Raw genomic sequence first — 60948 nt, 5'->3', positions numbered from 1 at the left:
TTAGAGACACGTATCAGTGCCCCACTGAATGCCCTCTCTCCCTCATCTGCTTGGGAATTAAAAAGGTGTTGGCTCATCGTGTCTGCAAACTTCGTTGATTATATTTCCATGACATTATTCTGCAGTGACAAAGTGAGATATGTCACAACAAAGGAGCGAAAACTGAAAAAGTGTTTGTTTACATAGTTGAGTTAACACCGAATATAAAAGCTTCAGTGCTCTTTGGTACGGATTCTCCAGTTTTTTTTATTTAAAAGTATTATAATTACGATTTTGATTATGTCCCCACATTCGGTGTCAATGATGGTGATGATACTGGAGGATAAACGTGAGCTCTAACACATCTGTTCAATTTTACACAGCTTTCCCATCACTTCATTGTAGGGGTCGAGTTTTTCTTTATTTGTTACCTGTCTATGAATTCTACAGTGTGCAGTTGAGCCACATTCCAAATATGCTGTGAAAAACTCTTTTTAAACAAGTCCTGCTGGAGTCAGTCAGATGATTTCCATAGAGAGGCACTTTGCATCAGCAGCACCATGCTCCAGTGCTCTGGGAGAGTTTATAGTCCTGAGAGTTCAACACTGGATGACTGACAGCTGTCCTTCATCACAACAGAAGCCACAGAAATCCTCCTCATCAAAAACATGACTTTGATCTGCGTCCTCATCTGGACTCTCCTCTGCTGCTGCTTCACAGGTAAAGTCCAGAGAATCAAACTCCTCTCCTCTATCAACATCTGTCCCTCTGAAATGAAGCCCACAAAACCATGAAGCTGCTTTATGTTTTTGTCTCTGTGTCCTCAGAGTCCAGAGGACAGATCACAGTGACTCAGCCTGGAGCAGTGAGCTCTGCTGTGGGAGCAACTGTGAGCATCAAGTGTAGGACCAGTCAGGATGTTTATAACAACAACTTTTTAGCCTGGTACCAACAGAAAGATGGAGGAGTTCCTAAACTCCTCATTTACTATGCTACCACTCGACAATCAGGGATTCCAGATCGTTTTACAGGCAGTGGATCAAACTCTGACTTCACTCTGACCATCAGTGGAGTCCAGGCTGAAGATGCAGCAGTTTATTACTGTCAGAGTTGGCACTATCCTAACAGTCAGTGGGTGTGCACACAGTGAAAAACAGTCGTACAAAAACCTCCCTCAGTCAGACTGAACAGAAACTGAAGTGACTGCTGCAGCTGGAAGATACTGCAGAGACTGATACAGTTCACTGAGGACACACACACACACACACACACATACAGTAGTACAGGTCTTCCATCTTTTTTTCACCCATAAAGGGTTTAATTTGTGAGAGTAAACTTGTGCAGTGTAAACAGTAAAATGTAAACATTGCAGCAGTTAAGCAGTGAAAGGCCATTTTTGTTGAAACACTTGTTTCCTGGTTAAGAGCGTTGCTTAGAAACTCGTCTTTGGTTTACTTTTCATTTTCTGTTTGGGAAGATTGGGGAACATAAGGACCTGTTTTCTTGTTTTGGCATTGCTCACATCCAAAACAAATAAACTCCTCTATACCAAAAATGAACCTTCTTATCAACTCACATGATCTTGTTGTGCAAATAAAGTCATCCTGTTTTTATTAAGCTGTATATTTTCAAACATGAACATTGTTAAAATGATTTGGTTTCATCTTTCACTTTGTTGTTCTCCTGGTGTTTCATTTGTTCAACTGGAATGTTGGAAGTTCAAAAAACAAATCCCAGAATGGTTTTCAGTTAAGCTAAGCAGTGCCTTCATGTTCTAAATGTTCTAATGATCTTTAACATTACAGGGCTCTAGAAGAACTTTTTGCCGTGGTTGCACTGGTGCACCTTTTTTTCTTAGGCGCACCCATTTTTCCAACCGCATCGCTTAACACCGCGGTTTTACATGTGCCCTTTTTTGGGGGGAAATTGCTGTCCATACAGACAATATTGATTTGTAAATGATTAACTAACAATCTTGTTCTTGTGCTTAAAGTGCTTTGGCACTCTTTGGCAATAAGAATGCAGAGATGGCACCGGGTGTTATGGCCTAACTTAGAGAGATGAAAAGTAATAAAGAGACCAGGGGACTAATAGTATATTAGGAAAAATTATTAAGTTATAGCAGGGAAAACTTAACAGACAGGTTTTGTTATCAAATGTTGAATTTATCCACTGCTGATAACAGGTTGCAGGACAAACCTTTAACTTTTGTAAAAGGAAAAAAGATTCTGGTATGACTGTTGCCGGTTCGAGCCCCGTCTCGGACAGTTTCGGTCGTTGTGTCCTTGGGCAAGACACTTCACCCACTGGTGTTGGCCAGAAGGGCCGATGGCGCAATATGGCAGCCTCGCTTCTGTCAGTGCGCCCCAGGACAGCTGTGGCTACAATGTAGCTGCCATCACCAGTGTGTGAATGTGTGGATGACTGGATGTGTAAAGCGCTTTGGGGTCCTTAGGGACAAGTAAAGCGTTATACAAATACAGGCCATTTACCATTTACCATAAATACATGGGATGATCCATGATTTGGGGAAAATTAGAAAAGAAAAACTGCATCTTACACTTGTCTTTGTGATGCTGAATACTTTATTACTCTTATGACCTCCAGTTGTTTGCAAGTGTGAAGGTTGATTTAACTTACAGATTTTGTTTTCCAGGCAATGATAGTGTGGATGCAGGCTCCAGGCAGAGCCAGGAGTTAAACTTAATATGCAAAAGACGCTGACGTCTTTTAACTCAGGGGTACAGGGCTGGAGTGAAATTACTCCGGAGGAGAAGCCCTGATGTTGCCTGGGAAATGATCTAACTAACCTTTTTCTTTTGTTAGTCCCCTAGTTTTATTGAGTTGACTCATGGGAGAGACCATGTGTCAAAAGGGGGGTTTCCAGATTTAACATGAAACAATGTTTTCTATGTTTTCTATGATTTTTACTGTGATTTGTGGGGTTAGCAGTTCATTTACAGGTATTAAACTGAGTGTATAGGTTTTGATGACCCATAAGTAAAGTTAACTGAACTAAAAGTAAAATGTGGATTGACGATGGAGAGAATATGGCTGGAAAAATGTGATTAGGTTCTTTATTACTCCTTATATCAAAAGCAAGCAGCTGAAAACACCCCAACAATGCTGGAGATTATGTGGAGACTGGGACGCCAATCATTCTCATGTGTTTTGGAAGTGTAAAAATATCAAATCATACTGGGAAAGCATTGCGGTAACAATGACGAAAGTGCTGGGGTATGACGTGCTGTGTGAGGCACGAGTAATGTATTTTGGAATATGGGAAAATGTAAGAAAGGAGGACCATTACTTGTTTAAAATTATGTTGTTGTCAAGCAAAAAGGTAATAACAAAAAACTGGCTGAAAAGTGACCCTTTAAAATTGGAAGAATGGACTGATGTAATCGAGGACATATATATAATGGAGAAAATGACCTACACTTCGAGACTGAAATCTGACAAACACCGAAAACAGTGGACAAAATGGATAGCTTATAAGACTCATTCAGCCCCATAGGGCAGGGACCTCTCCTCGTTGTTTTTTTTTTTTTGTTGTTGTTTTTTCCCTTTTCCCCTCTTCCACAGATTGGGTGTCCTTTATTTATTTATTTATTTATTTATTTATTTTGTGTTCTTTTTTTTTTTCGTGTTTTTGTTTGCATGTACTATAAAATTGGAAAAAGTACAAAATAAAAAGTTAAAAAAAAAAAAAAAATGTGGATTGATGTTGGTTGATGTGTTTTCTAAATGTTTAGAGGTTTTTCCTTCTAGTAAGGAGATACGGGTACAGCAGCCAGAGTAATTGCTGGAAGAAATCATCTCCAGACTGAGGTTGAGGCTGAGTGCTGATCGGAAATCTTCAGACTCACCGAGAAGTAAGGACCATTCAAGGCAGCTATGCCTCTGGGCTTTCCAGGGATCATCAAGAGGAGATTGTGGACAACAGACGAGCATCTGAGGGTGAGGGGAGCGTGCCAAGCTCCAATCGACAGCACAGAGGGAGTTCAATGATGGCATCATGATTCTGTGAGCAGCACAGAAACCAGAAGCTAGCGTGGTGATGGGGAATGACCGACGGCAATTTCCTATGAACATCACCTAATGCTGTGTCACTGTGCTAAGCATACTTTGACAATCTGAAGAGGGTCTTCCTTTGTGTCATTGTTGTTGTCATTTGCATCATGACCATCATGATTCAACAGGTGGGATCATAACAGCAGTAAAACAACTGGATCCAACACCCTTACCGAGAAAGGTTTTCTGCAGAGATAAAAAGGACAATAGAGGAGTCATAAGTATTCCCCCCACAGGAAGAATGCCTGAAGTGAGGTGATGAGGGTTGATATAGGCCATAAAAAGGGGCTTTATCATATAATCATATATGCTTAGAGGTATCAATTGTATAATGATAGAGGTCTGATCCCTAGTAGACTGCAAAGACTCTGTGTGCCTTCCAGAGTGTTCTGGCATGCACACACATCCTAAGGTCATGAGTGAGGTCGTACCTTCTTTATATAGTATGGGAGGACACCTACTCTGTATCTGTTTAAGTATAAGAGCCTTTGGTTTAGGTAAACAGGACTCCTGGAACCAGCTTTTAAGGAGACGTTCACAGGGCCATATCTTGATACACACACACACACAAAGTGCCTTGTCTTTGTAACCAAGGGGGTTTACGAGGGGAGGTACTATTGTATTGTGTGAACTGTTTTCCCAATAAAAAATGATGGTATTTGTTTAAGAAATGTACAGTGTGTGTGTGTGTGTGTGTGTGTGTGTGTCCTCAGTGAACTGTATCAGTCTCTGCAGTATCTTCCAGCTGCAGCAGTCACTTCAGTTTCTGTTCAGTCTGACTGAGGGAGGTTTTTGTACGACTGTTTTTCACTGTGTGAACACATCTTTACTGTTGATAGCGTGATAACTCTGACAGTAATAAACTGCTGCATCTTCAGCCTGGACTCCACTGATGGTCAGAGTGAAGTCAGAGTTTGATCCACTGCCTGTAAAACGATCTGGAATCCCTGATTGTCGACTGCTAATATAGGTAATGAGCAGTTTAGTAACTCCTCCATCTTTCTGTTGGTACCAGGATAAATAATTACTATAAACATCCTGACTGGTCGTACACTTGATGCTGACTGTGTCTCCCACAGCAGAGCTCACTGCTCCAGGCTGAGTCACTGTGATCTGTCCTCTGGACTCTGAGGACACAGAGACAAAAACATAAAGCAGCTTCATGGTTTTGTGGGCTTCATTTCAGAGGGACAGATGTTGATAGAGGAGAGGAGTTTGATTCTCTGGACTTTACCTGTGAAGCAGCAGCAGAGGAGAGTCCAGATGAGGACGCAGATCAAAGTCATGTTTTTGATGAGGAGGATTTCTGTGGCTTCTGTTGTGATGAAGGACAGCTGTCAGTCATCCAGTGTTCAACTCTCAGGACTATAAACTCTCCCAGAGCACTGGAGCATGGTGCTGCTGATGCAAAGTGCCTCTCTATGGAAATCATCTGACTGACAGAAACAGGTAAGTTAAAATAGAATAGAAAGCCTTTTTTTGTCACTATAAAGTTGTACAAACAGAGAAAATGAGACAAAGACACAAAGTTGCAGGGGGAGGGGAAGTGCCAGAAACACATTATATTAGATTAATATTTCAAACATGACAAAATGCTAATCTTACAGCAGCAAAATGATTGTATCTCTACAGTTTAAACATTTCTTATGCACAGAGTGGATAGTCAAAAAAATTGAATCGTCACAAATACATTATTTTATATTTATTACTTTAATTTTTTAGTCTCATTTTATTCTTATTGTCACGGTTTCTGAGGCAAGCTGCATGGTGTTATGAAGGAAGGACCCAAGATTCAGGCACAGGCTGTGATGCGAGTGAGCTTTTATTCCAACAGGTGAAAACACACAAAAAAAGTGAGGATGGCAAGGACAGAACTAAGGCTACGTTCACACTGCAGATGAAAGCACATCAAATCTGACTTCTTTGACCCTATGCGACCCATATCCCATCATGGTGTGACAGTGTGAACGGCACAAATCCAATATTTTCAAATCCGATCTGGGTCACTTTCATATGTGGTTCTGAATCCAATACATATCTGATGTTTTAGAAAGCGACTGCTGTTTGATGAAGTGCTCAAGTATAAAAACAATAATGGTAAAATGGTAAATGGACTGGTTCTTATATAGCGCCTTTCTACTCATGTGAGCACTCAAAGCGCTTTACACAACTTGTGCATTCACCCATTCGCACAAGCACATTTTTCTAAGTGTTTCATATGTAACACCCGTCCCACGTTCTATTGAGAGGGGCCCTGGGTTCCTGTTGTTACTTTCCTATTGATACCCCCTTTTTAATGCTTATGGTATAAAATATGCAACAAAACTACACTATATGGAAACAAACCACACACAAGCAGGTCAATTATAAAGTTAACTCCACTTTAGTGAATGCTTAATTAACAACACAAAAGAAAATAAGTAAAATCAATAAAGTTTGTTAAACAATGGTAAGGTATCTACCTCAACAGAAACAAAATAATCAAATAATATTGTGGGCCCACACGCACTCTCACCAAACACACACACACCTCAAGTGCTACATACTTTCTGCTAGCAAACCCCTCGTTGCAGGCCTGAGTCGTGGCTCGGGTGCGTTGGGACCTAAAACAATATGGTCGCTTCACTTGTTGCCAAGCAGTAAAAATAAAAAGCACATGCAAACAACAGTACTCACACCTCCAGGCAGTTCAAGGGGATAGCGGGGAAACTGGGTCACGGCTACCAGCAGGCCGCGGCAGCAGCACTCACAGTCGTCCTTTCCACGTGCTCCCACGTGAACACGTAACTTCAGCACACCAGCAGAAGGGACCTCTCTGACATGCCAGCAAGACGTCCGTCTCCTCCTACTGAATCACACAACCCCGCTAAATGCCAGTTCACATGCGATAACATTCAATCTTAGCATTAGCTTAATAAATAAAACAGAGCAGAACAAGAGCTTAGCGAATATGCTAGGCTACGCTAGCGGCTATGTTAGCAGTTATGCTAGCGGCTAATCGCGATTAGCAGTTAGCCCGTTTTACACAATAACATTGGGTACAAGTGTCAGACAAAATTCACATTTACCTCACAGTAGGGTACAACAGTTCTCAACTCAGTTAACTATCCGTCAACCCGAAAATATGTCTGTCGCCTTCTATGAACTCTGCGTTCACTCGACACTGTTCAGCTCTCGTCTCTCTCGCTTCCTACAGAGTGCACACGGCTCCCCACTTACTCCCACCCATCTACCTGAGACTACTTCAGGGTTCACTGGAGCTGTAGTACATATCAATACCATATCAAAAATAATGACATAAACCTCAAAATACAAATAAAAAGGTTGTGCATTTAACTCACACACATCACATACTTTGCAGGCATTTGTATACATTCTTGAACACGGCTATGTACCACAGGCCTTCAAGGTGGCTGCAGTTAAACCTTTACTCAAAAAGCCATCTCTAGACCCAGCAGTCTTAGCTAATTATAGGCCAATCTCCAACCTTCCTTTCATATCAAAAATCCTTGAAAGAGTAGTTGTCAAACAGCTAACAGATCATCTGCAGAGGAATGGTTTATTTGAAGAGTTTCAGTCAGGTTTCAGAGTTCATCACAGCACAGAAACAGCTTTATTGAAGGTTACAAATGATCTTCTTATGGCCTCTGACAGTGGACTCATCTCTGTGCTTGTCCTTCTTGACCTTAGTGCAGCATTCGATACTGTTGACCATAATATTCTATTAGAGCGATTAGAACATGCTGTAGGTATTACAGGTATTGCACTGCAGTGGTTTGTATCATATCTATCTAATAGACTCCAATTTGTGCATGTAAATGGAGAGTCCTCTTCACACACTGAGGTTAATTATGGAGTTCCACAGGGTTCGGTGCTAGGACCAATTCTGTTTACATTATACATGCTTCCCCTAGGCAGCATCATTAGAAGACATAGCATACATTTTCACTGCTATGCAGATGACACCCAGCTCTATCTGTCCATGAAGCCAGATAACACACACCAATTAGTTAAACTGCAGGAATGTCTTAAAGACATAAAGACTTGGATGGCCACTAACTTTCTGCTTCTTAACTCAGATAAAACTGAGGTCATTGTACTCGGCGCTGAAAAGCTTAGAAATATGGTATCTAACCAGATTCTTACTCTGGATGGCATTACCTTGGCCTCCAGTAACACTGTGAGGAACCTTGGAGTCATTTTTGACCAGGATATGTCCTTCAACGCACATATTAAACAAATATGTAAGACTGCGTTCTTCCATTTGTGCAACATCTCTAAAATTAGAAATATCCTGTCTCAGAGTGACGCTGAAAAACTAGTTCATGCATTTATTACTTCCAGGCTAGACTACTGCAATTCATTATTATCAGGATGTCCAAAAAACTCACTGAAAAGCCTTCAGTTAATCCAAAATGCTGCAGCAAGAGTACTGACAGGGACTAGAAGGAGAGAGCATATTTCTCCTGTTTTGGCTTCCCTTCATTGGCTTCCTGTTAAATCCAGAATTGAATTCAAAATCCTGCTCCTCACATACAAGGTCTTAAATAATCAGGCCCCATCTTATCTTAATGACCTTGTAGTACCATATTACCCTATTAGAGCACTTCGCTCCCGCTCTGCAGGCCTACTTGTTGTTCCTAGAGTATTTAAAAGTAGAATGGGAGGGAGAGCCTTCAGTTTTCAGGCCCCTCTTCTGTGGAACCAGCTTCCAGTTTGGATTCAGGAGACAGACACTATCTCTACTTTTAAGATTAGGCTTAAAACCTTCCTTTTTGCTAAAGCATATAGTTAGGGCTGGACCAGGTGACCCTGAATCCTCCCTTAGTTATGCTGCAATAGATGTAGGCTGCCGGGGGATTCCCATGATGCATTGAGTTTTTCCTTTCCAGTCACCTTTCTCGCTCACTATGTATTAACAGACCTCTCTGTATTGAATCGTATCTGTTCTTAATCTCTGTCTCTCTTCCACAGCATGTCTTTATCCTGTCTTCCTTCTCTCACCCCAACCGGTCGCAGCAGATGGCCGCCCCTCCCTGAGCCTGGTTCTGCCGGAGGTTTCTTCCTGTTAAAAGGGAGTTTTTCCTTCCCACTGTCGCCAAAGTGCTTGCTCATAGGGGGTCATATGATTGTTGGGCTTTTCTCTGTATCTATGAAGCGCCTTGAGGCGACATTTGTTGTGATTTGGCGCTATATAAATAAAATTGAATTGAATTGAATTAAACATTTGCAATTAACTATCAATATTAATGAACAAATTTAAATAATGAGCTACTTATATAGCCAGGGCTACACATAGCTAACATTCACACACATCCATACTCCGATGGATGCATCGGAGAGCAATTTGGGGTTAGTATCTTGCCCAAGGATATTTGGCATGTAGACTAGGGGAAGCCAGGAATCGAACCACCAACTTTTCGATCAGTGGATGACCTGCTCTACCATAATAAACACAATGCTTTGGTTCTATAACATTTTTCTATCATTACTTTATTTTGGATTAGGTACATGAGCTTTTAAGCATGGATAATTAAATAATAGATTAATGAAATACCAGAGTGTGCCCTGTTCTGAGATGTACAGCAAGTGGAGAGTGACAGATGAGATGAGGAGATGGAAGAGTGACTCACAGGCAGAGCCGAGTTCATTTCCCACCGTTTTGTTGTTTAATGCTTCCGAGCGCTGTCACCAATCTTTGCATTTTATTATCATCTCATAACACTTCTTTAATCAGCTACCATCTCTGCTGTGGACTTTTTACTGTCTACAGTCTCAAAGCAACACAGACCTCCATCACTATCTGCAGCAGGAGCAGCAGCAACCCCTCAACAGCAACAGTGTTGTTGTTATTCAGCCTGGTTCTGTGTGCCCCTTTTTAACTTTGAGCACCCGTCCCTTCCAGCATCTCTGCACGGCCCTGCTCAGAATCATTCGTCTGTTTTAGGTTGACATTTTATATGTTTAGTAGAATAACAGGACAAACTGTGAGACTGGAAAGACTTGAGTTTCATGCTCTGTTTTGTGACGTAGTGTGTAATGCTCAGCAGTATTATCATTTTAACTGGTTCTGTGCGCGATCTGAAGACACTAAGTGTTTGTGAGAGAACATAAAACTGTTTTGATGCATTTGTGAGGTTTTACCTGATGACTTTTAAGTTTTGTGATTGTAGCTTGAAAATTAAATTTAATGTTTAGAGTTATGAGAAAGAAGGTGGAAGCATTAAAGTGATGTATCTGAACAGTTGTAAAATGTAAATGACCAAATTGGATTATTGGAATATAGTTTTATTGTGTTTCGTTGATTTTTATGTAAAATTATAATATTAATATGTTATGAAATTATGATTTAAAGAATTCATATTGTTGAGTTTGTTTGTTTCAGAGTCAGAGAGCCGTGTCTCTCTACAGTCAGAGGTTTTTGTACGGCGCCTCAATGAGTTTGTATCACTGTGGTACACGTTCGGTGGAGGAACCAGACTGCAAGTTGGAAGTAAGTCAGCCTTAGAGCTTTTTTTTTTTTAATGTAATTTTCTTTTCTTTAATTTCATTTAATATAAAAGGCTAGGAAACTTTTTGTGTAACTGATTAATTATTTTATTCATAAATTTTATCCTAAGAAACAAAGTCAGCTTTGGAAATGAATATTCAGACATTCAGGACTATTTCCAATGAAAATCTGGGATGTTTCATAGTTTTAATTATTATTTCTGGTTCTGATGATGAAGTTGTATTTTGAGGGCTTGTAGGTTTAGTTCAGTCTGACAGAGTCAGAGAGCCGTGTCTCTCTACAGTCAGAGGTTTTTGTACGGCGCCTCAATGAGTTTGTATCACTGTGGTGGACTTTTGGTGGAGGAACCAGACTGGATGTTGGAAGTAAGTTTATACTGTTTTTAAAGAAAAATTGTCTAAGTGTGAATGTTAGCTTGATAACATTCCTGTAGAGGTTATATTATATCACCATTATACATAGAGGGTAACTTAATCAGCTTTGCTCAGATTTGATGTCCACATTTCTGACATAAAGACAATGTGATGTGTAAATAAAATGAAATAGAATCATCCTGTGATTTTTTTCTATTTGTAAATTACATTTTTTGTTAGGATAAATTAAATGTTACTGTCCTTAAGGAAAACTGGACAGAGTGAAGATGAAGATCACTGGTGTTTTTACTGTGTCAGAAAAAATGTAGATTTTACGTATCATCATAAAATCATAGAACCACTACAATAAATGATTGAAGCCCACATGAGGTAAGTAGACAACTAGTGTATTTTACAGAACTGAGGATTTTGTAGCTTAACATCTGTTACAATTGTTGCCACTTCTGCTTATTCTATTTACAAAAGTTAAGGATGAGCATTTGACAATGTGCAACATGTCTGGTGTTTCTATTGTATCAGATATAATTTCAAATGTCATTTAAAATCATATAAGCAGTAAAAAAGAATCCACATGAAGCAAGCAGTGCAGTTTGGTTTCTTATCTCTAAGACGTTACACAGAACTGATGATTTTGAGGCTAAACTTGTTTTGTAAATGTTTCCACATCTGCTTCTTTTATTTCCAGTGTAGTTTGAAGATATTTCAGGTCAAACTGTGTGATGATTCTCTCTGTGCTGATATGCATGAGAGGTTTCTTAAAGGGAAGTGAAACAATGTGTGAGTTAATGACTGGTGGAGCAGAAAAAACACCTGACAGAAACTTCTTAACGGAGAAAATCAAATTGTGGTTCCTGTCCTCTAAGCTGATTGGTGTTTCCTAGGTGATACCCGCCCCACCCTGACGGTTCTGCCCCCCTCCAGTGAGGAGCTGAAACAGGGGAAGGCCACGCTCACGTGTCTGGCCAACAAGGGCTTCCCCTCAGACTGGAGTCTGTCCTGGAAGGTGGATGGCAGTGGCAGCATCAGCTGGGAGGAGAGCAGGAGCCCCGTGGTGCAGGAGAACGACGGCCTCTACAGCTGGAGCAGCACCCTGAGGCTCCCTGCAGACCACTGGATGAAGGTGGGCTCTGTGACCTGTGAGGCTACCCAGGGCTCCCACACTCTGGTCTCAGAGCCACTCAGGAGAGACCAGTGTTCCCAGTCCTGACTTAACTCTGATACTGGTTTCATGCTCCTGCTTTCAGTCTGTGCTCTTTAACAATCTCACTCACTCGCTTCATCCTTAATGTGTTTGTTGCTTTTCATAAATTTGATGTTTTCAAGGTTTTTAAAATAATAAACATCTTCCCAAGACATTTGTCCTTTCGCTCTTTTTTACTTCAGAATTTATATTTTACAGTCACACTGGTCAGATCATCACTTTGAAGGATTTTTTTTTTAATGTTGACTATTTTCTTAGATCTGTTTTTAATTTATTTGAATTCAGATTATTTTCTTTCATTTTGCTCTCATTCTGAAAATGTAAAAATCTAAACACTAAAGATTTTATCAGGGTGGATTGAAAAAGCAGAGTATCATCTGTACAAACAGGATTAACATGAACAGAGTAAGAAATAACACAAATACTAGTCCTCATCAACTCTAAATGGCAAATAGCCTTTACTCATTTAGCACATTTTTAGTGCTTTTTACTAAAAGTCCAATACACACAAATGCACATCACACATCACATGGTGCTTTGTTTTTAGAGTCACACTCAAACTCTGATGGATGCATTGAGGGTGGTAGGGGTTCAGTATCTTGCCCATTGACAAGATCCTGGGCATATAAACAGATGTTGTAAATGCAGCCTCATGATAACGTACAATATCCAGAATATAGTTGAGTAGAAGTAGAGTTCAGCACACAATAGAAGTATTTGAATAAAGTTTTTAATTAAATGTAATAAGTTATATTCTACCCCTGGTCCCATCTGTTCACTCATGGGGTTGGGCTTCACAGTGGAGAACAGTTTTCTAGTCTAATGGTGCTGGTGCAGATGGGCCAATCAGATTTAAAGGTGAGGTGTTTGATTCTTATTGGTTTAATCTCACTTTGTGTCTGAATATTAATAAATTCAGATGCTTCAACATCTGCTTGACTGCATGGAGTTAAAGAAGCTCAGTACTGACAGCTGGAAGCATTTGGATATGGATTCCAGCTGCTTTCGTAGTTCTGCAAACTTTGACTTCAATCAGCTGTATTTCAACGTCCTCTGTGTCCAACCAGTTAATACGAGACAAATCCAGCTGCTCATTAAAGCTTTCTGGTTTGGTCATTGTTACACGGTGCAGTTGTTCTTGCTTTTGGAGGGACTGAGGTCAGTTCTGGAGCTGTTATTCTTGCGGCAGTGGTTTTGGTCATTGGGGAGGACAGTACTCCTGATCAGAGTGGTTTTCATTGCTGCCTATGAAAAATTACATTACAAAAAAAGGGTGGTGAATTATGGCCAGCATATTTGTGAATTGGAGCTGCAGATTCAACAGGACCCGTCTTCCCCCCAGCTCTCTTTAAAAGCTGCTTCTCTCTCCCATCTCTCTGCTTCCATCTATCTCCTTTCAACGCACATCTAACGGACATCAGCCGGTTTGAGTCTTTTCTTTTTCAACATCTCATTTTCTTTCTCACAACACACTCCATGCATTCTATCCCATATTTTCATTACCATACATTCAAAATTGGAGTTTCCACTGAGACTACGGGCTGCACCCTCCCACGGCTCTCCCAGTCGTGTGGCTGGATCCAGCTCATTTTTCAAAGACAGCGTCCCATGTGTGGCTTTTCTTCCTTTGCCTGCATGCTGGTGTAAAAGTGCCAAAACCCACCATGAACCAGCACAACTCGTTGAGTTTCCAGGATTGCACACTCAATTAAGGTGCAGCTTCACTAAAAAAACAAACAAACAAACATGTTTAGTGTCTAAAATAATGTTGTTTTCAAAACTTCGAGATACAGCTTTGAATTTTATCTAGGAAAAGGAGTTTAAATGTGCAAAAGTGAGGCTTGAGTGAGCGTGAGACCTATCAAGATATTTTTTTTTAATTGCATCATCATGAGTTACAGTTTAAAATGTGTATGAATATGCTTGTGTGTTGACATCACAAAACAGATGAAGGATACGTAACGATTTCTTTCCCAAAGCCAGAGATAAAAAGAATTACCTGAAATATTTGCAGTGAAATGCATTTCAATTCCTAACTGTTGGATCTTCCCATGACAGCCTGATGATGTGTATTCCAGCAGAACATAAAAATGTTGCCTTATTTTGAACTAATAACCTAAAACAATTTGTGGTAGGCTTTCTTTTTTAACATCAGTCCATAATCATCTGAGGACTAAATGTTCCACTCTTAACCCAGGCTGCTGTAATAGATGCTGTCATGGTTCTCCAGTGGCTGCTCTTAGATACTGTTCTTGTCAGGGTCCTGGGTTTTTGACTGAAGTGTTTTGAGTTTCCTGTGTTTTTTGTCACTTTGTATTGTGAATTATGTTCTCAATGTTGGTCTTTAATTACCCCCTTAAGTCTAGTTTCTTGTATTATGTGCCTCGTATTTCCCTCATCATCATGTGGAAGAAGCTGCTCTGGTCAGATGAGACCAAAATGCAAAATGCTGTGTGTGGCGGAAAACTAACACTGCACATCACTCTGAACACACCATCCCCACTGTCAAATATGGTGGTGGCAGCATCATGCTCTGGGGGTGCTTCTCTTCAGCAGGGACAGGGAAGCTGGTCAGAGTTGATGGGAAGATGGATGGAGCCAAATACAGGGCAAGCTTGGAAGAAAACCTCTTGGAGTCTGCAGAAGACTTGAGACTGGGGCGGAGGTTCACCTTCCAGCAGGACAACGACCCTAAACATAAAGCCAGGGCAACAATGGGATGGTTTAAAACAAAACATATCCATGTGTTAGAACGGCCCAGTCAAAGTCCAGATCTAAATCCAATCGAGAATCTGCAGCAAGATCTGAAAACTGCTGTTCACAAACGCTGTCCATCTAATCTGACTGAGCTGGAGCTGTTTTGCAAAGAAGAATGGGCAAAGATTTCAGTCTGTAGATGTGCAAAGCTGGTAGAGACAGACCCTAAAAGACTGGCAGCTGGAACTGCAGCAAAATGTGGTTCAACAAAATATTGACTCAGGGGGCTGAATAATTACGCACACCCCACTTTGCAGTTATTTATTTGTAAAAAATGTTTGGATTCATGTATGATTTTCGTTCCACTTCTCACGTGTTCACCACTTTGTGTTGGTCTTTCACGTGGAATTCCAATAACATTGATCCATATTTGTGGCTGTAATGTGACAAAATGTGGAAAAGTTTGAATACTTTTGTAAGCCACTGTATGTCAAATAAAAATCACATTTAGCTTCTTTTGTGCGACCATTCACTTTAAAGTCATGACAGTTAAAATAAAATAAAAAGTGAGCTTTTAAAGCAGCAAATCAATTTGTATATTTTTATTTTCTATTATTATTTTTATTTTTAGGCTGTTGCATTTACTAATTGGTGGTTAATTTAAAATTTAAATTTCAGGGTGCAAGTTGAATCTGTCCAGGTGTGTGTGTATGTGTGTGTGTGTGTGTGTGTGTGTGTGTGTGTGTGTGTGTGTGTGTGTGTGTGTGTCCTCAGTGAACTGTATCAGTCTCTGCAGTATCTTCCAGCTGCAGCAGTCACTTCAGTTTCTGTTCAGTCTGACTGAGGGAGGTTTTTGTACGACTGTTTTTCACTGTGTGAACACACGCTGACTGTTAATAACATGAGCACTCTGACAGTAATAAACTGCTGCATCTTCAGCCTGGACTCCACTGATGGTCAGAGTGAAGTCAGAGTTTGATCCACTGCCTGTAAAACGAGCTGGAATCCCTGATACTCGTCTGCTAGCAAGGTAAATGAGCATTTTAGGAACTCCTCCATCTTTCTGTTGGTACCAGTGTAAATAGTTGTTGCTATAAACATCCTGACTGGTCGTACACTTGATGTTCACAGTTCGTCCCACAGCAGAGCTCACTGCTCCAGGCTGAGTCACTGTGATCTGTCCTCTGGACTCTGAGGACACAGAGACAAAAACATAAAGCAGCTTCATGGTTTTGTGGGCTTCATTTCAGAGGGACAGATGTTGATAGAGGAGAGGAGTTTGATTCTCTGGACTTTACCTGTGAAGCAGCAGCAGAGGAGAGTCCAGATGAGGACGCAGATCAAAGTCATGTTTTTGATGAGGAGGATTTCTGTGGCTTCTGTTGTGATGAAGGACAGCTGTCAGTCATCCAGTGTTCAACTCTCAGGACTATAAACTCTCCCAGAGCACTGGAGCATGGTGCTGCTGATGCAAAGTGCCTCTCTATGGAAATCATATGACTCCTTTGCTGTGAGTCAGTTTGCTGCATTGACTTGGAACCAGTTGTCCTCTTAGAGTAAAGGGTCACTGAAAATGTATTAAAGTTGCTCTAAGAAGTCATCACTATCCCCTGATTACATATTTATATCCTCATTTTTCACAAATGTATTAGACAGAGCTCTCTGTCACATCAAATGAGGGAATATGTTTGGGAAAAATAATTTCCATCCCTTCATTCCTCTTATACCATGGAGACTCTCTCACATCAGCTGTTTTCTCTACATTTATGTCAAACTGACTTTTTTCTGTAAACAAGATTACAAACCTACATCCTCATATGATTCATTTTTAAATTTGTACCACATTAGTTGTTCTTTAGGTTCATTAAATTGGCTTTGTTTAAATAAAACTGTGTATTTGTAAATATTATTTAGTCAGTTATTGCTTCAGATTTATTCTGATCATGATTGAAAAGTACATGAAATATATTTTATAGCAGTGAGTAGCTGTAGTACTTGTTTCCTCTAATTCCTTCAGTCTCATGTATGATCCAGACTTTAAATGATCTCAGAGAAAAATGTTTCAGTAAGTGTTCCCATATCTGTCATGCTGTATAGTCCTGCCTACATTTAGGGGGAAGAATGAAGAAGTCATCACATAAAACCACATAAAATCCTACCAGGACAAAGACAAGGCAACTGTCTGCTGCTTTTTCTCACATGTTTCTTTGTCTGAAGTTTATATATTAACATGTGTACAGCAATGTGAGTGTTGTGAAGCTCTTCATGTTTCTTTAAGAATATTTCAATCATTCTGGACTCTTGAGGATACAGAGCAAGTTCATGCTTGATGATAAGACAGAGATAATGTCAGGGACCTGGATCTGATGACCCAGAGCCAAAGGTTGACCTTTGTACAGTACATACATCGACAGTAATGTTCACCTTAAAATTTAAAAATAAAAGTATATTAACATTTTAACATCTTGAAATTTTTATTGCTATCTTGAAAATAACTTGTATGTAAAACTTGCACGTATCCTCCAACACCATCTCTACTGCATCTGTAGCTGACACAATTGTTGGAAAGACAATCCACTAGGATGCGCTATGAATCCTGGGATAGGGGATGGGCCACAAAGGACACACCCGACCTGTCCTTCAAATCCGGGTGAAAGGAGGATGCATTTGTGGGCCGCATTTGGCTATGAGGCAGATTTACATGGTGATGCAATGGTAGCGTGATCTACTTATCATGCACTACTTTACTGTACATACAAATATGCAGTTCTGCATTATGAACTATTCCACCAGATGAACCTGAAATCTGTATATAACAACTGACCTGTGTGATGTCCAGAAACACACAAAACATTATTTACCAACATATAAAAAAAAAACATGGTAAGGACACGCTGGGGTGAAGTAAGATGACCATTTTGTAGTCCATTCTGGTTAATGTAGTTTTAACATTGCAAATATCTGTTGCTAAGGAGTCTAGTCTAAGTGTGGTTGCATTTTCTAAGCACAGTTTTGCTCTTTTCACTATCAACTCTCGTAACTACACACCTTTCCCTGACCTTATCACGTTTTCCACTGAGGTTAAGGAAAATTGGTTAAGAAAAGGAGACAGGAGTTTTTTAATGATTCGAAGCACCTCAGTTGTTACGCTAAAGTGATATTAAAAGTGAAGGCTGTGAGATTATTATACTATCTTATGCCACGTTATACCTTTATTTAAAGATTGTGAAATCATTGTGTAGTTTTAGTTTGCATTATTCTCCTGACTTAGAAGAAGGTGATAACTATTACATTTATTAGACTGATTTGTATTACATTAGACTGCTCATTTATTGTGAATGAATTACGTTGTTTTATGATGCATTATATTGCTGATTTATAAGAAATACTGTTAATAACTTAGGCTCACTGAGAGAGAGAAAGAATGAGGATGTTTAGGTTTTATGACTGTGGAAGGGGGGGCCAAAGCTATATATGAATGTGAGAAACGGTCAGACACCCTCCGGTCCACATCTCCCGTCAGGACGTTTCTAAAGCTCAAAGTGTTGTATGTAATATAGAATAAAGAGATTGTTGATTGAGCATTTATACACCGAGTGTTGTTCTTCCTTCAGCCCAAGGATGGAAGAATTGGGATATTTAACAAGGCCAAGCCTTTTCTCATGAGTTCCCTTTTTACTTAAAAATCAGATGTCATGATGGATTTATGATGAAAACTAAACAAAAGAATCAGTTATGTAAATCTTACCAGTTTTTAAGACATTGCTGTAGAGTGATAACGTGTTTAAAGAATACCATCGCTCTCGTGTGTCTAAGTTTGTGGCGCACACACACAAACACAGCTGTCAGCTGCAGCAGTCAGTTGAGTGTCGCTTAGTAAGGGAGGTTTTTGTACAGCAGTTTTTCACTGTGTGAACACCCGTTGACTGTTGATCATATGAGCACTCTGACAGTAATAAACTGCTGCGTCTTCAGCCTGGACTCCACTGATGGTCAGAGTGAAGTCAGAGTTTGATCCACTGCCTGTAAAACGAGCTGGAATCCCTGATTGTCGAGTGCTAGCAAAGTAAATGAGCAGTTTAAAGGTTTCTCCATCTTTCTGTTGGTACCAGTGTAACTCATGCACACTAACATAATAAACATTCTGACTGGTCGTACACTTGATGCTCACAGATCCTCCCACAGCAGAGCTCACTGCTCCAGGCTGAGTCACTGTGATCTGTCCTCTGGACTCTGAGGACACAGAGACAAAAACATAAAGCAGCTTCATGGTTTTGTGGGCTTCATTTCAGAGGGACAGATGTTGATAGAGGAGAGGAGTTTGATTCTCTGGACTTTACCTGTGAAGCAGCAGCAGAGGAGAGTCCAGATGAGGACGCAGATCAAAGTCATGTTTTTGATGAGGAGGATTTCTGTGGCTTCTGTTGTGATGAAGGACAGCTGTCAGTCATCCAGTGTTCAACTCTCAGGACTATAAACTCTCCCAGAGCACTGGAGCATGGTGCTGCTGATGCAAAGTGCCTCTCTATGGAAATCATCTGACTGACTCACACAGTCAATGGATTTTTTGGTTTGTTTGTTTGTTTTTATGCTGTTGTTTTGCACAGTGTTTCATGTTTGTAATTATGTGCATTACAAAAATACAAATATGCAGTTAATATCAAATGGCTTTTTTTCTGTCATCTTATATTTTTGAATCTGTTCATTTCATTCTTTCTGACAGTACTTCCATTCTGCATATCTCTAGATCCTTCCTCAGGTTAGTTTGTACCAGGATGCCCTTCCTTAATTGGAAGTAAAGTATATGATTTTCAGGAGCGGGACCAAGGCTCTAAACATCCTCCCTCCGGTTCTTATATGTTCCCCCAGTTCTACAAGTTGTTTGTTCTCTTTTATGTGTAAAGAAAGTTCGTTCTCAGCGAATACCTTTCAAGAACGTCTTTAACACAGCTTATATCATAATGATTTTACACACCCTTCCATTCGCTTACAATCGCCCTCTCATCTGCCAGCACATCAGACAAAGAACACCCAGCTCTTCTTCATCGTTGTTCCCTCCGGCAATCCAAGAAATTCAAACATACTCAATGTCATGGTGGCGCTTCCGAGAGACTGAAGCCCGACTGAAGTCCCGGAAAACTTTCTAGCAATTTTCTTGCCACCCAACATACGATCCATCCAGTCATCTTCTCTCTGCTAAATCCAGTTATGAAGTAACTCCGGCCGCTTGCAACTGCCAGGAAATTCAGCGGGGTCGCCCACTAGCAGAACTCACAGCTCCACTCACGTTGCTCTGAAACAGGCCCACTGTCAGGGGCTCAGTCTGTGACCCAGCATTTTTTACTCTTTATTTGTAGTTTATCAATTATTATACATAGCCTTCTTATTATTTTACAGATAACCACAAAACAACAATCCTTACAGATGATAAAGACAGATAATATCAAGACAGGAAAAGGGAAACAAACAAACAAAACAAAACAAAACAAAACACACATACACAAACACAAAAATAAAATAAATTGTTTTTACAGAACTGTTCTAGGGCAAACAAAAACATTCAAGGTTCCAGTTCCAGACCAGGTAGATTGTTTATGTTGTATGTTAATAGAGGGTCCCATGTTGTTGTTTTTTTTGTGTGTGTGTCCCATTTGGATCTTTCGCCATCAGAATTGTTGTCTTAAGGCCAAGAAAGATGCCAAGCGGATTTATTTTACCAAGTGGATCATCATGGCCTTGCCATATTGGTCCATTTGATTGACCTTTATTATAATTATGCATTTATTTTACAAACGGGACAGACATGACTGGGGGATAGGACCGGGAGAAAGAATGTTGTGTTTGCCGATGGATCCGTTGAGAGTACATCAGCGAGTGACTGTCGGAGCAGATAAAAATATTTAAAAAACACCTGACAGAAACTTCTGGAGTCCCAGGGTGCTGCAGAAAGACAGTTCACTGAATTCAATGTAAACCTGCGGATGAAGGTGGGCTCTGTGAGGTCACCCAAGGCCTCCTCACACTAGAGTTATTGAGGAGAGACCAGTGTTCCCAGTTCCCAGTTGAAGTATTGTTTTACACTCCTGTTTTCAGTCTGCAGTTTCTAACAATGTCACGCTCCAGATTCATCCATAATGTCGATGTAGATGGTTACTTTAAGACTTTGAAATAATAAATATCTTTCATATGTGCAAAACGTTTGATTTTATGTACAATAGTAACAGTGGTTAAATTATTAGTTCTAAAGGAAAAATTCAGTGATCACAGGTCATTGTTTATGTTTTAAGGACTGTTTACAAACTTCTCACATCCACTTTTATTTTATTTTTATTCAGATTATTTCCTCATGTTTCTCTCTGAATATTTGAATTTAAAAAGTCCAAACAATAAAGATACTTTAGTCTTGGTATCAAAGAGCAGGGCATCGCCTTTATGAAGGGATTTAGAAAAAACAGCTGCTGTTAATATTTAATAAATCAACTGTAGTCGTGCATATTTCATTTGAACTCATAACTTTAGTCATGTGTTTTGTCACGAAAATGTAAACTAGAAATATTTAATTAAAGGCCAGTGATGATTCATTTATATCATTTAAAAAAATGCTTTATATTTGACTCTGTACTGAATTATTAAATATTGGATACATTGATGAAAACTTAAATTAAAAAAAAATGTTTTTGTCAAAACACAGAGTAGGAAAGAGTTGGAAAGTTTAAAAAAAAAGCATTTGATAAAAATGTTTGAAAGATATAAAATAAATAAAAATAAAATAAAATTTAGTTCAGCTGGATTTAATATACCAAATGTGAAATATATGGAAAAAAACAAATATTTCAAAATGTTATTTTTGTTAACCCATCTGATCAGATTGTTATGACATTTTATTTAAGATTTCATATTTCATGGTCTATTGTGTAACTACAGCTGGTGATCAGTTCCTCTTCAGCTGTTTGAGGTTTTTGTACGGCGTTGTATCACTGTGTGAACGGGCGGCTGTTGTGCTGCTGACAGTAATAAACTCCTGCATCTTCAGTTTGAACTCCACTGATGATCAGAGTGAAGTCAGTCTGAACTGCTGTTGCCTGAAAACGATCTGGAACTCCAGACTGACGATATGTAGTATCATAGATCAGGAGTTTAGGAGCTTTTCCAGATTTCTGAAGGTACCAGTCAATGTCATCACCTATAGATGTGCTGGATTTACATCTGATAGAGACAGTCTGTCCTGGAACAACAGACTGAGCTTTAGGAGTCTGAGTCAGGACGATTTCTGCTGATGAACCTGAAAACATGAAAAGAAGAGAAGTTTAGAGAAAGATGATCAAACATTAGAGGATAATTTGTCTAACATGGAGAACAGATGGAAGAAGGTCAGTGCTGCTGGTTTCAGAGTTTCTCCATCATAGCAGAACATCATTGTGGTGAACCTGGCTGCATGCTGAAGCAAAGACAGAGAGTCTCACCCTGAACAAGGAGCCCCAGGGTGGCCAGCAGTAGAGTCAGTGACATCATCATTGTGCTGCTGGTGTGTGAGTGGCTCTGAAAGGCCTGGACAGCCACTGATCAGCACTGGCCTCTTAACAGCTGTGAGCAGAGAGGCAGGACACATATGCAAACACACAGAGTCAGTCATCTTTCCTCATCATGTCATCCTCTGTCATGTGACACGTTCAGCATCCTTCAGTCAATACAGTGCCCTTCCCCCATGATAACACATGGAACAATATAATATACATACGAAACAGATTTTTACAAGGCAGGAGAACGAACAATAGTCTTTTTTAAGGCTGCTGCAGATGGAAATATTTCCCGCTAGCTCACCCAAGCTTGCTCTCTGGCACAGCTACAAGCCATGTGAGCTAGTAACCCCTCCTGCTAGGTTGCACTACCCCAGTCGACTGTCGTAAAGCAACTGTAAATCATCCATCCTGTTACGCAGAGAGGTGTGAAGCAGCGGGAATGAGGATCAGCACCTCCAAATCTGAGGCCATGGTTCTCAGCCGGAAAAGGGTGGAATGCCCACTCCGGGTCAGGGATGAGTTCAAGTCCCAAGTGGAGGAGTTCAAGTACCTCGGGGTCTTGTTCGCAACCGCAATTCAATATCAATGAAAGAAAAGCTCAAAATCATTGAAGAACAATTTATAACCGAACACCCAATGTAGATACATACATATATACTAAATATCACACAATATCAGATAACCAAATTAACACTGGGTTACAATGTTACACGGGAAGTAAAACGAAACACTATGAACATGGAGATACTAGACTCTTCAAAGTAAAACAGGAAACTTGGAGAGACATACACATGATAACATATGATAGACTAACACAGAAGACAGGAAAAGACTCACAAACAAGGAGACTTAGGTGATAACACAACTAGGCTAAACTTCAATTAAACCCTAACTAAGAATAACACCACAAGAACGTAACATATTTTAATATAACCTAAGAAATCAAAAATACTAAATAACCTTAAAACACAGGGTCTCAGCCCCTGACACTAGGGATCAGTTAATGCTTGAATGAGGATGGAAATTATGTGAAATTATGTTTTTACAATCATTAGAGCTTAATCTAAATGTCGAGGAGATTTTGGGCCGATGTGTTAGACAGAGCTCTCCGTCTGCATGATTTGGGAGAAAGGGCTTCATCCCTCCAGACGAGTTCAAAGTCTTTGAGAATCAGTGCCAAGGAGCACTGAAGATGTTCCTTTCAGTGGCAACTAGACACTAGAATATTTTTAAATGTATATATATTTCAGTTTATTGGAGGCAAATATGTCTTTATGTATTTTTCAGTATTTATGGATTTATCACAATTAACCTACACTGTATATCATGTGAAAAATGAAAAAAAAAAAGGTCTCAGTTTATACTGACACATATTAAATCAAGTTTTATCAATTTTAAATCAATCAAGTTTAAATTGATGATTTCATTATTGATTGATTTGATATCATCAGAGAAAGAAGTCCCATTTTCAAAACTGAAAAGGAAGGAGTGAATGATTTAGTTGAGTTTGTTTGTTTCAGAGTCAGAGAGCCGTGTCTCTCTACAGTCAGAGGTTTTTGTACGGCGCCTCAATGAGTTTGTATCACTGTGGTACACGTTCGGTGGAGGAACCAGACTGGAATTTGGAAGTAAGTCAAAAACAAAGTTACTTCTATGTCCTTTTTCTCGTTTTTTGTAGAAAATATATATATCCTCACTAATGTCCATGTTATGATTAGCGTTTTTATTTTTTTCTGGTTTGGTTTTGTTGGGCTGAGAAACAAAGTCTGTTTTATAAAAATAAACATGTAAAATTATTTAAATTTGGAAAAAAAAGTTTATTCAAGACAATTATTTGCTTTAACTGGTTGAGCCTGTAGGTTTAGTTCAGTCTGACAGTCAGAGAGCCGTGTCTCTCTACAGTCAGAGGTTTTTGTACGGCGCCTCAATGAGTTTGTATCACTGTGGTTGACTTTTGGTGGAGGAACCAGACTGGATGTTGGAAGTAAGTTAATTAACTGTGTTTATTATTAAATGTTTTATCATTTTATTTAATAATTATTTGTTAGGCTGCTTAGATGAGACAAAAGTATTTTTTTTATTTAAAATAATTTCGTTTTTGATGTTTGTCCTTTTTACTGGACTAATTCAGATGAGCTCTGCGAGTTTCTCTTGTTTAATCTACATTTCTGTCACAGTAAAATATTTGTAGACAAGAGTAAACTTCATCTTATGATTAGTTTGTAAATTTCCACCACATCAGCTGCTGTTTGGATGAGTCAAAGTTTGCTTTCTGATGTTTTTATCGTGTCAGATGTTTCAGATTTAGTTTGAAATCATGTGAGCTGTTCAATAACATTTCAAATCTATATGAATGAGTAGCTGCTCTGTGCTTGTGTCCACTCATTTCTTCAGTCGTCCATGATTTAGACTTCTAATCATTTTAAAGCCAAACTGCTGTAAATGTTTCCACATCTGCTTCTTTTATTTCCAGTGTAGTTTGAACATATTTCAGCTCAAACTGTGCGATGATTCTCTCTGTGCTGATATGCATGAGAGGTTTCTTAAAGGGAAGTGAAACAATGTGTGAGTTAATGACTGGTGGAGCAGAAAAAACACCTGACAGAAACTTCTTAACGGAGAAAATCAAATTGTGGTTCGTGTCCTCTAAGCCGATTGGTGTTTCCTAGGTGATACCCGCCCCGCCCTGAAGGTGCTGGGTCCCTCCAGTGCAGAGCTGAAACAGGGGAAGGCCACGCTCATGTGTGTGGCCAACAAGGGCTTCCCCTCAGACTGGAGTCTGTCCTGGAAGACGAGCGACAGCAGTGGCAGCAGCAGCATCAGAGGGGAGGAGAGCAGGACTCCTGGAGTGCTGCAGAACGACGGCCTCTACAGCTGGAGCAGCACCCTGACGCTCACTGCAGACCAGTGGGGGAAGGTGGGCTCTGTGACCTGTGAGGCCACCCAGGGCTCCCAGCCTCTGGTCTCAGAGATACTGAGGAGAGACCAGTGTTCCCAGTCCTGATGTCAATCACTGAGTCTTTCATGCTGTTTTTCTTCTGTCTCTTTGTTTCTTTTTCTTTGCAGTTTAAAAAATAAACACATTATTGTCAATATTGTCATATTTTCATCTCAAAATGACAACAATCACAGCAACAATCTCCTCTAGTTTCATCCTTTTGTGTCTGTTGTAAAGCTGATATTTCAGACTTTTAAAACAATAAAAATGTAACAAGGAAACATGTTCTTTGACTCTGTGAGTTTAATAAATGCACATAAAAATAAAGATTTTGTAATATTTATTAAACCAGACTAAAAGAAAAATGTAAACAGACACATCGAGTGTAATGTGCAGTGAAAATGGTTAAATCTATTAACACACATTTAATATTTTATTTAAGATGTTGAGGTCCAACCATAGATTATCTGTGTCCTCTTGATAATTTTCAGTCTCAAAGCTGTTTTATGATCTACATTTTAATCTGATAGTGTAGAAAACAATCAGAATAATTGAAATTAAAGAGCAGGGCGTCATCTGTGTTTTTTAGATTTAAGTGAACATCTAAATGAAGATTTGCTGACGTTTGATTAATGAACTATTTGGCAGTGAAACTCTGATGAAGCAACAAAGCAGAGAAGAGTCTAGAAGCTGGTGGTGGCAGAGGTGAAGCAGGTGGAGACTTAGTTGAGGATCCCTAATTGTCAGGATGAGGTGGAGATCAGGAGTCTGAGATTTAAAGCACACAAAACAGAGGCTGAGTAACTCACAGAAGGCAGCGAGACAACAACTAGACTCAAATAATGACGACAGAATTGAGCTTGACAGTGGACATGATGTTAAGAACAGACTAACAGAACAAACACAGGAATGCAGGCAGATGAGAGACCACAGCTCTGCTTTAATCAACTTATATAGAAGTTAATCTCATCTAGTGTTCACAGCAAAATGAGAGAAACTCACTTCACTAAACCTCTTAAAAAAGACAAAGACCACAGTCTGTCAGGATGATCACATCTTATTTTCAGTGGTTTCAGATTTTGGGAGGACTTTATAATAATGTCACACTTTTAAGCATTAGTAAGATATTATTTTAAAGAGACACCTTAAAATTCTTTGTTCTATCTACATTAATACTTTGGAAACTGACTAAATAACTTTAGGTTTTTACAACAGTAACAGTGATTCGTTTATGTTGGAAATATCCAAATGAGGCTAAATCGTCACTGACATGAGAATGAACACATTCCTACAAACACTGTTATAACAGCCTGCTTGATTTGTTAATCAGCAGAATATTAGAATATTATAGACACTAGTTGTGATGTGCTCTACCTGCACTGTGTACAGTGCTGGCGGAGCGCTGCTGACGTCGACTGAGAAAATTGTCAGGCGGTGGAAGGAATACTTCGAGGACCTCCTTAATCCCACTGACGCGTCTTCCGAGGAGGAAGCAGAGTCTGGGGATGAGGGGAATGACCCGCCAATTTCTGGGGGCGAGGTCACTGAGGCAGTTAAACAACTCCTTGGTGGCAGAGCCCCTGGTGTTGATGAGGTCCGCCCCGAGTTCCTGAAGGCTCTGGATGTTGTAGGGCTGTCTTGGTTGACACGCCTCTGCAATGTTGCGTGGAGATCAGGGGCAGTACCCCTGGACTGGCAGACCGGGGTGGTGGTCCCCATCTTCAAGAAGGGGGACTGGAGGGTGTGTTCCAACTACAGGGGGATCACACTCCTCAGCCTCCCCGGGAAAGTCTATGCCAGGGTGCTGGAAAGGAGAGTTCGTCCGCTAGTCGAACCTCGGATACAGGAGGAACAATGCGGTTTTCGTCCTGGTCGCGGAACACTGGACCAGCTCTTCATCCTCTCGCGGATACTTGAGGGTGCATGGGAGTTTGCCCAACCAGTCTACATGTGTTTTGTGGACTTGGAGAAGGCATTCGACCGTGTCCCTCGGGGTGTCCTGTGGGAGGTGTTGCGGGAGTATGGGGTGTCTGGCCCATTGCTACGGTCATTCGATCTCTATACAACCGTTGCAAGAGCTTGGTTCGCATTGCCGGCAATAAGTCGGACTCGTTCCCGGTGGGTGATGGGCTCCGCCAGGGCTGCCCTTTGTCACCGGTTCTGTTCATAATTTTTATGGACAGGATTTCTAGGCGCAGCCAAGTGGCGAAGGGCTTTCGCTTTGGTGGCCTCAGAATCTCATCTCTGATTTTTGCGGATGATGTGGTTCTGTTGGCTTCATCGGGTGAGGGCCTCCAGCTCGCACTGGAGCGGTTCGCAGCCGAGTGTGAAGCAGCGGGAATGAGGATCAGCACCTCCAAATCTGAGGCCATGGTTCTCAGCCGGAAAAGGGTGGAGTGCCCACTCCGGGTCGGGGATGAGTTCCTGCCCCAAGTGGAGGAGTTCAAGTATCTCGGGGTCTTGTTCGCGAGTGATGGGAGAAGGGAGCCGGAGATCGACAGACGGATTGGGGCTGCAGCTGCAGTAATGCAGACGCTGCACCGGTCCGTCGTGGTGAAGAGGGAGCTGAGTGTAAAAGCGAAGCTCTCAATTTACCGGTCGATCTACGTCCCTACCCTCACCTATGGCCACGAGCTGTGGGTAGTGACCGAAAGAACAAGATCGCGGATACAAGCGGCGGAAATGAGCTTCCTCCGAAGGGTGGCTGGCCTCTCCCTTAGAGATAGGGTGAGAAGTTCGGCCATCCGGGAGGGGCTCAGAGTAGAGCCGCTGCTGCTCCACATTGAAAGGAGCCAGCTGAGGTGGTTCGGGCATCTGACAAGGATGCCTCTTGGGCGCCTCCTGGGTGAGGTGTTCCAGGCATGTCCCACCGGGAGGAGGCCCCGGGGCAGACCCAGGACACGCTGGAGAGATTATATCTCTCGGCTGGCCTGGGAACGCCTTGGTGTTCCCCCGGATAAGCTGGAGGAGGTGGCTGGGGAGAGGGAGGTCTGGGCCTCTTTGCTTAGGCTGCTGCCCCCGCGACCCGGCCTCGGATAAAAGCGGATGAAGATGGATGGATGGATGGATGGATAGTTGTGATGTGACTACAGTGATTTTCTGGACTTGTGTGATGAAGGACTGCAGCTGAGCTCCACAGATGGATCAGTTTAATATTTAACAGCTTACAAATAGAAAAGAGCTGCTCATCAGTGCAGAAACACTGACAACAGCATTTGTGTTGCTATCTGATTAATGGACAATAATTATCAGACCTGTATAACATCACTCCTAATAACAGCTTGTTATATTTTACAACTATGATTAATATGCAAATCTTTAATGAGCAAAAACACCATTTTTATTTCTTTGTGGACTTTCCAGCTACGTGTTTTTATCTGAACTCTCAGTTTCTCTAAAGTCTATTTTCTCTCTCTGTAGTAGGTCGAGCCTCTCTCTGGACAGACTGTCCATTGTTATAAATGTAGAAACTAAGAATGAGTCAGACTGATGGACAACAGAGAACATCAGTCAATTAAAAATAATGTTCACATGTTAAAAATCTGAAGCCAGTGTTGTGTCCGTATTCTGTGACTCATTAAACATCTATGTTTTTATTCGGGGACACCACTTCATGTTTTTTTGTTTTGTATTTTTCATGTTACTAACAACTTTTTCAATAAATTTATGAACGTTAAACTGTGAGTGCACACAAATGAAATTTCACAGTAAATATTAAAGTCATCGTTCCTCCCAGTCTTTTAGTTTGTTCTGCAGCTGTTGCTTCAGATCAGTTCCTCTTCAGCTGAGAGGTTTTTGTACGACAGTTTTTCACTGTGTGAACGGAGTGCTGTGACCCTGCTGACAGTAATAAACTCCTGCATCTTCAGCCTGAACTCCACTAATGGTCAAAGTGAAGTCAGTCCCAGATCCACTTCCACTGAAACGATCAGAAACTCCAGACTGACGGTTTGTTGCATAATAAACAAGCAGTTTAGGAGCTTCTGAGGGTTTCTGAAGATACCAGTGGAGGTAGCTACCCACACTTGAACTGGCTTTACATCTGACAGAGACAGTCTGTCCTGGAACAGCAGACTGAGCTTTAGGAGTCTGAGTCAGGACTTGTTCTCCTGATGAACCTGAAACATAAAAAGAGGAGAAAAGTTATTGAGACAAATCGAGCTCAGAGAAAGATGATCAAACATCCAAACATTAGAGGATCATTTCTCTAACATGGAGAACAGATGGAAGAAGGTCAGTGCTGCTGGTTTCAGAGTTTCTCCATCATAGCAGAACATCATTGTGGTGAACCTGGCTGCATGCTGAAGCAAAGACAGAGAGTCTCACCCTGAACAAGGAGCCCCAGGGTGGCCAGCAGTAGAGTCAGTGACATCATCATTGTGCTGCTGGTGTGTGAGTGGCTCTGAAAGGCCTGGACAGCCACTGATCAACACTGGCCTCTTAACAGCTGTGAGCAGAGAGGCAGGACACATATGCAAACACACAGACTCAGTCATCTGCAGCTGCTTCCCACTCAGTACTAAAAGCATCTCCAAATTACATTATCACATATTGAGGATATTGAATATTCCGACATGGATTTGTAGTTTGTGAACATTTTTTCCTGGTTTGCAGTTGCTTTGGTCTTTTCACAAGTGATTAGTAACAACAACCATTTTTTGCCATTTTGACACAGGATTTTACAGTGATTTAAATAGAGAAAAATACCACATGAAGGAATGATGAGGTCAGAAGAGATGATAAACTCCAACCATCCGTCTTGAACATGTGCAAAAGCTGTAAAAAATGGAACTCATGGGAGTTTCCCAACACAAAAACCTTTGTGAGCTCAGATTTCCTCTGGTTTTTATTGTTATGACTGTAACTCAGCACATGGAGTTTGTAGTATTTCCTATTGATAGATGTGTGTCTCCACCTGTGAGTAAGATCAGGTGTTATGAATGAAAACTGCACCTCAGGTCTTAGTGGTGAGATTGTTCCATCTGTTGTTCCAGTGTAATAAAATGACCTTCAGGTGTTTAACTGGCTTTTGAGCAGAATCTGTAGAAGCTGTAAAAGTTTAATAAAAGTTTTTATTTTTGATTCAAATCTTTGAGAATATTTTCCAGTGTGAACCTGAGGTCAAAGTTGAGTGAGGATTTTCTCATTCTCTGTCTGGCGGCATTCAGTTTTTGGCAAAACAGACAAAAGGTGAGAAATTAAACGAATGTGAAGGATTCATGATCTCTGACAGGGACAGTAATCTTTTTTTCAATACATATTCATTTAATCATCACTAACCGTTGATAAAATGTTAGTGTGTGTGTGTGTGTGTGTCCTCAGTGAACTGTATCAGTCTCTGCAGTATCTTCCAGCTGCAGCAGTCACTTCAGTTTCTGTTCAGTCTGACTGAGGGAGGTTTTTGTACGACTGTTTTTCACTGTGTGAACAACCACTGACTGTTGATATAGTGTTCACTCTGACAGTAATAAACTGCTGCATCTTCAGCCTGGACTCCACTGATGGTCAGAGTGAAGTCAGAGTCTGATCCACTGCCTGTAAAACGATCTGGAATCCCTGAATCTAGAGTGCTAGTGTAGTAAATGAGACGTTTAGGAACTCCTCCATCTTTCTGTTGGTACCAGGCTAAAAGATGGTAGTTGCTCACAACACGAACATCCTGACTGGTCCTACACTTGATGTTCACAGTTGCTCCCACAGCAGAGCTCACTGCTCCAGGCTGAGTCACTGTGATCTGTCCTCTGGACTCTGAGGACACAGAGACAAAAACATAAAGCAGCTTCATGGTTTTGTGGGCTTCATTTCAGAGGGACAGATGTTGATAGAGGAGAGGAGTTTGATTCTCTGGACTTTACCTGTGAAGCAGCAGCAGAGGAGAGTCCAGATGAGGACGCAGATCAAAGTCATGTTTTTGATGAGGAGGATTTCTGTGGCTTCTGTTGTGATGAAGGACAGCTGTCAGTCATCCAGTGTTCAACTCTCAGGACTATAAACTCTCCCAGAGCACTGGAGCATGGTGCTGCTGATGCAAAGCGGCTCTCTATGGAAATCATCTGACTGATGCCAGCAGAGACTTGGATCAATGTGATGATTTCTATTAGTGGTTCAGTCTCTTTTCTGATAATATTAACGAAAAGTCTAATAAAAATTAGACATATTTGTGTTGAAATTGTTCCTTTATGAATGTTTGTTATTTAAACCCACCTTCATGGTCCTGAGTCTGAGGACTCGGTGTTTTGTGTTTCTTCATATTCTTCTATATTCTGCCTTGTCTTTTGTTTTGGTTTTCTATGTGTTAGTGTGTTTGTTTCATGCCTGCCTGTGTTCCCTCTGTCTGTCCATGCTTCTCTGTGTCAGTTTCCTGTTTTATTCTGAAAGTTCATGTCTCATGTCAATGTGTTCAGTTTTACCTTTCTCCTGTCTCGTTAGCCTAATTTCTCCCAGCTGTGTCTCCCTCCTGTTGTCCATTTGCTAATTACTCCCCCGTGTATTTAAGCCCTGTGTTTTCCTTTGCTCCCAGTTGTGTCGTACCCTCAACTTGCTGTGTGTTCATGATTTCCAGTCCTCATGCACCTCAGTTTAGAGTTTTGTTTGCTTTTGTGAGTTTTATTTTATGTTGAAGTTTTGTTCCAGCAATAAAGCTGCATTTTCAGTTTGAAACCTCGTTTCCTAAGAGTCCTGCATCTTGGGTCCACCACTCCTGCCTACCTGCCACACAGCCAACCATGACAGAACGACGCGACCATAACCTGGACCCAGCCGGCTCATCTCGGGAGAGCGATCTCGCCCGCGTCATGGGCCTCATAAAGTGAATTTCCCACATGAAGGATACTAAGGCAATGGCGATCGGATTAAACGCTATCGGAACAATCCTCGAGGGAAATCCACATCTCCGCCAACTTAAGGGATTTATGAGCTTAATGGACGAGCTGCACGAAGCCCAGGAGGTTCTTCACGCTCGGGAGCTAGCAGTCTTTGCTCATTCGCAGTACTCCAGTCCGAGGCCTCCGCAGCAACAGCAGCAGCAGACGGAGCTCGCCGCGAAGCAGTGTGAGCTCCCTGCAACACAGCAGCAGCCGAACACGGAGCTTTCTGCAATACCATAGCGATCGCCGCGGCAGGATATCAACCCCTTGTCGTGTCCACAGAGTGAACTACCGACTCCGGTCTGCTCCGGCTATCGCTCGCCAGCCTCTTTCCTTGCGGCCATATGGTCGCAGGATGAGGAGTCTGCCTCTCCGCCATTGCTGTTCTCCTCTGCAGTCTGTACTCCCACTTCCAGGAGGAAGCGGCACCGGCGCCATCACCATTCCTTGCTACAGCCGCACTCCAGCCCCTCCCCAGAGCAATCAGCAGCTGTGAGTAACCACGACAGTTCTTCCCGCACTCTTTCTGGGCATAACAATAAAAAGGACTGTTTCTTCTGCTCCATCTGAGCCTGTTAACCCCGTATCAGCTATCCCTGAATCAGCTAAAGCTGCAGCCTCCACCCCAGAGACAATTAACCTAAGCTCTGAGAAAATTAAGACTGTTTTATTATCTGAACTGCCACCTCAAGAGACTGTTCAGTGTGCACCCAAATGTTTTGTTTCTTGGACTACTGACACTCATTTAAAGACCTCAAGTTGTAATGTTGCAGATATTGAAACATTCTTCAGGGCCTCCCCAGAGTCTGAATGCCCTCCCTCAGCAGACTCCGGAAGCTTGGCTTGGCTGCCCGGCCGGAAGCTTGGCTTGGCTGCCCGGCCGGAAGCTTGGCTTGGCTGCCCGGCCGGAAGCTTGGCTTGGCTGCCCGGCCGGAAGCTTGGCTTGGCTGCCCGGCCGGAAGCTTGGCTTGGCTGCCCGGCCGGAAGCTTGGCTTGGCTGCCTGGCTGTCCCCAGTTCAGACTCCTGCTCCTCAGGCATTCACTCAATCACCAGATTCACGACAACTGCCACTACAAACTGCAGCTCAGATATCAGCTCTCCCACCAGTTCATATTTCAGGACAGCATCAAGTAGCTCAGCTCTCGGTGTCTCCTGTAGCGATTCAGTCCCCTAGTCGGCTACACACTCACTCACCTGGTCCTATGCACACTCACTCACCTGGTAATCTACACATTCAGCCAGGGGTCCCTATACCCTCTGGCTCTACATCAGCTCCCACTGGACACTCTGATGAGTCTATACAGCACTCTGCGGCTCCCACGCCGCCACCTGCCTCATCCGCTGGGGGTTCTGGAGAGCCCGGCTAGCACTTCCCTGTCTCCGCTGGAGGGTTCGAGGGGCCCGTCCAGCCTCCATTCTCGTCAGCTGGAGGGCCCGAGGAGCCGCTTCAGCCTCCTGTCTCGTCAGCTGGAGGGCCCGAGGAGCCGCTTCAGCCTCCTGTCTCGTCAGCTGGAGGGCCCGAGGAGCCGCTTCAGCCTCCTGTCTCGTCAGCTGGAGGGCGCGAGGAGCCGCTTCAGCCTCCTGTCTCGTCAGCTGGAGGGCGCGAGGAGCCGCTTCAGCCTCCTGTCTCGTCAGCTGGAGGGCGCGAGGAGCCGCTTCAGCCTCCTGTCTCGTCAGCTGGAGGGCCCGAGGAGCCGCTTCAGCCTCTTGCCTTGTCAGCTGGGGGTCCGGGAGGACCAAGCAAGCACGTCCTCATGTCTGCTGACGGTTCTGGCGAGACCGTTCAGCCACCACCATCTCCACCACCTGCAACCTCCACACCGCCGCCGCCAGCAGCAGCTTCACCCACACCGCCGCCGCCAGCAGCAGCTTCACCCACACCGCCGCCTGCAGCAGCAGCTTCACCCACACCGCCGCCTGCAGCAGCAGCTTCACCCACACCGCCGCCTGCAGCAGCAGCTTCACCCACACCGCCGCCTGCAGCAGCAGCTTCACCCACACCGCCGCCTGCAGCAGCAGCTTCACCGCCGCCTGCAGCAGCAGCTTCATCCCCGCCTGCAGCAGCTTCACCCCCGCCTGCAGCGCCACCGTCTCCGGCTTCCACGCCACCGCCTGCAGCGCCATCCACAGCCTCATCCACGCCGTCGCCTGGTCCAGCCTCTGCATCAGCTTCGCCGTCGTCTGGTCCAGATTCAGCTTCGCCTGGTCCCGATTCAACTTCATCCACGCCGTCGCCTGGTCCAGCCTCTGCTTCAGCTTTGCTTGTTTCAGCTTCTGCCTCGTCTGGCCCTGTGGTTGCCACGCCACCATCTCTTCCACGCCTAGCACGGCCGGCTTTTCCGTGGTCGTCTCCTCAACATTGCCGGCCACTTTCCAGGCCTTTGGTTGGACGTCATCGCCATCAAGGGCGGCCCCCTGAACGTGGCCGGCCTCCTGACTTGCTCTGTCACCACCGCCATTGCCGTCCGCACGGCCGGTCCCCTGAACTCTTTCTACGTCGTCGCCGCCGTTGCTTTCCGCACGGCTGGCCTCCAGACCAGCTCTGTCACCTGGGTCACCCACTTGGTCGGCCCTCCGACCGTTTGACTTATGAACTTTTGTGCCGGCAACCTCCGGGTCTGCCTCTCGAACTGTTTGATCTGCTTACCATGCTCCAGTGTTTTGGTTACGGTTTTGTCTTCAGTTTCGGTCCCTCCGTCCTGGGGTCCATTCTTCGTACCTCGCTTACTACATCCAAGATCAAATGACACATCCAAGATCAAATCATCGCGCCAACTTTGAGCTCGCTATTCCGGTTCTCCGAACACAACTGTTGTTGACGATTAGTACAGCTGGATGAAGTAATGTGAGATCGCTGGGTGGCTTAAAAGGGGGTACACATCGATAGTAGAAACATTGATCGGCAACTCTTTGATTGGTCGGCGAAAATGTCGAAGGAGCGCACTCAGTATTTTTCGGCAGCAGAGCAAGAACTCTTGATTGAGGGATTTCAGGAGTTTCAGAGTTTAATTAAAACGCAAGGGAACACTGCAAAGGCTGCAAAAGCAAGGAGAGAGGGCTGGCAGAAAGTTGCTGACAAATTAAACTCGTAAGTAATGTATTATATTATATTACATTATATCATATTATATTATATTATATCATATTATATTATATTACATTATATCCTCTTTCACATTAGAGCCACAACAGTACCCACTAGAACATGGGAACACGTAAAAGTGAAATATAAGAATATTCTACAGAATGGTAATATTTATCACTTATATTGCTTTTAGTCTCTTGAAAAGAGACCCTGAAATAATCTGTTTGTTTGTTTATAACAGCAACCAAGAAAAGGGCAGAGCAAAAAGACAGGTGGTGGTCCTGCACCCCCTCGTCACACCCCAGCAGAGGAGCTGGCCCTAGGGTTGAATGCTCTCCTTATCAATCTTGCACTTTCCGCAATGGGTTGCTCGCGTACAAACGGACAGGACATGGCTGCGACAGACTTCCCAAATCCACCTTCGCTTTTATAGCCGTGGTCTCTCATCTTGATTACACGAAGTAATTTACTATTACTACTCTAAAATATGAATTACATTTGAAATAATCAAATACATGAAATAGAATGATTAATAGTACATTTCCCTTTTTTTAGGAAATGACCTGTATGTATCTGTATGAAATCAATAAAAGAATCAAATACTGCATTATCTTTAGTTACATTGATAATATTTATTTATGGAAAAACAGTGGAAAAATATCGCTGTTGCTTTTGTATAAATGAAGCGGACATACCTGAGTGGCCGCGATCTAATCCTGTTTACATAAAGTAAGCCTGCTCCCAAGCAGGTTTACGCTTACGGATCTATTGCTATGACAGCAAGTCCCGGATGAGCTTCGGAGAACCGAACGATCCAAGATCACGCGAAATCGTCAACAATCAAATCCAGCTAACTTACTTAGCGAGATACGAAGAACGGACCCCTGGACCCCCACCGCCCGGCCTGGTTGGGTTGTTTTCTGTGCTTTGGACAGTTTTGTGTTTCTGTTGGGCTGTCTGGAGCCAGCCCTTGAGGGTGAGGGGGGGGTTCTGTCATGGTCCTGAGTAGTGTTGGGTCGTTCGCGAACGAAATGGCTCTTAGAGCCGACTCTTTGAACTGAACGACGCGAGCCGGCTCCTCATTGGGAGCCGTGAGGTTTTTTTTTTTTTTTCTTTCTCTCGCCCTCTCTCTCGCCCTTTTTTCCGCAGAACTCCGCACGCGCGGCCTGTACTTTGCGCTGGGCAGAGGGGGGAGGGGCGTTAGTTACACTCGCAGCAGCACAGGAACAGAGCCAGAGAGAAAGAGAGCGAGGGACAACAACATCACATTAGAAAGGTATAGTAATCATCCACTATTTTCAGTTGCAGATGATAAAGGATTCAGAAATCACGCAGGCCCATATGACAGAGAATGCGAATCTTCTTTTTGTTTTAATATTTTAATTTATATTTAATTGTGTTGTGGTTTGCAGTGTTTTGTATTGTTTCACGTTAAATTTGTTTAGAAGGAAAAAGCTGAAAATTTAAATACTTAAAAGTTTAAAATGTAAATAGTTGTTTTTTGTATTATATGATTTATTTATTACATTTTATGTGGAGTGAATAAATAAAGTATACTTATGGTGGCCCTTAGAGACAAAGCACGTAAAAACTCCAAAACGCGTAAAAACTCCAAAACGCGTAAAAACTCCAAAACGCGTAAAAACTCAGACGCACTTACAAACTCCAAAACACGTAAAAACTCAGAAGCACGTACAAACTCCAAAACGCGTAAAAACTCAGACGCACTTACAAACTCAGAAGCACTTACAAACTCCAAAACACGTAAAAACTCAGAAGCACGTACAAACTCAGAATCACGTACAAAAGACAACAGAAGTGGTCCAGGATGCTAGGGCGCAGTGTTGAGCTTTTGTTACCTAGTGGTTACACAAGCCAGGAAGTATCAACAACCGGATTTGGTGTGTGGTAATAACAGGTAAATTAATTTTTTTTTTTTAATTATTTGAATAAATATGAGTGCTTGTCTATAAATACACAAACAATACACACATGTTTTCAATTGTGTAATTTAAGTGATCTGGGTAGCTCTGTTTTGGAAGTTCAGTAAACGCTAGAAATGTGTTTTGGAGTTTGTACGTGCTTTTTGGAGTTTGTATATGCTTTAGAGTTTGTACGTGCTTTGTCTCTAGGGGCCATATATAAACATATATAAATAAAACCACTTTTTTTACATTAGTAATTCCTTTTCTGCATAATTTTATATTATTGTTAATGATTAAATAATTAAAGCAACAAAACAACCTGAAGAGCCGGTTCGGAGCCGAAAGAGCCGGCTCTTTTTAGTGATCCGAGCCGAAAGAGCCGGATCTCTAAAAAGAGTCGGAAATCCCATCACTAGTCCTGAGTCTGAGGACTCAGTGTTTTGTGTTTCTTTATATTCTTGTTTCTTCTGCCTTGTCTTTTGTTTAGGTTTGCTATGTGTTAGTGTTTGTTTCATGCCTGCCTGTGTTCCCTCTGTCTGTCCATGCTTCTCTGTGTCTGTTAGTTTCCTGTTTTATTCTGAAAGTTCATGTCTCATGTCAATGTGTTCAGTTTTACCTTTCTCCTGTCTTGTTAGCCTAATTTCTCCCAGCTGTGTCTCCCTCCTATTGTCCATTCCCTCATTATTACCCTGTGTATATAAGCCCTGTGTTTTCCTGTGCTCGGTGTCGCGTTGTACCCTCAGATCCTGCCTGTGTGGTCCAGTTAGTGGTTTCATGTTTGCTTTCTGTTTTGTTGGTGGCAGCAATAAAGCTGAGGTTTTCAGTTATATTTCCGTCTCAGAGTCCGGCACTTGGATCCACATCTCCACCTGCCCGCACACAGAGCCCTGACACATTCCCTCAGCTGTTAGATTCCTGAACGCTGACAGGAGTCGTTTAGATGAACGTTTCTGTGATTGTTCATTTTGAGACATTTACCCTTCATAATCTGTTTATTTATTTTGAACATTTGTGTTCATTTTGATGTATTTATTGACTTTTTCCTTGACCTCATTACTTGTTTATCTCTGCCTTGACGTGCAACAGTGCTTGTGATTATTGTTTAAAGACTGTCGGCTGTGTGAGTTTGACCATGTGAGCAGGTAGTGTGGGAAAGCTGCAAACAAATTTTGGAATTAATAAAATTATCTGAACTGTGAATCTAATTTTAAAAATGCAACTTATAAAAACATGTTGCACTGTTTCTTTTTTCAGTTTTTATTTTTATAACATTATGCAAACAGTGAATGATTTTTTTGAGTTTGTTTGTTTCAGAGTCAGAGAGCCGTGTCTCTCTACAGTCAGAGGTTTTTGTACGGCGCCTCAATGAGTTTGTATCACTGTGGTTCACGTTCGGTGGAGGAACCAGACTGGATGTTAACTGTAAGTACATTTGACTCATTTATGAAGCTCAAACTTGTATCATTAAGGTTCATTTCATTTCCTTCTACATAAATACTTCATGTTTCTCATAAATATAAAATCTAATATCAGAGTAAATTTTGAATTCAGACTAAAATCGTCTTGTGCATTTATTTTTACTGGAAATTAAACTTTTAAAAGGTTTTTTTTCTTGTATGAAAGTAGAAGAAGTTTTTATATTTTACATTTCATGAACGTTTTGTCTTCAGCCTTTTGCTGCAAATAATGTGACATCCATCTAAAATTAATAGTTCTTAAAGATTTAACATTATTAACGACACATTAACAGTTTGCTGTCTGAGGTTTGCTGATTTTACGGATTTTAATGTGTAGGTACAGTTATCTTTATTGTTCCCAAATAGACCAAAAAAAGGTCTATGCTTTTTTCTGTTTTACATACAATTGTTTATGACAAAAATCTGACATGTTCATTTCTGTTTGTTTTCTAATTATAAAACTAATAAATAATACAAACATAACGCACATGAGAACATCAGAAGTCAAAGAAACACTTTAATATTTTTATCTTTGGTACTGAAACTCGTCTGTTGCCATGGTTCAGCAGTGAAGCCTGTCTGTTTCTATGGTTACCAATCTCAGATAGAGAAGTGAAACAGCTGGAGATCAGTTTCAACTCCCAGTTTCTCTAACATCTCTCTCTCTCTCTCTCTCTCTGCAGTGGGTCGAGTCCCCCCCTCCCTGACCGTGCTGGCGCCCTCTAGTGAGGAGCTGCAGCAGGGGAAGGCTACAGTCATGTGTGTGGCCAACAAGGGCTTCCCCTCAGACTGGAGGCTGTCCTGGAAGGTGGATGGCAGTGGCAGCATCAGCTGGGAGGAGAGCAGGAGCCCCGTGGTGCTGCAGAATGACGGCCACTACAGCTGGAGCAGCACCCTGAGGCTCCCTGCAGACCAGTGGGAGAAGGTGGGCTCTGTGACCTGTGAGGCCACCCAGGGCTCCCACACTCCACTCTCAGAGACTCTGATGACAGACCAGTGTTCCCAGTCCTGAGCTGACTCACTGGGACTCTGATACTGGCTTTAGTCTGCAGCTTCTCTCAGTCTGCTCCCTCTGTGTCTGTATTGCTTTGATAGTTTTCATGTTTTCATGCTTGTGGCACTGTTGATGGTTTTAATACTTCAAATAAAAACTGAGGTCTTCAAATAGTGGTTTTCATGTGTTTCCATTCAGCTGCTCTTCTGTCTGATAATCATCCTTCAGGTTCAGCAGTGATGCTTCCATACACTGAAAATCTCATTTTTACTGTATCACTACACATGAGGATGTAACCTTAAACAAAAAACAATAACATAATCACCACCAGCTGCTTTCTGCTATAAATAGTTTCCAAGTTGTTTGTAGATGCATAATTTTCCATCATGTTGGATTTTGTGCTGAAATTTGCTGTTGGGTGTAGCAGAGGCAGCAAAACATGGTGACAGATTATTGTAACCTGCATGTGACCCATGATGAGACCCGTCCTGGTTTTCTTCAAAGTCAGAATTGATAAAATAACCCAAAGAAAAACTAAACTTTCTTTATCAACATAGGAGACACTAAAAAATGTCTCTTTCAGAACATCAGTGCAGGTTAAAAAGTGTAAATGTCAGAATAATTTATGTCACAAAGATGAAGTTAAAGACTTGATGAAGTAAACTTTAAATCTTCAGATCAAATCATGTGAAATATTTCTGTGACCAAGAATGTAGCTGAGCAATCTACATACATACATATATCAGTACTGCAGTTTACTAAAATATTCTCATTTAATAACTACTTCCCAGTTTGAATATTTACAGGAGAGTTTCTTCATCACAGATCTGACTCACAGTATCAACTGTTTTGTGTTTCACATGTTCTTCTGTGCTAGCTCGACAGGATGGACACAAGTCTGATGTTTTGAGTCAAACCCACATAAACATTAGTTATGAAAGTTAGAGTTTTATCAAGGCCTAAGAAATGATTGTGAAATTATTTTAGAAAGACTGTGAGGTGTGTGTGTGTGTGTGTGTGTGTCCTCAGTGAACTGTATCAGTCTCTGCAGTATCTTCCAGCTGCAGCAGTCACTTCAGTTTCTGTTCAGTCTGACTGAGGGAGGTTTTTGTACGACTGTTTTTCACTGTGTGAACGGGAAGCTGTTGTCCTGCTGACAGTAATAAACTCCTGCATCTTCAGCCTGAACTCTGCTGATGGTCAAAGTGAAGTCAGTTCCAGACTGACTCCCACTGAAACGCTCAGAAACTCCAGAGTACCGACTGTCTGCGTTGTAAATGAGGGGTTTAGGAGATTCTCCAGATTTCTGAAGATACCACTGCAAATCAAAACTAACACTTGAACTGGCTTTACATCTGACAGAGACAGTCTGTCCTGGAACAACAGACTGAGCTTTAGGAGTCTGAGTCAGGATGATTTCTGCTGATGAACCTGAAAACATGAAAATAGGAGACGTTCAGAGAAAGATGATCAACATCCAAACATTCGAGGATCATTTCTCTAACATGGAGAACAGATGGAAGAAGGTCAGTGCTGCTGGTTTCAGAGTTTCTCCATCATAGTAGAACATCATTGTGGTGAACCTGGCTGCATGCTGAAGCAAAGACAGAGAGTCTCACCCTGAACAAGGAGCCCCAGGGTGGCCAGCAGTAGAGTCAGTGACATCATCATTGTGCTGCTGGTGTGTGAGTGGCTCTGAAAGGCCTGGACAGCCACTGATCAACACTGGCCTCTTAACAGCTGTGAGCACAGAGGCAGGACACATATGCAAACACACAGAGTCAGTCAGCTGCAGCTGTCCTCTGCTGAATAATTAAATCATTCATGACATCTAGTGGAGAGATAAATTAGAATAAAAAAAAATCAAATGGAAAATGTGAAATAATTCAAATATAAATTCTAATACAAATAAATATAGACATGCATGGATTTAAGACGGGCCTTAAGTTTGAACAAAGACAGAGATTCAACAATATTAAATCAAAAGCTGTAAGATGGACTGGAAGAGTTCATGGAGTCAGGGGCAATCTTTTGAGACAGACTCAGATTTCTGAACATTTTGCCTTGAACATCCTGTTTTTGCTGGTTAAAATTTCTGCAACAAAAAGGCAGTTTGCTTGTGTTTGAGATTTATACCAAGACATACCAAGGGCTCAGAGAAGAGCTCGAGAAGATGTGGAGGGTGAAGGTAACGGTGGTCCCCGTGGTAATCGGAGCACTAGGTGCGGTGACTCCCAAGCTAGGCGAGTGGCTCCAGCAGATCCCGGGAACAACATCGGAGATCTCTGTCCAGAAGAGCGCAGTCCTGGGAACAGCTAAGATACTGCGCAGGACCCTCAAGCTCCCAGGCCTCTGGTAGAGGACCCGAGCTTGAAGGATAAACCGCCTGCGGGGGTGTGCTGGGTGTTTAGTTTTTTCTTTATATATATGTATGTATGTATGTATGTATATATCATCCATAACTCAGACTTGTAGTCATTTTAAAGCTACTGTAAATGTTTCCACATCTGCTTCTTTTATTTCCAGTGTAGTTTGAACATATTTCAGGTCAAACTGTGTGATGATTCTCTCTGTGCTGATATGCATGAGAGGTTTCTTAAAGGGAAGTGAAACAATGTGTGAGTTAATGACTGGTGGAGCAGAAAAAATGGTAAATGGCCTGTATTTATATAGCGCTTTACTAGTCCCTAAGGACCACAAAGCGCTTTACATATCCAGTCATCCACACATTCACACACTGGTGATGGCAGCTACATTGTAGCCACCCTGGGGCGCACTGACAGAGGTGAGGCTGCCGGACACTGGCGCCACCAGAAGGCAACGGGTGAAGTGTCTTGCCCAAGGACACAACGACCGAGACTGTCCAAGCCGGGGCTCGAACCAGCAATCTTCCGATTACAAGGCGAACTCCCAACTCTTGAGCCGCGATCGCCCTAAAAACTACTCGAGTACTCGAGTTTAACAAATACACCTTAAAATAGAAACATTTAATAAGCCCAACCAAAATAAAAAAAAACAAGAGTTATATAATTTGAAAAGATTGACTATATTGTTATTTCCACATTTAATATACTTTTAAAGAAATAGGAGCCAAGTTGATGGTATATATTTCCTCTTCATATTTTCTAGTCTTGATACAGTTATTTCACCTGTTTTTTATTACACACACACTCACACACAGATGACATGACATCTTATATGTCATCTCCACTTAAGTATGTCATGAGCTGTGTGCAGGCAGGATTGGTGGACCCAATGTGCAGACACACAGAGGCAAAAACATGAACTCAAAACAGCTTTAATGCTGAACTTGAATGTAGGCAGACGGAGAGAACACAACTCAGACCAAAGTAAACACAGAGCCTTAAATACACAGAGGGAGCAATCAGGAAATGGGAGACAGGAGGGAAACACAGCTGGGACAAATCAGGGCTAACCAGACAGAAAAACCAGACACATTAACATGAGACACAGACTTTCAAAGTAAAACAGGAAACATAACACAGAGACACAGACTTGACACAGCTGACAGATGAGGCACAGCAACTAACACAGAGACCGAAACCAGAAGACTAGAAATGATAAATAATGGCAAAATCAAAGTTCATCAATAATGTAAAACTCAAAACTCTCGCAAAACAGTCTGCATTGGTCTCATTTTATCTGAAGCTTAATATTTGGTGTTATTTTCTATAAACCAGAGATATAGTAGTCATCATTTTTTTTAATGGTTTATACCATAATTCACTGAACATTATTGTAGTGTCTTTACCTAAAATATAAAAATCTTAAAGTAACTGTTGTTCTGATTTGATGTGATAAAATTGAACATAAAAATATTTAAAATCAAATAACTGCAAATTGTTTAATTGAAGCTATTATTAATAGAGATGGACTGATCCGATATTACGTATCGGTATCGGTCCGATACTGACCCAAATTCCTGGATCGGATATCGGAGAGAAATAAAAAATGTAATCCGATCCATTAAATATCAAAAAAGCACCTCACAAAACTTGCTACACGGCGTAACCCGGCTCATTGCCGCAGTGTGCGTCACGTGATAGAGCGGCTGTGTGCTACCAAACCAGCATTTCATCTCCAAGGAAGTTTTCCCAGAGAGAAGTAAAGCTAGTAAGTTCATATCTGAATGTTTGTAAAGCATTCCAGCGTTAAGCTTAACAACCGATATATGGAGCAACTGCCTCTCTCTCTCTCTCTCCCTCTCCTGCTCCTACTTCAAAGTGAAACTGATCAATGATCAGCTGATCGGCTTTTCTGTCGTGAGTCCTTCTCTCTTGTTTGTTTTTGGCCCACTTTGCACCAGAAAGAGGAAACCAGCGGCTGAACAACAGCTGCACTATTAAGCTTGATAAGCTGTTGTTAGAATTTATTTAATATTACTTTCTACACCAGGATCTTTTTCTACGTAGCTGACGGCTGGTAACTGTGCAGGGGCTGATCTAGCAAAGTTTAGCCAGGGGGGCCGATAGGGCATGAACAGGGAAAAGGGGGCACAAAGACATACTTTTCTTTCTTATTCTCATTTAAAATGTCTAGCTTTTAATAAATAATTATCTGACTCTTACACCCAAAGTTTTAATCTGATGTAAAATATATAGAAGTCCATTACTGTATATAGTAACTGTTAAGTCTAATATACCCTAGTAAGCTATACTACTTTTTCCTTTGGGAAGGTACCATCTGTGCAGTCTGCAATTCTGTTGAAGAAAGATGTTGAATCTGTTTAATTATTCTTGAAAAATAATTTATTTCTGTGCATTTTTTCTTCACCGTGCATCAAATTAAAGTTGATTACATCGATTAAGCATCATGAGATGGAGGGTGGTTCCCTATTTTTTTTGCTGGGAATTTGCAACCCTATTAGTTAGGTTGCTTAATATTTCTGCTAAGTACTCTTTAAAATACCAGAATAGGAAGGATGGAGCAGGTTTAAGTTTATTAGATTAGTATTGCTGAACTATGAAATATTTTGGGCGCAGTGTATTTTTTACATACAGGTATAACAGAATAGCTTTAGTGTTGTTATTTATTTAAACTTGAGTATGAACTTATACAAAATGCAGCAAGATATTAAAAAAACGTTTTATTGATTAAAAAACACTATATCGGATTCATATCGGTATCGGTAGATATCCAGATTTCTGATATCGGTATCGGACATAGAAAAGTGTTATCGTGCCATCTCTAATTATTAAATGATGAAATAGTTTATGTCTCTGAGCAGCTGCTCATTCAGATTTTCTTCTTCTCGGTTCCTCTCCAGCTGAGGGAGGTTTTTGTACAGTGTTGTTTCACTGTGTGAGTGGGTAGTTGTGATGCTGCTCACAGTGATAAACTCCTCTATCTTCAGCCTGAACTCCACTGATGGTCAGAGTGAAGTCAGCTCCAGACTGACGGGAGGTAACATCATGAATCAGCAGTTTAGGAGCTTCCCCAGATTTCTTTTATATACTGCGTGTTCATGTTGGTATAGTAGGGTTACTAGTAGTAGGTCACTCATGTTCTGTCTCGTTGTCTTTGGAATTTCCATTAGAAAGACTGTCTTTAATTTTGTGGAGATTCATTCATTCATGGAAATTTTAACAGAGTTTAAAATATTGAAATCATTTCATGGTTGCTTTAAAGAACATGTGTGTGTGTGTGTCCTCAGTGAACTGTATCAGTCTCTGCAGTATCTTCCAGCTGCAGCAGTCACTTCAGTTTCTGTTCAGTCTGACTGAGGGAGGTTTTTGTACGACTGTTTTTCACTGTGTGAACACCCACTGACTGTTAGGATAGTGAAGACTCTGACAGTAATAAACTGCTGCATCTTCAGCCTGGACTCCACTGATGGTCAGAGTGAAGTCAGAGTTTGATCCACTGCCTGTAAAACGAGCTGGAATCCCTGATTGTCGATAGCTAGCACGATAAATGAGCAGTTTAGAAACTCCTCCATCTTTCTGTTGGTACCAGGCTAAATAGTTGTTGCCATGAACATCCTGACTGGTCGTACACTTGATGCTCACAGTTGCTCCCACAGCAGAGCTCACTGCTCCAGGCTGAGTCACTGTGATCTGTCCTCTGGACTCTGAGGACACAGAGACAAAAACATAAAGCAGCTTCATGGTTTTGTGGGCTTCATTTCAGAGGGACAGATGTTGATAGAGGCGAGGAGTTTGATTCTCTGGACTTTACCTGTGAAGCAGCAGCAGAGGAGAGTCCAGATGAGGACGCAGATCAAAGTCATGTTTTTGATGAGGAGGATTTCTGTGGCTTCTGTTGTGATGAAGGACAGCTGTCAGTCATCCAGTGTTCAACTCTCAGGACTATAAACTCTCCCAGAGCACTGGAGCATGGTGCTGCTGATGCAAAGTGCCTCTCTATGGAAATCATCTGACTGACAGAAACAGGTAAGTTAGAATAGAATAGAAAGCCTTTTTTTGTCACTATAAAGTTGTACAAACAGAGAAAATGAGACAAAGACACAAAGTTGCAGGGGGAGGGGAAGTGCCAGAAACACATTATATTAGATTAATATTTCAAACATGACAAAATGCTAATCTTACAGCAGCAAAATGATTGTATCTCTACAGTTTAAACATTTCTTATGCACAGAGTGGATAGTCAAAAAAATTGAATCATCACAAATACATTATTTCATATTTATTACTTTTACTATTACTTACTTTTTAGTCTCATTTTATTCTTATTGTCACAGTTTCTGAGGCAAGCTGCATGGTGTTATGAATGAAGGACCCAAGATTCAGGCACAGGCTGTGATGCGAGTGAGCTTTTATTCCAACAGGTGAAAACACACAAAAAAAGTGAGGATGGCAAGGACAGAACTAAGGCTGCGTTCACACTGCAGGCGAAAGCGCATCAAATCCGACTTCTTTGACCCTATGCGACCCATATCCCATCATGGTGTGACAGTGTGAACGGCACAAATCCGATATTTTCAAATCCGATCTGGGTCACTTTCATATGTGGTTTTGAATCCAATACATATCTGATGTTTTAGATAGCGACTGCTGTTTGAACGGTCAAGTTGCATTAAATCCGTCTTTTACGTCACTGACACAAGACAGACGCCAATTATCAGCGCCGGAGAAGACATCGCGAACACTTCCTGGCCATCCAGTGTAGATGTCAGCGAAACTGTTGGGAAGACAACGTTGGAGAAACGTGAAGATTCTATTTGTACTGTATAATCTGCAGATTCTGACAGAAATCTGCAACCATCCTTTGAAGCACCGCTCCTCTAAAACAGCAATAAGGATAATTATTAGGTTATTTACATTATTATGTAAATAACAAAATAGCTTAAACAAAAATTTGGAAACGTGAAGTCCAAAGTCTTTATATTAACAATACCGCCTGTACCAGTTGTTGTATAGCAGAAGTGCTCAAGTATAAAAACAATAATGGTAAAATGGTAAATGGACTGGTTCTTATATAGCGCTTTTCTACTCATGTGAGCACTCAAAGCGCTTTACACAACTTGTGCATTCACCCATTCGCACAAGCACATTTTTCTAAGTGTTTCATATGTAAAACCCGTCCCACGTTCTATTGAGAGGGGCCCTGGGTTCCTGTTGTTACTTTCCTATTGATACCCCCTTTTTAATGCTTATGGTATAAAATATGCAACAAAACTACACTATATGGAAACAAACCACACACAAGCAGGTCAATTATAAAGTTAACTCCACTTTAGTGAATGCTTAATTAACAACACAAAAGAAAATAAGTAAAATCAATAAAGTCTGTTAAACAATGGTAAGGTATCTACCTCAACAGAAACAAAATAATCAAATAATATTGTGGGCCCACACGCACTCTCACCAAACACACACACACCTCAAGTGCTACAGTCTTTCTGCTAGCAAACCCCTCGTTGCAGGCCTGAGTCGTGGCTCGGGTGCGTTGTGACCTAAAACAATATGGTCGCTTCACTTGTTGCCAAGCAGTAAAAATAAAAAGCACATGCAAACAACAGTACTCACACCTCCAGGCAGTTCAAGGGGATAGCGGGGAAACTGGGTCACGGCTACCAGCAGGCCGCAGCAGCAGCACTCACAGTCGTCCTTTCCACGTGCTCCCACGTGAACACATAACTTCAGCACACCAGCAGAAGGGACCTCTCTGACACGCCAGCAAGACGTCCGTCTCCTCCTACTGAATCACACAACCCCGCTAAATGCCAGTTCACATGCGATAACATTCAATCTTAGCATTAGCTTTAAAAATAAAACAGAGCAGAACAAGAGCTTAGCGAATATGCTAGGCTACGCTAGCGGCTATGTTAGCAGTTTTGCTAGCGGCTAATCGCGATTAGCAGTTAGCCCGTTTTACACAATACAATTGGGTACAAGTGTCAGACAAAATTCACATTTACCTCACAGTAGGGTACAACAGTTCTCGACTCAGTTAACTATCCGTCAACCCGAAAATATGTCTGTCGCCTTCTATGAACTCTGCGTTCACTCGACACTGTTCAGCTCTCGTCTCTCTCGCTTCCTGCAGAGTGCACACGGCTCCCCACTTACTCCCACCCATCTACCTGAGACTACTTCAGGGTTCACTGGAGCTGTAGTACATATCAATACCATATCAAAAATAATGACATAAACCTCAAAATACAAATAAAAAGGTTGTGCATTTAACTGACACACATCACATACTTTGCAGGCATTTGTATACATTCTTGAACACATTAAACATTTGCAATTAACTATCAATATTAATGAACAAATTTAAATAATGAGCTACTTATATAGCCAGGGCTACACATAGCTAACATTCACACACATTCATACTCCGATGGATGCATCGGAGAGCAATTTGGGGTTAGTATCTTGCCCAAGGATATTTGGCATGTAGACTAGGGGAAGCCAGGAATCGAACCACCAACTTTTCGATCAGTGGATGACCTGCTCTACCATAATAAACACAATGCTTTGGTTCTATAACATTTTTCTATCATTACTTTATTTTGGATTAGGTGCATGAGCTTTTAAGTATGGATAATTAAATAATAGATTAATGAAATACCAGAGTGTGCCCTGTTCTGAGATGTACAGCAAGTGGAGAGTGACAGATGAGATGAGGAGATGGAAGAGTGACTCACAGGCAGAGCCGAGTTCATTTCCCACAGTTTTGTTGTTTAATGCTTCCGAGCGCTGTCACCAATCTTTGCATTTTATTATCATCTCATAACACTTCTTTAATCAGCTACTATCTCTGCTGTGGACTTTTTACTGTCTACAGTCTCAAAGCAACACAGACCTCCATCACTATCTGCAGCAGGAGCAGCAGCAACCCGTCAACAGCAACAGTGTTGTTGTTATTCAGCCTGGTTCTACGTGCACCTTTTTAACTTTGACCCGTCCCTTCCAGCATCTCTGCACGGCCCTGCTCAGAATCATTCATCTGTTTTAGGTTGACATTTTATATGTTTTGTAGAATAACAGGACAAACTGTGAGACTGGAAAGACTTGAGTTTCATGCTCTGTTTTGTGACGTAGTGTGTAATGCTCAGCAGTATTATCATTTTAACTGGTTCTGTGCGCGATCTGAAGACACTAAGTGTTTGTGAGAGAACATAAAACTGTTTTGATGCATTTGTGAGGTTTTACCTGATGACTTTTAAGTTTTGTGATTGTAGCTTGAAAATTAAATTTAATGTTTAGAGTTATGAGAAATAAGGTGGAAGCATTAAAGTGATGTATCTGAACAGTTGTAAAATGTAAATGACCAAATTGGATTATTGGAATATAGTTTTATTGTGTTTCGTTGATTCTTATGTAAAAATTATAATATTAATAAGTTGTAAAATTATGATTTAAAGAATTCATATTGTTGAGTTTGTTTCAGAGTCAGAGAGCCGTGTCTCTCTACAGTTAGAGGTTTTTGTACGGCGCCTCAATGAGTTTGTATCACTGTGGTACACGTTCGGTGGAGGAACCAGACTGCAAGTTGGAAGTAAGTCAAACTTAAACCTCTTTTATTTTATCAGATTTCTTTCTTGTGGTTATCTTAACTTTTCTGTTCAGTGTGACAAAAAAAAAACCTCAGAAAAATAGTTTTTAGATACATTTTCATGAAGAAACAAAGTTAGCTTCAGAATAAATGTTAAAATGAATATTAACAAATGATATAAAACATCAGAGTGGACTTGAGGATATTTTACATTTACATACATCTGGTTAAGTCTTGAGAGCTTTTAGTTTTAATCCAGTCTGTTAGAGTCAGAGAGCCGTGTCTCTCTACAGTCAGAGGTTTTTGTACGGCGGCTCAATGAGTTTGTATCACTGTGGTGGACTTTTGGTGGAGGAACCAGACTGGATGTTGGAAGTAAGTTTATACTGTTTTTAAAGAAACATTGTCTAAGTGTGAATGTTAGCTTCATAACATTCCTGTAGAGGTTATATTATATCACCATTATACATAGAGGGTAACTTAATCAGCTTTGCTCAGATTTGATGTCGACATTTCTGACATAAAGACAATGTGATGTGTAAATAAAATGAAATAGAATCATCCTGTGATTTTTTTTCTATTTGTAAATTACATTTTTTGTTAGGATAAATTAAATGTTACTGTCCTTAAGGAAAACTGGACAGAGTGAAGATAAAGATCACTGGTGTTTTTACTGTGTCAGAAAAAATGTAGATTTTACGTATCATCATAAAATCATAGAACCACTACAATAAATGATTGAAGCCCACATGAGGTAAGTAGACAACTAGTGTATTTTACAGAACTGAGGATTTTGTAGCTTAACGTCTGTTACAATTGTTGCCACTTCTGCTTATTCTATTTACAAAAGTTAAGGATGAGCATTTGACAATGTGCAACATGTCTGGTGTTTCTATTGTATCAGATATAATTTCAAATGTCATTTAAAATCATATAAGCAGTAAAAAAAAATTCCACATGAAGCAAGCAGTGCAGTTTGGTTTCTTATCTCTAACACGTTACACAGAACTGATGATTTTGAGGCTAAACTTGTTTTGTAAATGTTTCCACATCTGCTTCTTTTATTTCCAGTGTAGTTTGAACATATTTCAGCTCAAACTGTGTGATGATTCTCTCTGTGCTGATATGCATGAGAGGTTTCTTAATGGGAAGTGAAACAATGTGTGAGTTAATGACTGGTGGAGCAGAAAAAACACCTGACAGAAACTTCTTAACGGAGAAAATCAAATTGTGGTTCCTGTCCTCTAAGCTGATTGGTGTCTCCTAGGTGATACCCGCCCCACCCTGACGGTTCTGCCCCCCTCCAGTGAGGAGCTGAAACAGGGGAAGGCCACGCTCATGTGTCTGGCCAACAAGGGCTTCCCCTCAGACTGGAGTCTGTCCTGGAAGGTGGATGGCAGTGGCAGCATCAGCTGGGAGGAGAGCAGGAGCCCCGTGGTGCAGGAGAACGACGGCCTCTACAGCTGGAGCAGCACCCTGAGGCTCCCTGCAGACCACTGGATGAAGGTGGGCTCTGTGACCTGTGAGGCCACCCAGGGCTCCCACACTCTGGTCTCAGAGCCACTCAGGAGAGACCAGTGTTCCCAGTCCTGACCTGACTAACTGTGACTTTCATGCTGGTCTTATTTTCAGTCTGCACTCTGTAGCTTTAAAAAAAAATCACATTTCTTCTCTCATTTTTCATTGCTTTGTTTAAAGTTTAAAGTTTGTTTAAAGTATTAAAGAATAAAAAAAAAACTACATTAAATAAGAATCGAGTGTTTGTCTTACTTTTGTGGTGATGTCAATATTAAACTCTAAATAATGATTTCCAGGGTTCTTATTGGAAACCAGTGTGCTATCTGTAGTCAATATGAGTCAGTAGAATTAAGCCACTTTCAATACATGAAGTTAATCAAAGTTTATGTTAAAGAGTAAGTGTGAAGGGGAATTGAGAGACACTGCCATTACTAAGCAGGATATTAAAGACATTACATATATGCAAATTCATTGCATGCTGTGTAATGAAATGTTTCAGCATGTTGCAGTTTGTTGTATAAAACACTGACTGCACAGGTGGAGTAGAAAAGCGCTGTATAAGAATCAGTCTATTCTCCTGATCAGTGTTGGGGTAGGTATTTTAAGAAGTCATTTAACATACAGAGTTTTTTTGTTAAAAGTATTCAGTACGTTATTTTGGTGTTTTTTTCTGTAAAATCACCTGAAACACAACATGTCATAACTGTCATTTAACAATATGAACTTGTAGGCTACAGCCTCTCACACCAACATAAATCCCTGTCCTAACGACGACACACATATTTTCTTTCTCTTGGCATTTAGGTATATGAATACCTGTCAAGGGTTCTTGACATACAGGTCTCCGACTCGGAGGACACAAATTAATGTCCTGTGTCTTAGGAGGGCAGGATTGCTTTGCTTTTTCATTATACGATGCTTCGCAATATTGGTTTTGTCTAACAACTTGTTCTTGACTCTAACTAAATTGTCATTAATGCAACCGCTCTACATAACAGTGTAACTGATTATAAATCTTTTATTCATGAACCTACACATTACGGTTTATTTACTAGTTGTATGTATTTTAACAGAGCAAGAGGTGGACCACACGTCTGAAGAGCTGCTGGTCTTTATAACTGGGGCTGACTTACTTCCCCCACTGGGGTCCTGCAACATAGACTTTTATGATCAGGAGTCGGGGATGCGGTGCATCCCATACGCATCGATGTGCAGCTTATCCCTGTATCTTCCGAGACGTGTTGCATACGAGGATCAATTTAAAGATCTTATGAACGCTGCATTAAAAGGATCCCTGGGATTTGGAAAGCTGTAGCTGCATTTACATGAACTGATTCTGGAAAGCTGTGGTTAAAACCTGTGGCCTTTTGGGATGAAGTTGTGTTATTCTAAGTGTTCTTAAATGGGATTGAACCTGGGCTTCTTCAAAATTGTACATTTTAAAAGTGTTTAGTATGAAAGGTTTTTGTTTTTACAAATGTGACTGTATATAGTTGTATTTATAGTCCCGTTAAGACAGGTGGGGTATGCATGCAACAAGCCATGCACCAAAAAGTGATGTTCAGAAAATGTTTCAAGTATTGGAAGGAAAATAACAAATCATCTAGAAATGTTCTTTTGAAAGGTTGTTGTGCATTCATGTATTCAGTTATAATATACTGCATAGTTTCTTGTTGCTGCGTTGTGTTTGTGTTGTTGTTGTTTTATTATTTTTTGTTTTAAATGTACAATAGCTGCCTAACAGACTTTAAAACTGAAAAACGCTGACTTTTGTAAAATAAAAGTATTGTAATGTCAGTTCTCATGGTGTCTTGTCTCTTTACAAATTAAAGTTGAGGCTCACCTGTTACGGTCAAATACTGGTGTTGGGATCCACTGACGAGGGCTGTTCAGTACACAGGTATGTTCTTAAGTCGAGATAAATGGTTCAATAAATTTACCTTCATCTGGTCTCAAACTGAGAGCTCAAGATTCCATCTCAACTCAATTTGTTCAACTGCTTTCAGGAACAAAGCAGTTTTAACTCCGAAGTTTAAAGTCAGAGTTGGTTAACTCTGAGATTGGCAGCTGACCTTTGACTAGAACCTGTTTAAATATTAATAACTCAATTTGAGGAATGTGAACATGTGTCAGTGCTATTATTAGAACACATACTAATATACACAGAGGGTAACGAGTAGGGGTGGGTTTTTATAATCGATTTATCGATTAAAATCGATTCTGGCTTGGATAACGTAAAATCGATTCATTAATATCCTGAATCGATTTTTTAATATAAATTTATTTTGCCCGAAATGCTAGAATCTCTGGTGAAATCTCACAAAATTTCAACAACCACCAAACAGCTAAGACAGTAAATGAGAGCAGGAACATGGATTCTGCACAAAGACTTAAACACACAGCCCAACCGTGGATCAGAATCAGTGAGATGTTGCCTTTCTCACAGCCGGGGCTGAAAGCCGACAGCGCGCTGATTCTGATCTGTCGGCGGTCCGCGCTTTGTGTTCACGCCCTTTATGCGCTGATTCTAAAGCTGTTAGTTTGATGTCTCTCCAAACAATATTGACCGAACCAGCAGCAAAAGAAGATCCAAACTAGGCTTCACATAAACAACGTCATGAATTCACTCTGACTTTTATTGTTTTGCTTCGACCACGATGCACAGCACTCTCTCGCATGCTTGCTCTCTTGCGCGCTCTCTCTCCCTCTCTCCCTCTCTCTCTCTGTACTGTTTTCTGCATTATTCGCTTGCTTGTTACGCACAAGTCTACCGTTGTTTACAGCGCTCGTTTTATATACTTCCGAAAATAAAACCTAATTTCTGCCGTTCAATACCGAACAAATTTAAACTTTTTAAAATTATGCAAAATGCAAAATGCTCAGTCTTGTCTCTAATAAAACCGCTGTAACTTCAGAGGTAATGTTCATATGTTGATTAATGGTTTTCTTTCGTTTTTGATCTACTGCAGAAAATTTTTATAAAATCCCAGAACAGGAAAATCACCTTCATGTTTTTCTGTGTTTTATCCTCAGCTACTTTGACACAAAGGCCTCTGCTGTGATGCTCACACCTTTGATAAAGTCTTGGTGTGTCAGCTTCCTTTTTATAGATACAAAAATATGTAAATGTACTGATCTGAATTATAATATTTCTGACTGTCAAAATTTCCCAGATTCAAATCAAAGTGAATCGAATCGAATTAAATCGAATCGAATCGAATTAAATCGAATCGTGGATCGAATCGATTCGGGACCCTGTGAATCGGAATTGAATCGATTCTAGAAATCAGTGACGATACCCAGCCCTAGTAACGAGGGAATACACCACAGAAGGCAGACACAGCTGAACCTAATCAGACATGACGAATACTCTCACACAGAACGCAGAATCCAAATAAAACAGGAAACCAGAGAATAGCTCTGAGACACAGGTTGACAGAACATAAGGAACAGAGGGACGAAGAGATGCGACTGGAAAACAGAAAATAAATGAAACGAATCATATTAATAATCAAAAAACATAAATAGGAAGTCAACAGGTCTTTGGACCATGGCAGTGTTGAACAGCAAAAAAGAGAAAATCTAAAAACCTGAGAAAGAAAAGATGAAATTTGATCATTTGACTGATTTGGACTTAAAGTTTCTATTTGAAGTATTTGCTAAATTGTGCAGATAATTATGACTCACTGACTTTTGGTGAGTTCATTTAGTGTTCATTTAGTGATTGTTTTTCTTAAAGAAATATGATTTTTGATAATGATCGATATTTAGAAATTGAGATTTATTTGAGCTCGTATGAAGTCAAAGGTCATAAATGATTTGTTAAAAAATGTGTGTGTGTGTGTGTGTGTGTATGTGTGTGTGTGTGTGTGTGTGTCCTCAGTGAACTGTATCAGTCTCTGCAGTATCTTCCAGCTGCAGCAGTCACTTCAGTTTCTGTTCAGTCTGACTGAGGGAGGTTTTTGTACGACTGTTTTTCACTGTGTGAACACATACTGACTGTTAGGGTAGTGACCACTCTGACAGTAATAAACTGCTGCATCTTCAGCCTGGACCCCACTGATGGTCAGAGTGAAGTCAGAGTTTGATCCACTGCCTGTAAAACGATCTGGAATCCCTGAATATCGACTGCTAGTGTAGTAAATGAGCAGTTTAGGAACTCCTCCATCTTTCTGTTGGTACCAGTGTAACCAATTACTATAAACATCCTGACTGGTCGTACACTTGATGCTCACAGTTGCTCCCACAGCAGAGCTCACTGCTCCAGGCTGAGTCACTGTATATTGTCCTCTGGACTCTGAGGACACAGAGACAAAAACATAAAGCAGCTTCATGGTTTTGTGGGCTTCATTTCAGAGGGACAGATGTTGATAGAGGAGAGGAGTTTGATTCTCTGGACTTTACCTGTGAAGCAGCAGCAGAGGAGAGTCCAGATGAGGACGCAGATCAAAGTCATGTTTTTGATGAGGAGGATTTCTGTGGCTTCTGTTGTGATGAAGGACAGCTGTCAGTCATCCAGTGTTCAACTCTCAGGACTATAAACTCTCCCAGAGCACTGGAGCATGGTGCTGCTGATGCAAAGTGCCTCTCTATGGAAATCATCTGACTGACAGAAACAGGTAAGTTAGACCAGAATAGAATAGAATAGAAAGCCTTTTTTTGTCACTATAAAGTTGTACAAACAGAGAAAATGAGACAAAGACACAAAGTTGCAGGGGGAGGGGAAGTGCCAGAAACACATTATATTAGATTAATATTTCAAACATGACAAAATGCTAATCTTACAGCAGCAAAATGATTGTATCTCTACAGTTTAAACATTTCTTATGCACAGAGTGGATAGTCAAAAAAATTGAATCATCACAAATACATTATTTTATATTTATTACTTTAATTTTTTAGTCTCATTTTATTCTTATTGTCACGGTTTCTGAGGCAAGCTGCATGGTGTTATGAAGGAAGGACCCAAGATTCAGGCACAGGCTGTGATGCGAGTGAGCTTTTATTCCAACAGGTGAAAACACACAAAAAAAGTGAGGATGGCAAGGACAGAACTAAGGCTACGTTCACACTGCAGATGAAAGCACATCAAATCTGACTTCTTTGACCCTATGCGACCCATATCCCATCATGGTGTGACAGTGTGAACGGCACAAATCCAATATTTTCAAATCCGATCTGGGTCACTTTCATATGTGGTTCTGAATCCAATACATATCTGATGTTTTAGAAAGCGACTGCTGTTTGATGAAGTGCTCAAGTATAAAAACAATAATGGTAAAATGGTAAATGGACTGGTTCTTATATAGCGCCTTTCTACTCATGTGAGCACTCAAAGCGCTTTACACAACTTGTGCATTCACCCATTCGCACAAGCACATTTTTCTAAGTGTTTCATATGTAACACCCGTCCCACGTTCTATTGAGAGGGGCCCTGGGTTCCTGTTGTTACTTTCCTATTGATACTCCCTTTTTAATGCTTATGGTATAAAATATGCAACAAAACTACACTATATGGAAACAAACCCCACACAAGCAGGTCAATTATAAAGTTAACTCCACTTTAGTGAATGCTTAATTAACAACACAAAAGAAAATAAGTAAAATCAATAAAGTCTGTTAAACAATGCTAAGGTATCTACCTCAACAGAAACAAAATAATCAAATAATATTGTGGGCCCACACGCACTCTCACCAAACACACACACACCTCAAGTGCTACATACTTTCTGCTAGCAAACCCCTCGTTGCAGGCCTGAGTCACGGCTCGGGTACGTTGGGACCTAAAACAATATGGTCGCTTCACTTGTTGCCAAGCAGTAAAAATAAAAAGCACATGCAAACAACAGTACTCACACCTCCAGGCAGTTCAAGGGGATAGCGGGGAAACTGGGTCACGGCTACCAGCAGGCCGCGGCAGCAGCACTCACAGTCGTCCTTTCCACGTGCTCCCACATGAACACATAACTTCAGCACACCAGCAGAAGGGACCTCTCTGACACGCCAGCAAGACGTCCGTCTCCTCCTACTGAATCACACAACCCCGCTAAATGCCAGTTCACATGCGATAACATTCAATCTTAGCATTAGCTTAATAAATAAAACAGAGCAGAACAAGAGCTTAGCGAATATGCTAGGCTACGCTAGCGGCTATGTTAGCAGTTATGCTAGCGGCTAATCGCGGTTAGCAGTTAGCCCGTTTTACACAATAACATTGGGTACAAGTGTCAGACAAAATTCACATTTACCTCACAGTAGGGTACAACAGTTCTCGACTCAGTTAACTATCCGTCAACCCGAAAATACGTCTGTCACCTTCTATGAACTCTGCGTTCACTCGACACTGTTCAGCTCTCGTCTCTCTCGCTTCCTGTAGAGTGCACACGGCTCCCCACTTACTGCCACCCATCTACCTGAGACTACTTCAGGGTTCACTGGAGCTGTAGTACATATCAATACCATATCAAAAATAATGACATAAACCTCAAAATACAAATAAAAAGGTTGTGCATTTAACTGACACACATCACATACTTTGCAGATATTTGTATACATTCTTGAACACATTAAACATTTGCAATTAACTATCAATATTAATGAACAAATTTAAATAATAAGCTACTTATATAGCCAGGGCTACACATAGCTAACATTCACACACATTCATACTCCAATGGATGCATCGGAGAGCAATTTGGGGATGTATTTTGGCATGTAGACTAGGGGAAGCCAGGAATCTAACCACCAAGTTTCCGATCAGTGGATGACCTGCTCTACCATAATAAACACAATGCTTTGGTTCTATAACATTTTTCTATCATTACTTTATTTTGGATTAGGTGCATGAGCTTTTAAGTATGGATAATTAAATAATAGATTAATGAAATACCAGAGTGTGCCCTGTTCTGAGATGTACAGCAAGTGGAGAGTGACAGATGAGATGAGGAGATGGAAGAGTGACTCACAGGCAGAGCTGAGTTCATTTCCCACAGTTTTGTTGTTTAATGCTTCCGAGCGCTGTCACCAATCTTTGCATTTTATTATCATCTCATAACACTTCTTTAATCAGCTACCATCTCTGCTGTGGACTTTTTACTGTCTACAGTCTCAAAGCAACACAGACCTCCATCACTATCTGCAGCAGGAGCAGCAGCAACCCCTCAACAGCAACAGTGTTGTTGTTATTCAGACTGGTTCTACGTGCCCCTTTTTAACTTTGAGCACCCGTCCCTTCCAGCATCTCTGCACGGCCCTGCTCAGAATCATTCATCTGTTTTAGGTTGACATTTTATATGTTTTGTAGAATAACAGGACAAACTGTGAGACTGGAAAGACTTGAGTTTCATGCTCTGTTTTGTGACGTAGTGTGTAATGCTCAGCAGTATTATCATTTTAACTGGTTCTGTGCACGATCTGAAGACACTAAGTGTTTGTGAGAGAACATAAAACTGTTTTGATGCATTTGTGAGGTTTTACCTGATGAGTTTCAAGTTTTGTGATTGTAGCTTGAAAATTATTAAATTTAATGTTTAGAGTTATGAGAAAGAAGGTGGAAGCATTAAAGTGATGTATCTGAACAGTTGTAAAATGTAAATGACCAAATTGGATTATTGGAATATAGTTTTATTGTGTTTCGTTGATTTTTATGTAAAAATTATAATATTAATATGTTGTGAAATTATGATTTAAAGAATTCATATTGTTGAGTTTGTTTGTTTCAGAGTCAGAGAGCCGTGTCTCTCTACAGTCAGAGGTTTTTGTACGGCGCCTCAATGAGTTTGTATCACTGTGGTACACGTTCGGTGGAGGAACCAGACTGCAAGTTGGAAGTAAGTCAAACTTAAACCTCATTTACTTTAGCAAATTTCTTTCTTGTGGTTATCTTGACTTTTCTGTTCAGTGTGCCAGAAAAAACCTCAGGAAAATAGTTTTTAGATCAATTTTCATGAAGAAACAAAGTTAGCTTCAGAATAAATGTTAAAATGAATATTAACAAATGATATAAAACATCAGAGTGGACTTGAGGATATTTTACATATACATACATCTGGTTAAGTCTTGAGAGCTTTTAGTTTTAATCCAGTCTGTTAGAGTCAGAGAGCCGTGTCTCTCTACAGTCAGAGGTTTTTGTACGGCGCCTCAATGAGTTTGTATCACTGTGGTGGACTTTTGGTGGAGGAACCAGACTGGATGTTGGAAGTAAGTTTATACTGTTTTTAAAGAAGCTTTATCTATTTAGCTTTACTACAATTATATCATGGAGGCTGACTCCATCAGCTTTGCTCAGATTTTATGTTGATATTTCTGACATAAAGACAATGTGATGTTTAAATAATATAAACTGTCATCATCCTGTGATTATTTTCTTGGTTTACATCACCGTTAATGTTTCTAGGATGAATTAAATGTTACTGTCCTCAAGTTAAACTGCACAGAGTGAAGATAAATATCTCTGGTGTTCTTATTGTATCATATCATTTAAAACAATGTAAGCAATAAAAAACAAACACATGAGGTAAGTAGTGGTATTGAGTTTCTTATCCAGAACAAGCTGTTTATTGAGAACTGATGATGTTGAAGCTTAACATCTTTTAAAATTGTTGACACCTCTTTGTTTTGTTTTGTTTTTTTATTTCCAGTGTAGTTTGAACATATTTCAGGTCAAACTGTGTGATGATTCTCTCTGTGCTGATATGCATGAGAGGTTTCTTAAAGGGAAGTGAAACAATGTGTGAGTTAATGACTGGTGGAGCAGAAAAAACACCTGACAGAAACTTCTTAACAGAGAAATTCAAATTGTGGTTCGTGTCCTCTAAGCTGATTGGTGTTTCCTAGGTGATACCCGCCCCGCCCTGAAGGTGCTGGGTCCCTCCAGTGAGGAGCTGCAGCAGGGGAAGGCCACGCTCATGTGTCTGGCCAACAAGGGCTTCCCCTCAGACTGGAGGCTGTCCTGGAAGGTGGATGGCAGTGGCAGCATCAGCTGGGAGGAGAGCAGGAGCCCCGTGGTGCAGGAGAACGACGGCCTCTACAGCTGGAGCAGCACCCTGAGGCTCCCTGCAGACCACTGGATGAAGGTGGGCTCTGTGACCTGTGAGGCCACCCAGGGCTCCCACACTCTGGTCTCAGAGCCACTCAGGAGAGACCAGTGTTCCCAGTCCTGACCTGACTAACTGTGACTTTCATGCTGGTCTTACTTTCAGTCTGCGCTCTGTAGCTTTAAAAAAAAATCGAATTTCTTCTCTCATTTTTCATTGCTTTGTTTAAAGTTGGTTTTAAAAGTTTTAAAGAATAAAAAAACATCTACATTAAATAAGAATCGAGTGTTTGTTTTACTTTTGTGGTGATGTGAATTTTAAACTCTAAATAATTATTTCCAGGGTTCTAATTGGAAACCAGTGTGCTATCTGTAGTCAGTATGAGTCAGTAGAATTAAGCCACTTTCAATACATGAAGTTAAGCAAAGTTTATGTTAAAGAGTAAGTGCGAAGGGGAATTGAGAGACACTGCCATTACTAAGCAGGATATTAAAGACATTACATATATGCAAATTCATTGCATGCTGTGTAATGAAATGTTTCAGCATGTTGCAGTTTGTTGTATAAAACACTGACTGCGCAGGTGGAGTAGAAAAGCGCTGTATAAGAATCAGTCTATTGTCGTGATCAGTGTTGGGGTAGGTATTTTAAGAAGTCATTTAATATACAGAGTTTTTTTCTTAAAAGTATTCAGTACGTTATTTTGGTGTTTTTTTCTGTAAAATTACCTGAAACACAACATGTCATAAGTGTCATTTAACAATATAAACTTGTAGGCTACAGTCTCTC

The 60948-nt window shown here is 41.1% G+C and overlaps 1 protein-coding gene, 1 long non-coding RNA gene, 2 pseudogenes and 5 gene segments (V, D, J or C); 5 read left to right on the top strand and 4 right to left on the bottom strand.

The window, feature by feature from the left end:
• The first annotated feature begins 579 nt into the window (after positions 1–579).
• Positions 580–12314, top strand: LOC146492614 (immunoglobulin kappa light chain-like). Its single transcript, XM_085149586.1, has 4 exons — positions 580–699; positions 807–1114; positions 10495–10546; positions 11820–12314. Exons 1-4 carry the CDS (start codon positions 648–650, stop codon positions 12143–12145), a joined length of 738 nt encoding a protein of 245 aa, XP_085005712.1. The 5' UTR covers positions 580–647; the 3' UTR covers positions 12146–12314.
• On the bottom strand, positions 6607–7385 carry LOC146492615 (uncharacterized). Its single transcript, XR_014872103.1, has 2 exons — positions 6730–7385; positions 6607–6656 (listed from the first exon to the last, which is right to left on the bottom strand). It is a non-coding gene; the product is annotated as an uncharacterized LOC146492615 (long non-coding RNA).
• Positions 12315–21723: 9409 nt separating the features above from the next.
• On the bottom strand, positions 21724–22501 carry LOC146492613 (immunoglobulin kappa variable 2-40-like). The segment is given in 2 exon segments: positions 21724–22118; positions 22300–22501. Coding segments are annotated over 2 exon segments (360 nt in total).
• A 1364-nt stretch (positions 22502–23865) lies between these two features.
• Positions 23866–25437, top strand: LOC146492612 (Ig kappa-b4 chain C region pseudogene; annotated as a pseudogene). The gene is made up of 2 exons (XR_014872099.1): positions 23866–23984; positions 25026–25437. The product of XR_014872099.1 is annotated as an Ig kappa-b4 chain C region pseudogene (transcript).
• A 3452-nt stretch (positions 25438–28889) lies between these two features.
• LOC146492611 (immunoglobulin kappa variable 6D-21-like) lies at positions 28890–29797 on the bottom strand. The segment is given in 2 exon segments: positions 28890–29412; positions 29621–29797. Coding segments are annotated over 2 exon segments (360 nt in total).
• Positions 29798–38442: 8645 nt separating this feature from the next.
• Positions 38443–39795, top strand: LOC146492610 (Ig kappa-b4 chain C region-like). The segment is given in 2 exon segments: positions 38443–38593; positions 39312–39795. Coding segments are annotated over 2 exon segments (465 nt in total).
• Positions 39796–40049: 254 nt separating this feature from the next.
• LOC146492609 (immunoglobulin kappa variable 2-29-like) lies at positions 40050–41534 on the bottom strand. The segment is given in 2 exon segments: positions 40050–41053; positions 41242–41534. Coding segments are annotated over 2 exon segments (360 nt in total).
• Positions 41535–49540: 8006 nt separating this feature from the next.
• Positions 49541–51305, top strand: LOC146492608 (Ig kappa-b4 chain C region-like). The segment is given in 2 exon segments: positions 49541–49609; positions 50874–51305. A coding segment is annotated over 1 exon segment (255 nt).
• An 8546-nt stretch (positions 51306–59851) lies between these two features.
• Positions 59852–60285, top strand: LOC146492607 (Ig kappa-b4 chain C region pseudogene; annotated as a pseudogene).
• Positions 60286–60948: the final 663 nt, after the last annotated feature.

The sequence above is a fragment of the Neolamprologus multifasciatus genome, chromosome 22 (assembly GCF_963576455.1).
Source record: "Neolamprologus multifasciatus chromosome 22, fNeoMul1.2, whole genome shotgun sequence".
In the NCBI taxonomy this organism is placed as follows: Eukaryota; Metazoa; Chordata; class Actinopteri; order Cichliformes; family Cichlidae; genus Neolamprologus; species Neolamprologus multifasciatus.
The sequence above is the reverse complement of the archived record's forward strand: the minus strand, read 5'-3'. Positions and strand labels throughout refer to the sequence as shown.

What these genes read in the sequence shown, in the direction of transcription:
- LOC146492614 (XM_085149586.1), top strand. Translation starts at nt 648, where the DNA reads ATGACTTTGATCTGCGTCCTCATCTGGACTCTCCTCTGCTGCTGCTTC. An exon ending in CCTCTGCTGCTGCTTCACAG is followed by an intron (nt 700 to 806) that starts GTAAAGTCCAGA and finishes CTGTGTCCTCAG; the next exon opens with AGTCCAGAGGACAGATCACA. An exon ending in ACTATCCTAACAGTCAGTGG is followed by an intron (nt 1,115 to 10,494) that starts GTGTGCACACAG and finishes CGCCTCAATGAG; the next exon opens with TTTGTATCACTGTGGTACAC.